Raw genomic sequence first — 60,948 nt, forward strand, 5'->3', positions numbered from 1 at the left:
TCTGTCCTAATAGTGGCCTCTTGTCTAGAGTATAGATTGCACATCAAAACAATCAAACTTAGAAGAGTACAACTTTGCTTAGGATGCCATCGTTAGGGTCTTTCTAACAGGAAAGTAAACCTCCACTCATATTTCCTACTTTGGAATCAGTTTCCCCAAATGGCACTAGATAAAGGGACAGGAAACCTTCCATGTCCAACACAGAAAGTCAAAGCACTGATCCTCTTATGTCAAATCTTTCCCCAAGGATGTGGGCAGGGGAGAAGAAGAGTCACCGACCAAGAAAGACAAACAAAACATGAAGGGAGTTTTGTGTGTGCTGGCTCCAGGCAATCAAGAATGTAACTGCATCTGGCAAGCCTTTGTAAATAGCAATAAATATTCATAGCACTGATGAGCCATGATTGCCACCCAAATCACTATTTCTTTGCCCAGCTTGAGTATCCTGTGCAACTGGCACAGAGTCGGGGGGGGGGGGGATCTTTTTACAGTGTATTTTCAGGATGTGTTTGGCCACTTTTCTGCAAAAGTAACTGTTCTAATGTATGTTTCACAGGACATTTTACTGACATGTTCTGCTCCAGTGCCTATCAAAACAGATTATTCTATTTTTATGTGTAAATGTGTTATAAAAACATAAAAAGGTAAAGGTAGTCCCCTGTGCAAGCACCAGTTGTTTCCAACTCTGGGGTGATGTTGCTGTCACAATGTTTTCATGGCAGATTTTTTACAGGGCGGTTTGCCATTTCTTCCCCAGTCATTTACACTTCCCCCACAGCAAGCTGGGTACTCATTTTACCGACCTTGGAAGGATGGAAGGCTGAGTCAACCTCGAGCTGGCTACCTGAACCCAGCTTCTGCTGGGATCGAACTCAAGTCATGAGCAGGGCTTAGGACTGCAGTACTGTAGCTTTACCACTCTGCGGCACAGGGCTCTTTTTATTTATTTATTTAGAATTTATATCCCGCCCTTCCCACGAGTGGCTCAGTGGCTCTTAAATGTGTTATATGATTGGTCAAATGACAATAATAAAGAATGAATGAATGATTATTCTGTTAGAAAAGAGCAAGAATCCAGTAGCACCTTAAAGACTAACAAAAATTGTGGCAGGGTATGAGCTTTAATGAGGCACTGCTCCCTTCTTCAGTTGTGAGTCCATCTGTCCTTATAATTGGAGTAGAGTGATTTCAAATGCTAAATGACAATAGCATGTTGAATGACAATAGGTAGTATGACTGGATTACGTGTAATGTGCAGAGGGGTAGTAGGCCTGGAGAAATCAGCATTGGTAATAAGACAGGAAAAACCTAGATTCCATGACATTCACAGCATTCCCACACTTGCAAATGATTGCTTGTGTACTAAAAGGGGAATCAAGTCAATGGAGTTTCTTAAAGTGAAGGTGTTTTTGTGTGCAGGGTGTAAAAGTACTAATTCAGTACTAATACTAACTGGTAGTACTAATTCAGTTGTGCAGAGTGTAAAAGAACATGCTGACTCTCTGTTCTTCACGACTCATGTTGTGCATAGGCAGAGATAGGTAGTGGACTAGGAAAGGAGGGAATCACCATGATTTGCAGACAGTAACAACATTAAAAATATAATAACTTATTTATTACATGGTGTATCAATTAGTAATTAAGAACTTTATACATACATATGAAATAAAAGAGTCCTATACAGGAGCCTCGTGAACTTGCACATCTAATAATCGTAACATCACATGAGTGAATATTTTGTAAAAAGCCACTGGACCAGACATGTTTCAGCCCCAAGAGCCTTCTTCAGCAGCCCAAAACTAAACTTGAAAGAACATTTAAGGGCCAGGCAGGTTTGAAATGATTCACTATAGGGGGAGGCTCCAAAAATTTTTTTAAAGGTCTGTATATAATCATGAGCCAGCCAACGAAAAAGATATCTCTCACCAATTAATCTGTCTCCAGCTGAATTTCTGTCATCTAAGTCCATGCACAACACACTCACAATAATTCCTAGCATTTTTATATGGTACTTGTACAGTGTTCAAGACACTATACCCTACATGTTTTAGGGTGGGAATCCTTGTGACAATCATGCCAGGTAGGTCAGCTATGCTGCCGATGGAAGCCTTGCATAAACCAGTCAAACATCTGACTGGAAAAAACACAGGTTTCTTCTGAGTGTTGTCACCATGGCTCCTTGTGCTCTTATTACAATGCTCATTTTCCAGGTCTCTGGATGCACACAGGCAAATCTCAGCAGTGAGATCACAGGTTGGAGTTTTCTTTTTGGAATCCATTCTTCCTGCTTTACATTCACAGTGACTCCCAGAGATGCTTCAGCACCCATCTCATCAGTGTTCAGCCTCCTTTTTTGCCTGCTTCTGAAACTTTGGCACCTGCTTGTAGCACTTAAGAGAAGGTTCAGTGTCGATATGCAAAGAGGTGGTTGCCTTGCCTTGCCTTGCCTTCCACTTTTATGGGACAGGGCCCATTTATCATCATCAAAAGGAGTCGGGTGGATTGGAAATGGCACTGCAAGATTAGACTGCAGCACATCCCTGTCACAGTCACTTAGTGCAGAGCCACATTGGTACTCATTAGATGCAGGCCAGCAGGAGCACAAGGAGCCATGGTGACAACACTCAGAAGAAACCTGTGTTTTTTCCAGTCAGATGTTTGAGCACTGTGGCCTTGGTTTTGCACTCTCACCATAAGGATTTGCTGAGTGGAACTGAAGCCAGGGAAGGCCGGTCCCTCATGGGCGGAGAGACTGAAGAGGGTGCCTGTGGAACGGTGTGTGGGAAAGCAAAGGGCTGGTGGGCTTGGGACATCACCAGCCCCATTGTACCACAGCAGAGTTATTTCCTCTAATGACAGCTCTCTCTGAGTGGAATGTACACAACTATGTTTGTCATGCACATAATTAGCATTGTCTTCACAGAGACTGTATGAGGCACACTCAGTTTATATTGAGGGCTTTGGATGTCTTCACAGTTCTGGCCAGCAATTGATTTTAATAGGGGTTATATTTTTAACAGAGTGAAAGTATCACTGCCTGTTTCCCTTTACTCAGTATTTCACAAGCCAAGCCTCAGGAAAAGGGCTCTTTAACTCTCTTCTAGACAGGATGAGCTGCAAAGCCTTTCCCTTATTCATCTAAGCTGTGATTTCCCATTTGCCTGTGTCTCAATTCCCCCAAAATGAAGAGAACCCAAAGCCTGGAATGTCACTCACACATAAAGAAGTGGTGAAAGAGGACTCCATCTGGGTCTTGTCTGAGGAGAAACTGGCTGAAGTGTATAATGCAAGATGTTGTTGGGATCAGGAACCGTTTTAGGGGACAAAGAAGTCCCCTGAGCCATTTGTTATTTGACACCCTTCAGGAACAAATCGCTTGAAAAACAGTGACCTTCAGCAGCCAGTGTGCTATAATGGTAAGAGTGCTGGACTAGGCTTTGGGAGACCCATTCAAGTTCCCCTCTGCCATGAAATGTGCTGGGTGACTAGAGTTGCCAGCCTCTACATGGTGGCTGGAGAGCTCCTGGGATTACAACTGATCTCCAGGGGACAGAGATCAGTTCACCTGGAGATAATGGCCACTTTGAAAGGTGGACTCTGTGGCATTGTACCCCACTGCAGTCCCTTCCCTCTCCAACCCCACTTCCTTAAGCTCCACCCCCCCAAACCCGCAGGTATTTCCCAACCCAGACCTGGCAACCCTACTGAGTGCCTTGGGCCAGTCATTCTCTCTCAGCATAACTGACATCACAGAGATGTTGTGAGGATCAGCAGGATGAGTGGAGAATCACATATGCTACCCTGAGCTCCTTGGGGAAAGATGGAACAAAAATGCACTAAATAAATAAAGAGTTGTGGCCACCAGCCATGATTAAAATCTCTCTGAAGAGCCACCTCTCTCTCCCCACCCTGGAATCTCATCTGCTTATCATAACACACATGCCCAACAGTAACATTTGCTCTTCAATCCCTGGGCTACAGCTTTCTGAGTCAAAATAACCTTCTGGGATGGTACGACCAAATAGTTTTGAAAAGCACTGTTGATGATTCTCAGAAGGAAATGTAAAGCAGCTTTATTTCAGAGAGCATTGATCCCTGCTCACAAGTTAGAGTGAACGCACATACAATTTGTGTATGGCAAACACAATATTTTTAGTTCACACAGTACATAAATTGAGAGCCAGTTTGGTGTGGTGGTTAAGTGTGCAGACTCTTATCTGGGAGAACCGGGTTTGATTCCCCACTCCTCCACTTGCACCTGCTGGAATGGCCTTGGGTCAGCCATAGCTCTGGCAGAGGTTGTCCTTGAAAGGGCAGCTGCTGTGAGAGTCCTCTCAGCCCCACCCACCTCACAGGGTGTCTGTTGTGGGGGAGGAAGGTAAAGGAGATTGTGAGCCGCTCTGAGACTCTGAGTGGAGGGTGAAATATAAATCCAATATCATCATCATCTTCTACTTCTTCTTCTGTATGTGCATTCACTGTAACTTGAGAACAGTGACCAACACTCTCTGAAATAAAGCTGCTTTACATTCCCTTCTAAGAACCAACAGCATCAATACTTTTCTAATCTGTTTGGACATACCATCCCAGAATCCTCATATTATTCTCAATGCCTGTACTGCTGACCAACAAATTCCCCAGGTAATGGTCTCTGGCTTCCACTGCAAAGTAAACATCCATTGGCTCTTTCTTACATACAGATGTACTCAGATACCTGTGAGATATACCTGCATTCACTGTAACATGTCAACATGGCTAAAGTCTGCTCTTTGTCAACAGAGGTGGGCTTGTTTTGTGGCAAGACTATTAGGAGTAATTCCCAATGGTGTAATTGATCATTTGAAGGTGATATTTAAAAATGTAATTTTGATGCCATTGGCATTTGTATTGTAAGACTCCTTGGGCTTTCCATGGGATAGGCAGGTTAGGAAAATATTTTAACTCATGCAGTCTTTCTGCTCCTTGCACTATTTGCTGCTTTCCTCCCCTTCTCTCCATCAGGCCTGCATGCCTTTCTCCATCATCTCTTGATCCTTAGCTGTTGCATTAAGCTCCATCAACATTTAGGCTGTGCTTGCGTGTGAGATGCCAAGCAATTCAGAATCTCTCCTTTATTTCTCCTTGGAAAGGGAGTGACATTGGCATGTGTCTTTCCCCTCTAAGGACATAAATGCATCTGGTATCTATTGGATCCACAGCATAGCAAGGCAATACAGCAACAAATGTCTTTATGTGTATTTGTCGCCGTGTTGCACAATTGCTCACTGCTGCCTGGCCTCAGACAGGACAGAAGTCAGGTTTTCAGGCTCATCAGCATTTGCCTTTGGAACTAAAGCAAACCTGTCAGCAACTCTTGGAGGTGCTTTCATTTCTTCCTGTTTTAAAGCACACACACCCCTTGCTGTGCTGTACTAATTTTCACCCACATGGAATTTTCCTCAAAAATCCCTATGCAGACATTCATGACTAATAGACAAAAGGTGAGGATTAGTATCTCCTGCCCTTTACACAGCAGTGCACGTGCCTTCATTCAAAGCTACAGATGATGCATAGGGCATCTGTGGAGGTTTGCATGAATGAGAAGCACTTGTGTCCGGGGCTGCCAGAAAGAGTGGGCCACTTGGGAGTACAAAATCCTTGGCCACAGGTCATCCCAGAGCTCAAGAAGCCAGGCAGCCCAGCTGTCTCATTTTGCTCTTAAGCAAGTAGTTGGAATGATGCCTGCTGGTCTGGGCCAATAGCTTAAATGGCGGAGCCCCAGCAACAGCTAGTATCCTTAGGGGGACTTTAGAATCACTTGCTGTAACCCTTTGCTTGACTTAAAAGTGATTTCCTGCATCAAGAAAGCAATTGCTGTTTCTAGTTAAGCAAAGAGTTTACATGACAGAATCTGGATTCCTGGAGAGGCTTTCCTCCTTAAGTATAGGTGATTTCCTTCTTTCCCTTCTCCAAATATATGTGTAATTTTTTGCTGTCCTTCCCCCTCCTTTGCTTCTTTATTTGGTGTTTCTTTAACTGTGTCAAGGGAGGGAAGAGGAAATCCTTGTCTAGGGGCCCTTGGTAGCTCTTGGAAACTGGGCCTATGCAAACGTGACTTTGAGCAGGTGGAGAAAAGCTGTCAATCACAACTCTGATCCCCCCCCCCTTCACACATTCATTTGTACTCTCCATGAATGTTCCTATAGAGTCATCTGTGGTTGTGTCTCACTTGCCAAAAACTGCTTGCTAGATCTAATCAAAAAGCTATGCAAGGCAGCTTAACCTCCTGCAAGTTTGGCAAGTGCTCCTTTGCAAATGTAATTTGAATCAGGCCCTGACTCAGGATAGACAATGATGTCCAGGGCCCAGAGCTGCCCACTTGTCATACCGCCCCCCCCAACTCCCATCACCTCCGTTTCCTGGTAGCATGCTTCCCACGTCCTGCCCTACACGTCTCTCTCTATATTCAGCTAACGCAATCTTTGGCTGGCCTCCCAGCTTCAATCTCCTTTGCTGGCAAATGATTTCTAGAAGCCTTTTAAAATGTATTATCTTTCAAAAGAAGACCTGATAAACAGAGGTGGGAGGAGGGGAAGGTGCAGGAGGGACTGAGCCGAAACCTGCCATATTCTTCTGCTTTATGCCCATTGCCTCCTGGCCTTTTATGAAGATATATAGACATTTATTATGAAAATAAATTACCAGCTGCACTCAGAAGTCCTTGATAGGAAAAAAACCCCCAAGTGTCAGCCTTCATTTTCTGTCTCCGAGCACGCTTGCGCTCCTGAGCACAGACAGAAACATGTTAGCCCAGCCAGCAATCTATCAAATTTACTCTCCGACAGTGCATTGCGTGTTCGTATATGTGAGGCGGGGGAAGGCGTGCGTGGCTAGTGAAGCAGTGGGGTTGCCAACTGGCCAGAAAAAAACATGGCCTTGCCTGCTCTGGAGCCTTTACTCAAAGTCTGGTATCCAGGAATGAGCTGAGGAAGCAGTATGTGGCTGAGAGCATCAGGCACAGTCACCTGCTAATTCTAGCACAAAGGAATCTGGCAATTCTACAGGCAATTTGTATGATCATATTGACCAGAATCCACTCAAGAAGACCATAGTGATGGATGCTGGGGGAGGGTGGGATGTTAGTTTACGGGGTTTAAGGTGGATTAAGAAAACAAGATGGTAGGTTATGGTGGACAAGGGGAACAACAGCCTTTAGAGGGCAGTTGAAGATGGTTTTATTTATGACAGCATTTAATTTAGTTACAAGAGCCCCATGGCGCAGAGTGTTAATGCTGCAGTACTGCAGTCCTAAGCCCTGCTCACGACCTGAGTACGATCCCCGGCGGAAGCTGGGTTTTCAGGTAGCCGGCTCAAGGTTGACTCAGCCTTCCATTCTTCCGAGGTTGGTAAAATGAGTACCTAGATTGCTGAGGGGAAAGTGTTGATGACTGGGGAAGGCAATGGCAACCACCCCATAAAAAGTCTGCCGTGAAAACATGAAAGCAACGTCACCCCAGAGTCGGAAATAACTGGTGCTTGCGCAGGGGACCTTTCCTTTTCCTTTTCCTTAATTTAGTTTGTTTATCATCTGTCTTCAATTGTGATTTTTAAATAAGGGATTTTATGCATTTTCATGGTTATTGCTTTGTTACATTTTAAACCACCTTGATTACCATAAGGTAGAAAGGCAGCTAATAAATGTTTTAAGTATATAATGGATAGACTGCGACATGAAATCAAAAAGCTGTAGCTGGCCTTGGTCCAACATCCCCAGGGGCCTCAGTTCAAGTGGAGCACAAACAGAGGTTAGTGAATACCCTACTCACCTTCTTTTTTGGTTTTCTGTCCTGTGCAGTTTGCAGCAGGTAGCCAAGGGCACATTCAACACCCCTCCCAGGTCCTCCCAGGCCCCACATGTGCTCCCACTGCTTCTGGTCTCTGGTGAGGGTGCCTCCCCTCACAAGAGGTTGTCAGGAGTTGCTCCATTGCTGTAGCAGTCTCTCCACTTATTTATTTATTTAATTCCATTTTTATCCCACCCTCCCCACCTAGGCGGGCTCAGGGAGGCTTACATGGTCATGCAAGCGCATGAATTTAGACATATAGTATGACATAAAACAATAAAACAGTTTAAAAACATAAAAAAATGACATTTCGGTGCCATGATCTTAAGTTTCAGATTGATGTTGATGTTCTTTGTAGGGCAGATCTTAGATAGTCTTCTCTGCAATTGCTGTAAAATAGATTGCAAGAGGTGGTACATAGGTCACCTAAGAGCTGTAGTAGCCAACGGTCTAGTTTACAAATGCTTGTTGGAAGAGTGCCGTCTTACAGGCCCCGCAGAACTGTATGAGCTCTCGCACTTCTGCTTTCCCCTGAACTCTCTCAAAATGTTTCTGACTGGTGGCATCCTCTTGTTTGATGAGCCAGTTTGGTGAAGTGGTTAAGTGTGCAGAACCGGGAGAACCGGGTTTGATTCCCCACTTCTCCATATGCACCTGCTGAAATGGCCTTGGGTCAGCCATAGTTCTCATAGGAGTTGTCCTTGAAAGGGCAGCTGCTGTGAGAGCCCTCTCAGCCCCACCCACCTCACAGGGTGTCTGTTGTGCGAGGGGAGAAGATATAGGAGATTGTAAGCCACTCTGAGTCTCTGATTAAGAGAGAAGGGCGAGGTATAAATCTGCAGTCTTCTTCTTCTCCTTACTGCAGCAGCTACCAATCAAGGATGGAAATTCCAGCAGCTCTCTTCAGCTGTAGAGTCCCACTGGAATTTTCCCAAGTTTACTCTGCACCTGCTTAATATGAACCCAAGGTCAACCAATGCTTAGCCCCAGAGCTTGTTTTCAGTCTAGTCAGGGAGGACTATGGTGTTATGACCATTCCGTTGTTAGGCAGGTTGGTTGTTTTAACAGTCCACATTGGTGGTTGGATGTCCCCTCAATGGAAACTAATTGTAAGGAGACCTGTAAGGAAATCTGTGTGTTTGAAGGTTGTTTGCACTTGAGCTTGGAGAAGGTCACCCTTCTCCCCATCCCTAGCCAAAAGAAGGGGATGTGCGAGTTTGTTTTTGTATGAAGAAACACAAGCTGGCAGTTTTGACGGCAGAGGGGAGGAGAGACACAGAGAGCAAGAGCTGTGAGTTAGCTGGAGGTGAAGCACCTTGGAGTGCTGGGTCTCTCCCTCCCTCAGGATCTGATGTGGAGTAGCAGATCTGCTGCCTGGCAGGAATGCCTCTTTGCCTCCATTTATGATCTGCTTGTATATTGTTAAGTCAAGCAAATATTATAAAAGCTTTGTGAGTCTCCAGTGCGCTCTCAATCCAAAGGAAAATAAACCTGGCAGCGTTGCCCCTGGAACTTCTTACCACTTGGAGATGCAGGGAAAGTAGATGAAGTAATAATAAAAGAACATCCTAAATTACTACAGCCTAAGCGATCCCCTCCCCCTCCAATTGGCCACTCACACTGTGGGATTAGACAGAATAGCGTCTAGGTCAGAGGATACTTTTACACACAACCCAAAGCCTTGCTACTTCAGAAATTTGGCAGCAGCCTCTTGGCAAAGTTGCTAGGACTCAGTTCAGGCATCAGAAACAAACCAGAGTTAATTGTCAGGCCTGCAGGCCTCTCCAGCCTCTGTTTTCTCAGTGTGCCAATATTGAAGGCAGAAGAGTGCATACCAGTGAGGATAGGATGCTTCTTTTCTTCCCTGTAACTGGGGTTCTCAATCCAGATTAAGGTGTGTTTGTTTAAAGATCCCAGCTATCGAGCAGCAAATTTAACCTAAACATTTTAACATACTTGCAATCATTCAGCCATTATGGCTGACTGGACATAGTTAAAGCTTCCCTCTTCAAGTCTAGCATGTCTTGTGAGAAGAAGGTAACATGCTTCCTGGCTAAAGGTAACATGCTTCCTGGCTTTTGCTCCCAGTTAATTAACATCATTGGTCGCCCTCTCCTTCAGCTCTCTCCTCACAATCTTGATTTGGATGCATGTATACACTGAGTTAGGACACTGATGAGATGCTTTCATATACACACAAAAATGCACTTTCAATCCACTTTCAGTGCACTTTAGCAATTGTTTGCAAGTGAATTTTCCTGTTCACATGGTAAAATCCAGTTGCAAAGTGCATTAGTCAACATGTGTGAAAGCACCAATAACATATTTTCAGTCCCAAATCTGTTGCATTGTTTGTTGCACATATTATGCTGTTACATTGTATGCATGTTATAATGCTTAGTCTCTAAATCTGTAATCAAGTTGTATTCTACTGTTCTTATTTTATTGTTTTAAATGTTGTGATCTGCCTTAAGTAAATAAAGCAACTAGGAATGTTCTCTTGAACTTACTATGACATAACTTGATTAGGAGCACCCTGTTAATATCAGCACACACACTGATTTGCCACAGATTATGGAGCGATGGGAGATGTCAGTTGGTATCATATTGGGCTGCCAGTGGGATGAGAGGACCTATAACCCTTCTGGGGGATTGGTGAATACAGATGTGAGAGCTGAATGAGGTTAGCATATGTAGCATAAGAAACTCATATCCCTGTTAAGTCATGGAGGTCCCACTGGCCTGAGTGTTGTAATAACTTGCAGTTCAGCAATTCCCCTTTCTAGTCTGTTCTTGAAATTCCTTTTCAATAAAACAGCTACTTTGAGGTCTCCCATTGAGTGTCCTGGAAGGATGAAGCATTCTCCTGCTGGTTTCTCAGTCTTGTAATTCTTGATGTCAGATTTGTGTCCATTTATCTTTTGGTGTACGGTTTGCCCTGTTTGCCCTATGTAGAGAACAGAAGGGCATTATTGGCATATACAGTGTTAGAAGATGAACATGAAAATAAGCCTAAGATGCCAAGATAGACAAGGAGATTGACAACAGGCTGGCAAAGGCAAACCGTGCATTTGGCCGACTGCACAAAAGAGTGTGGAGCAACAAGCATCTGAAAAAAGGCACAAAGATCAATGTTTACAAAGCGGTTGTGATGACAACCCTCATCTACGGCTCCGAATCGTGGGTTTTATACCGTCATCACCTGCGACTCCTTGAGCGCTTTCATCAGCGCTGCCTTCGCACCATCCTCAACATCCACTGGAGTAACTTTGTGACCAACACTGAAGTCCTCAAGAGGGCAGAGGTTACAAGCATCAAGGCACTGCTGTTGAAGACGCAGCTGCGCTGGGCAGGACATATTTCTAGGATGGAAAACCACCGCCTTCCCAAGATTGCTCTGTATGGCGAACTTTCCACCGGCCATCGAAATAGAGGGGCACCAAAGAAGAGGTACAAGGACTCCTTGAAGAAATCCCTTGGCACCTGTCGCATCAACCATCACCTAGCCTCAGATCGCAAAGCATGGAGGCACACCATCCACCAGGCTGTCTCTTCCTTTGAGAACGCACGCATAGCTGGTCTTGAGGACAAAAGGAGATTAAGGAAGAATCGCACTGCTACAGCACCAACCCTAAATCAGACTTTTCCCTGCAGCCACTGTGGCCGGATCTGCCTGTCCCGCATTGGTCTTGTCAGCCAGCAGCGAGCCTGCAGCAGACGTGGACTACTGCACCCTTCTTAAATCTTTGTTCGCGAAGTCAAACAGAGAGAGAGAGAGAGAGAGAGAGGTGTAGTTGATGTTGTTGGTTTCAGTGATTGTGTTGTCTGGCTGTATGTGGCAGCAAAGTTGCAAGCTCTGGTAGCAGTATCCGTGTTCAAATTAGATGTTGTATTATTGTGGGTGAGGAGTTGTTTGAGATTGGAGGGCTGTCTGTGCATAACAGACTTGTGAAAGAGAAATGTCATTATCCAGTATAGATTGTAAATTGCTGGATAGTGACAGTTCCACTGTGTGCATTGAAGTTCCACTGTGTGCCTGTATCAGGGAAGTGCTGTATTTTGTACATATGTGAGATGAAAAATGAGTTTTCTTGTCAAACAAGCCTTTAGAATTAAGAAATTGCCCTTTCATCTCCTTTCCTCAACTTTAATTTCAATTTAATTTCAACTAAGAATAGCTTGCCAAATGGATATTCAAAGCAGAGTAAGGTCCATATGGTGGTGTCTCAATTCCTGGTATTTTTAGATCAGAGTTATTATCTAGATCAGAGGTGTATATCTCTGGTACCTCATGTTACATTTCATGGCAAGCATAGCATGGCCTGGCCCGGCCCAGCAAAGTATGACCAGTTCCACCCCTGGGATTCTGCTTTCCCCGGCTCAAGCAATCAGTTCCCCACCAGTTGCGGCATGGGTGCTGTTGTTTAGTGAGTTCAGCCATGGGTAGATGCAACTCTTATTTATTTTGAATCGGGGACTGAGAAGACACACAGACAGGCAGGGAATATATACGGTGGGAAAACACCAAAACACGCCCATTAGTAGGCAGGAAACTGCCTTATTGGTCTCTCCAGGATCTCTCCTGCTGGAATGGCCTTGGGTAAGCCATAGCTCTGGCAGAGGTTGTCCTTGAAAGGGCAGCTGCTATGAGAATCCTTTCAGCCCCACCCACCTCACAGGATGTCTGTTGTGGGGGAGGAAGATAAAGGAGATTGTGAGCCACTCTGAGACTGAGATTCGGAGTGGAGGGCAGGATATAAATCCAATATCTTCTTCTATCATTTGCATATAGTAATTACATGCCTGGAGCCAAGATTGGCTGATTCGTGGAGAACGGCCAGTTGCAGCATAGGCTTTAAGATCCTGGAGGGCAGAAGCAAGCTTTGTTACAAGAATGTATGCCAATACAAAACAGGTGCATTTTGATTTTCCTTGCAGCTTCGTGCTCTAGTTTTTCAGAGTTCCAGAAGCCGTGAGGGAAATTGGAAGGAGCCACGTATCAAAATGAACTCACACAGCAACTGGTTTAATTTAATTTAATTTTTAGATTTGTATCCCACCATATCCCACAAGCGGGCTCAGGGCAGTTTACAACAATAAAACCACAGTGTTAAAATAATATCATAAAAACAGACATTACAGAACAGGAACAGCACAGTATAAAAATCTTACAGACATAAGCAGTATGTGGCTGATGGCTAACAGCATAGCATAACACCATAATGGTGAAATGCTGGGGGAAGTGATGACTTTCAAGGACACCCACTGGATGAATTAAAAGTCTGGTGGAATTTCATTTCATTTTCATTTTACTTGATTTATATCCCGCCCTACCCCACCGAGGCGAGCTCAGGGCGGCTCACAGCACAGAAATTCTAACAATAGGGTCTAAAAATTAAAATACATAATAATTTACATAATTAAAACAACTAAAATCAATCGATCAGTGTCAGTGTGCTATCTTCCAATCTTCCTTCAGAATATTTCAATGCCGGTCAGTTATAAGCCAAACGGAAGAGGACAGTCTTACAGGCCCTGCGGAACTGCCCAAAGTCCCGCAGGGCCCTGACCTCCTCCGGTAACTGGTTCCACCAGCAAGGGGCTGAGATTGAGAAGGCCCTATCCCTAGTTGACTTCAGCCGGGCCTCCTTTGGCCCAGGGATTACAAGCAGATTTCGAGAGCCAGATCGCAGCACCCTCTGGGGAGCATATGGGAAGAGCTCAGTCAGTATCATACAGTGTCACCCTGTATAAATCGATGGTGCGGTCTCATTTGGAATACTGTGTGCAATTCTGGTCACTGCACCTCAAAAAAGACGTTATAGCATTGGAAAAAGTCCAGAAAAGGGCAACTAGAATGATTAAAGGGTTGGAACACTTTCCCTATGAAGAAAGGTTAAAACACTTGGGACTCTTTAGCTTGGAGAAACGTCGACTGCGGGGTGACATGATAGAGGTTTACAAGATAATGCATGGGATGGAGAAAGTAGAGAAATAAATGCTTTTCTCCCTTTCTCACAATACAAGAAATTGATGAGCAGTTGGGTTAAAACAGATAAAAGGAAGTACTTCTTCACCCAAAGGGTGATTAACACGTGGAATTCACTGCCACAGGAGGTGGTGGCGGCTACAGGCATAGCCAGCTTCAAGAGGGGGTTGGATGAAAATATGGAGCAGAGGTCCATCAGTGGCTATTAGCCACAGTATGTATATATATGTGTGTGTTTATATATGTGTGTGTGTGTATATAAATAATTTTTTTGGCCACTGTGTGACACAGAGTGTTGAACTGGATGGGCCATTGGCCTGATCCAACATGGCTTCTCTTATGTTCTTATGTTCTCTGTCTTACAGACCCTTCAAAACCTTGATAAGTTCCACAGGGCCTAGATCTCCAGTGGGAGCTCATTCTACCAGGTAGGGGCCTGGACTGAAAATGCCTTGCCCCTCATTGAAGCCAGCTGGGTGTCCTTAGGACCAGGGACTTTGAGATGTTGAGCAGCAGACTTCAGAGCCTGGGGGGCAGGGTGTGTGTTCATATGGGGAGAGGCAGTCCCAAAGTTTTCAAAGGGAGATAAGAGTCTGCTGAATTGCATTTGACAATGAAGCTCAAGATAATGCATCCTCCTGGACTGAACTGAGACCTAGTTTTCCTGTCTCATTACCACTGTGTGCTTTTGTTATTTGGCTTCTGAAATCACTTCACTCTCCAAGATATATGGACCAATCCAAGTGTTCAATTCCTAAACTGGGCCTTTAAAAAAAAAAATCCAGATAGGAACACAGAAATTTAATCTTTTTTTTTTAAATTAGCAACAACTTTTCATAATAAGGCAAAATAATTTCCTCACTGTACATTGTGCTTGTCAGAAGAATCCACCCACCCAATCTCCCTCCCTCCCTAGAAGCGTGCTTGCACACGAAAGCTTATACCTTTAATATAACGTAGTGGTGGCTCTAGAGTGCCAATACATGGCCAATGCCCTAGGCAAGGCACCCTGCCCCTGTCCCTGGTGAGGGTGAGTGCAGGGGCTGCACAGCACAATGGCTGTGTCTTAGATCACGTGCTGCCAGGCTGCCATTGGTCCACCTCTCACATCTGACTCACAAGGTGGAGTGACAGCAGCCTGGCAGTGTGCTCTGAGGTGCAGGTGCCCTGCCATGCCGCAGCTGAGCCCAGGTATTTCCTTCACCACGGAGGTGAGGGTGGATGGGCGGGCTCTAACTGGCACCCCCGTAGGGCTGCCTAGTGGATGGACTGCCCCTGATCAAATGTTGGTCTTGAAGCTGCCATCATGGATTTCAACTTTGTTTTCTCTGTCTCTTTCCTCCCCCTCCCTGCCTCCCCAAAAGAGGAAGAGCAGCCTCATAGAAGGAGGGGGAGGGGGGCTTGTCTTTGTATTTCTCCTGTATAAAGCACCCACAGAGCTCTTTGTGTGTGCGGGGGACAAGAGGCAGGAAGCAGGGAGCAAAGAGACAGGAGAGACCTGGGGGTGGGGAGCAAGTTACTGTGCAGCTGCAGCAGCAGTCCTGGAAAAGAAAACAGAAGGAAGCTGCTCAGGGGATAGATTTGAACCCTGAGTGGGCCGCATCCATCCCACAGGTTGCATGTTTGACACCCCTGTTCTAGATCCTTTGCAATGTAGCTTTTGACCTGGTCATGGTGCAGAAACTACTTGATCACCCCAAGGTATGATCTACCTCAGTCTATTGCCACAGGGAATATGTTGGATCTCTTGGAGCTCTTAACAGCTTTCAATACCATCATATTTGATATACTTTGGGAATCACCCATCAAGGATGATTCCTGATGGGTTGAAATGTGCTGATCCTTCCTGAGCAGGTTTCAAATAGCAGTGCTGAAGCATTCCCATTCTGCCTCTTGCCCTTTGGCTTGTGGATTTCTTCATGGTTCCATCTTGTGAGCTGCCTTGAGCATATTTTTAGTGGAAAGCTGATATAAAATTTTATAAATACAATAATAATAATTTTTTATTTCTATCCCGCCCTCCCCGCCGGAGCAGGCTCAGGGCGGCTCACAACATAAAATGCACAGTACATCAATTATACTTATAAAAACATGGTTAAAACAAATTATAAATTATTAAAATTAACATTAACAATATGGCGTTATAAACATTAAATCTTCAATGGGATTCAGTAAATAAAAAGCATTTTCAGCAGTATTCCTAGCTTTATCACTAGTTGAAGGCCATCTTGAAGAGGTGAGTCTTACAGGCCCTACGGAATTGATCTAAGCATCGTAGGGCCCTCACCTCCTCAGGGAGTTGATTCCACAGTAATGGAGCTGCGACAGAGAAGGCCCGATCCCGGGTGGCCTTCAATCTGGCCTCCCTTGGCCCAGGGACATTCAGCTGGTTTTTCCCAGATGACCTCAGTGCTCTCTGGGGCTCATATGGGGAGAGACGGTCCCTCAGGTAGGTAGGTCCTCGGCCATATAGGGCTTTAAAGGTAATAACCAGCACTTTGTAGCGAACTCGGTATGCCACTGGCAGCCAGTGCAGTCCGTGCAGCCCCGGCTGTATGTGCTCCCACCTTGGGAGCCCCAGCAACAGCCTAGCCGCCGCATTCTGCACCAGCTGCAGCCGCCGAGTTCGGCACAAGGGCAGCCCCATGTAGAGGGCGTTGCAGTAGTCCAGTCTCGAGGTGACCGTAGCATGGATCACCATTGCTAGGTCACGGTGCTCCAGGAAGGGGGCCAACTGCTTCGCCCGTCGAAGATGAAAGAACACGGGCTTGGCAGCGGCCGCTATCTGTGTCTCCATTGATAATGAAGGCTCCAGAAGAACTCCCAGGCTCCTGACCTTATGTGCCGCTTTCAGCTGCACACCGTCAAGGACCAGCAAGGGGATTTCCCTTCCCAGGGCACCGCGACCCAAGCAAAGGACCTCTGTCTTTGTTGGATTCAACCACAGCCCTCTCAGTCTGAGCCAACCTGCCACGGCTTGCAATGCTAGGTCCAGGCTTTCTGGGATGGAGTCAGGCCGGCCATCCATTAGTAGATAGAGCTGGGTGTCATCAGCGTATTGATGGCACCCAAGCCCAAACCTCCGGGCAATCTGGGCAAGGGGGCGCATGTAGATGTTAAACAACATCGGGGAGAGAACTGCCCCTTGTGGCACCCCCACATACTAGTGGGTGCCTCCGGGACCGCTCTCCCCCAATGGCCACCCTTTGTCCCCGTCCATCGAGGAAGGAGGAAAGCCACTGTAAGGCCAATCCCCCAATCCCCGCGTCGGCGAGCCGGCGGGCCAGTAGCTGATGATCGACCGTATCAAATTCAGCCGACAGATCCAACAGTATCAGCACCGCCACGCCGCCTCGGTCCAGATGCCGCTGGAGGTCATCCACCAAGGCGACCAGCACTGTCTCCGTCCCATAACCCGAACGAAAGCCGGACTGGTGAGGGTCTAAGGCGGAAGTGTCATCCCAAAAACTCTGCAACTGTGACGCCACTGCCCTCTCTATAACCTTACCTAAAAATGGTAGGTTCGAGACCGGTCGATAATTTGCCAATTCAGCAATGCCCTTCCCACAAGCACAGCAATAGAAATCCCTGTGGGCTCCAGGCATGGTGGTAACAATGCCTTTTAACAGCTGGGCAACATGTAGAAATTCAGCAGGTAAAGTTTTTCTAGCCATGGAGATGCAATGCTTTGGAAAGCATCAGTTGAATTTCTGACTGGCATGCACCTGCTTATTGACTTGTTGCCCTTCAGGTGAGTGTGAGTCCTGGCAAAACTCCTTATAGAAAGTCAGCATGGCTTGGGGTGGAAGGCAAGAACTGGAAGTTGATTTCACACTAGCTGAAATGAACCTTAATGACAGCCTCTTGGGAGCAGCAAAAGAACCACAAGTGTATTGCTGTGCCCTTAGGAATAGACTCTCATTGTGCAGCTTCCACGGAATCCAAAAACCAAGCAGAGCACAAGCATTTCAAAGCACTTCTGGTTGGGAGCCAGGCTGGCAAGCAAATTGCTGGCACAGCCCACCTTCCCCATAGATTCAGAGGATTCATTCCCAGATGAGCAAAATGCTCTGACCCTCCCTCCTGTTACCACCATGCCTGGAGCCCACAGGGATTTCTATTGCTGTGCTTGTGGGAGGGGGATGGGCTTTGCTCCCTTGCCAGGGGAAGGTCCATGACATGCACTAAATAAATAAGGAACAAAACAAATTCCTGGATGCATCATTATCGCTACAAGAAAGAAAGAGCCACGCACTGCCATCCTTAAAAGAAAATCTCCATGTTCCTTCTCGCAGGTCTTCACGTGCCTTGACTCGAAGATACATTCTATCTCTCTTTCTCTGCCTGCAGGAATTAATTCAACTGCCCTGTTGCATTGGCAGAAGGCAGGGAAAGGTAGATGAACTTGCTGCGCAGTGCTGGCTGCCGATTTCCTTGTGGACAGAGCCCCCTTCAGGAGGAAAGGTAAGAAATTACAGCTGGGAGGGACTGCAGATCAGATAAGGAGGACAGCTAAGGAATGCCAGGGCATTGGAAAGGGCAGGATACCAAAGCAGAAAGAACAAGCAATGAGAGGATCAGGACAAGAGGAAGCCACCAAAATGGAGAGACGATGAACTGCCAAGGTAACTCGTGTATGTGTCTCTTGCCCCGTTCAGTTCTCACATTTACTTACTTTGTGGCCTTCACCTAACAGACGTTATGAGCAGGAATGGGTAAGGCTGGGACAGCACACAGGGCTTCTGTAGGGAGGCAGGTGAGGAAGCAAGGAATGTCACACAGATCGCTTGCGTAAATCGGGATTTGTTTTATGCATCTTGCTGACCCACCCAAGTTTGTTACATGACAACATCATGACCTCTGAATTTATCCTAGATACTCCACATTTTAAAAATCACTAGTAATCCAAACTCTCTGGTTTTCAATCTGTATTAATCATGCCAATGGAGTATGGTTGTGATGTTTCTTACTGTCGGATAACATATTCAGGTTTTGAGTCCAGCAGCAACTTAAAGGCCACAACAGGGTGTGAGCTTTGAAGGGTCAAAAATCCCATCATCAGATATGTTGACTCTCACCCCCCCCCCCCCCCCACACACACACATATCTAAGGTGCTGCTGGACTCCAATCTAGTTGTTCCACTGCAGACCAACCCGGCTACCCTCTGAAACTATATTCCAGTTTGCTAAGCGTCAGTTAGAGAAAGGGCTCTGCAAGGCTTTTGCAGACCTGCACTGAATACCAAAAATCTTACACAGCAGCCTCCACAGTGCTACTGCTCTGGCTTCTGAGATTCTTTGCACTGGCAAGACATCCCCACCCCTCACATCTTGTTTCAGCCATGAGGACTAGAAATTTATTTTGGGTTTTTTTAAAGCCAGCAATTTGTAGGAAAAGCACAGTACAATCCTAAACACAGTTTCCCCCTTCTAAGTCCATTTTCAACTATCTTTGCACTCTGCTTAGGATGGCACTGTCAGTTATATGTTCCTTCTAGAGTTGCCAGGTCCCTCCTATCCGAGTTTTCACAGAATTGGGGCATATACAGAGCCTTAATTATGACCAATACTATAACATCTATATAGCTTTCAGTGAGCTTGCCAATGCTTCCCTTGTCCATCTTCACAATAGCCCTCCATGGCTGGACTGTAAAACTCCAGGTTCACAGAAGAGGTGCTAAGGCTCCAAAACTTACACAGGGTCTTCCAGAGAGTTAGTGGAAGAGGTAGGATTTGAAATGGAGGCCTTGGTCTAATGTTCTACTCCTCAGGCTTCCTTTTCTGCATCTTTAGGTGCCGACAAGTTAATTTAAAACCAGATAGGTGGTAAACATGACCAACAAATTTATGTGGCTGGGACTCATTATTAAAAGGAATGAAAACCACAGCACTGCAGCATGCCTACTGCTTCTGTTTGGTGTTGATAAAACAAAACCAGTCTGAAAGTGTCAAAGGCTGCAAGATGTTTTTCTCCACATTTTTATTGTTTTTTAAACATTGGCAGTTGTCCATCCTTTTGGCTTTGAGCGTGTGTGTTGATGCATTAGACATTTTTGCATCCATTTGCGTTTGATTTTTTCAAAACATTTTTCTACCATTCTCCGCCAACTATTTCTCCCCCCCCTCAAAAAAAATTTATCATTTACATAGCATTTCTTCACAAAGAGCTTTACAGAACAGTTATGTTTGCTCCCAGTGACGCAGGATATTTTTTAATGCACATTTCACAGATGAGAAACTGAAGCCGGCCAGTAGGGAATGAGTTGTCTGAGGACTCGGCGTGAGCTGGAGCAGAAATGAAGCTTGAATGCAAGCCTCCCAGACCAAAGCTCGGTTCTTGATCCTCTGTATGGGACTGTCCTCTAAGTGTATCACTAATCCCTATACTAACTACTTTTTCTCGTCTGTTCCAGCACTGATGCGGCAGCCAGCTCAGAGAACGTAAGAACTGCCTGCTCCCTAAAGTATCATTTTAGAGCCAGGATGGCTGGAAGCTGCTGCCCTGAGAACCCACACTTCAGCATTAAAATGGCCTTGGTTGGCAGCAGTTCACACGTTCAGAATAATTATGGTCCAAGCTCTACAAGCCAATTGTACAGAAGTGCTTCCTCTTGTCAAACCCTACCACAGGGCACTGGGTCCCTTCATCCCTTCAGGTGACCACTGTCCTTTGAATTCCTTCATTCCCACCTGCTAGGCAACACTCAGATCTGAATCATTATTTAGGAGACCCCAGAGCAACCAGCTGGAGAAGATTCCATGTAAGCAGGTTTGTCCTGCCTCGTTAGGGCATTTAATGGCCAACCATTGGTAGACACGCTGGTCTTCTTGTCTCAGTTCTTTAAATATAAAGTCACAGCAGTGGCATTTCTTTCCTGGGCTTCAACTGAACTGCTAATATAGACCCAGAACCGTGATCAAGGAATCGCAAGCATCTGTCCCTGTTTAGTACGATGCATAAAAATGTCAGGGGAAGTTCGGAAGTTGGCTAACGTTTGTTCTGTGCAGACATGAGAGAGCCATAATTCCTGAAAATGGTGTGCAGATTCTGACCTTGAGAATGGAAAGATGAGGTCCAGTTCACCAGCCCTATCAGTCTTATTCCTGTTTCAGACAGGAAATTGTGGTATAAATGGGAGAGCTCCAAGGAAGTCGTTTTCTTGAAGTGAAATATTAGGAAAGCAAGATGGCAGGGAAAGGATCATTTTTTGCTGGCAATCTTTTTCTTGCGAGCTGCGACTAGGTCATAGAAGGGGTCTCGAGTAATGCTGGTTCTGGAATTTTTTAAAAAAAGAAGAATTCAGTGCTGTCCTGGCAGGGCCACAGGTGTATCTCTGAACCTAGCTTAGATACACAGACTAACAAGAATATCATGCCCATCAGAGGGAGAAGTTAGGCAGAATGAAGGGTCATGCTGTTGCTGAAGAGATCATTAAGACTAAGCCCTTTCCAAAACCACAAAGGTACTCATGTGAAAAGTGGACTACATGTTTATTTGTATTGATCAAGTTTCTGACACTGTAATCTCATGAATGCAAGTGGGTGAAATATATTACCAGAACTTCATGATGTACTGCCAATGCATTCTACCTTTTTCTGCCAATTTCCATCACTGAAAGATTCCAGCACCCATGATCCCATGATTGTCTCTACAATTCAAAAAGTGTATGCACTCAGAGGAAAATGCCATCACACCCACTAGCCTTGTCCCACAGTTTCTGTGCATCCAGCCAAATGCCTGTATGCATATGTCTGATATCCAAGGTTGCCATTTAGTGTGAATAGGGAAGCAGGCGTATTTTGCAGCTTTCATACTCATGAACACTAATCTGTGTTTCTGATCACCCATTCCAAACCTGAAAAATACAAGTTGCCCCATGCCCTATTCACAGAGAGTGATGACAATGCATATTGGGTGGCTTACAAGTTACACAGTTTCCCTTTGCACTTGTGGCTTTGGCACCAGATTTTAATAATGGAATGAGTCTTTTGGTGCATACAGGTGTATTCACGTAGGATATGTACCTGTGATCAGGACCGTGCTTTCTGCAGCTTCTCCAATCATGTGGAATATGCACAGACATTACTATGGGTGTAGGCTCATTGTAGACCTTTGGGTAAGTGCACTGATGTTGTGCAGATGACTAGAGGACACAACCCTTCTCCCTGATGCACAGCTATACTATGTATTTCCAAACATCTGCACAACCATTATGTGTTGAATTATTTACTTTAGAATCCCACCTCTGCACAATGGGCTTGATGTGGCTTAGAGAAAACCCCATAATCAATAAAACAACAGTTGTTGGCATAAGATCAGTCATTACATTACAAATCTAAAAAAGAATCAGAATGCTCAGCTAAAAGCTTGTCCAAATAGGTGCATCTTTAGTTGCAGCTAAAAGGAGGCCAGGCAGGAAATACACAGACCTCCAATGGGAAGGCATTTCAGAGAAAGGGGAGCTACAGCAGGAAAGGGTCTCTGGCCCTCTTAGCAGAACAAAAAGGGAGGAATAAATACCCTGTTCCTACACCACATAGGGCTTTAAAATATAGAGCTTTTAAAATTTAGGTAATACATTGATGAAAACTGACCCCAGACAATAAGCAGATAGCTGTGGTTGGAACCATTTAAAGCTTTTGACTCAACAATCTAACCTGGAAGTGATCTGCACATGGATCACTATTGCTAGATCCTATTTTGATGAAGGGATGCAGCTGGAAAGCCAGCCTTAGTTGCAGAAAATTGCTGTACATGACAGTGGAGATTTGCCTCTCAGTCCATAAATGTGGATTAACTGTGCACCACAAAATGTTTCTCTTTCAAGGGGAAAGATAGGTAGGTGATCCTGATCAGCCCCCAAACCAACCAACAGAATCTCAGTCTTGTTCAGAATAAGCTTTACTTTACTGGCTCTCATTCAGCCCATTACCACATCCTGGGAGTGAGTCATATTGATTAACATGAGACTTAGTTCTGAGTAGGTCTGCTTAGGACCTCTCCCTTAAATGAGGAAACAGTCAAAAGACAACAATCTAAAGACCACAGCTGGTGCATGAGAAGTTGTGTTTCACCATACAGTTGACCCCTTGCCCCATGATTGGCCAGTGATAAGATAATCAATCAATGTGTGCATGTTATGTGGACTCCATCTATTAGATTCACATTAGACTCTCGATTCTTGATGGAAAACTCCCCTGTTCTTTATTTCTGAGCATTTATCCTTGGAAGAATGCATCATACCCTGCTGTTACTCTCTGGTCCCAAAACATCATTACACTCCTATCTCCATGGAGGAAGCACTTTCACTTTCTCCACTCACCTTATTGCTTCAATCCATAGGTCACGCTCCTCTGGCAAGGCTGCTGAGATCTTGTAAGACTGGTGCTTGCCTTCAACTACCTTTCCATCCCCATCAGTTTTGCAGGCTTTGATCTTCTGCCCCTTGCAGTTTGCATGAAAAAGCTCAAAACAGTTCTACAGGGAGAGAATGGAAGAGGAGCAGAATGTGAATTTCACTACCCAATGTGTGCACAAATATATATGTATGTCTGTTGTGCTATAATTAAAGATGCAGAGACAATGACCCATCCTGTTTTCCCATATCCATATGTACTGCATCTTATATGATCCAATGCTAAGGATGTTGAACCAGAAGACCTGGAAATTATTTATTTTCCCACACTGGCTGACTGCTTGACCCTGGCAAAATCAACACTCATAAAACACTACAACTGTGCATTTAGACTGCAGCTTAGAGGGTGAGATATTTTTGCAGTAGAAGCTGCAGTTTTATTGATTTGTCATATTTATGTCTTGCTCTTCCTTCCAGGTGCTCTGCCTGGCCTTCAACAACAACCCTGTTAGGTAGGTTGAGACCATCCAACATGTTTCATATTTGAGTGGCAGATCTAAGCACTTTTTCACCCAAAGAGTAATTAACATGTGAAATTCATTGTTGCAGGAAGTGATGGCAGCTACAAGCATAGATAGCTTAAAGAGGGGATTGGATAAACATATGGAGCAGAGGTCCATTGGTGGCTGTTAGCTGCAGTATACAGATGGGACAATATGTCTGGAGCAGTAATGCTTTGTATTCTTGGTGCTTGGGGGGGGCAACAGCAGGAGGGCTTCTGAAGTTTGGTCCTGCTAGTGGTCCTCCTGATGGGACCTGGGTTTGGGCTACTGTGTGACACAGGGGCCGATTTCGCACTTACCTTACGCCTCTCTCACGTCCATCTTCTCAGTGCAGCATCCTCCCAATTTCCCACTATTTGCATCAGGGCTACAGCAAACATCACGGTTTTTGCGCAGCTAATGGAAACTGGCTTTTAGCAGTTTCCGTTTGCTGCATAAAAACCATGATATTTGCTGCAGCCCCAGTGCAAATAGTGGGAAATTGGGAGGACGCTGCGCTGAGAAGACAGACGTGAGAGTGGTGTAAGACTGAGTGCAAAATCGATCAGAGTGTTGGACTGGATGGGCCATTGGCCTGATCCAACATGGCTTCTCTTATGTTCTTATGTTCACTCCAGCAACCAGAGTACAGTGGCTTTGTTTGTATAATCCCTTCTTTCAAGAGGATTTTAGAATCTGAGGAATCTCAGAATGCCACTTAAAATAGATGAAGCTGAGCACATTACACTGTAGTGGTGGTGGAAAGTGCTGTCAAGTCTCAGGCAACTTATGGAGATCCCAGAGGGTTTCCAAGGCAAGAGAGGTTCAAAGGTGGTTTGCCATTGCCTGTCTCTGTAGTGAGCTTGAACTTTCTTTGTAATCTCCCATTCATGCAGTAACCATGTAGTAAGCCAACTTAGCTTCCAAGATCTGACAAGATCAGGCTAGCCTGGACTATACTGCTCAGGGTTGCACTGTAGTATTTACTTGGAAGCAAGCTACCTGATAATGGGAGTTTTGAAATTCAAAAGTTTATATCCCAATAAATCTTGTTGGTGTCTAAGGTGCTACTGGGCTCAAATCTAGGTGCTCTTAGAAACATCCCATTTAATGTGGGACAAGAGCTTTCCTCCCATTTAATGTGGGACAAGAGCTATCACTCAGTTAAGCTTTTACCTTAACTGAGGGATAGCATTGAAGAGGTCTGCAGATTTTTGTGCAATGTAGAGAAAGAGGGTAGAAACTTTTTCTCCCTTTCCTGTAATACTAGAATTTGGGGTCATCCTAAGAAGCTACTTTGTAATAGATTAACTGGAAAACAGAAGCACAACTTCAAACAGTAGAAAGTTGACTAGTGGAACTCACTGCCCCTAACTGTGGTGATAGCCACTGCCTTCAATTGATTTAAAAGGAGCTGGAGGGGCTCCTCTATCATTCTGTTTTAGCTATAACCACTCAGGGGGGCCTCAAGGTTCAGAGGCAAAATGATGTCAACTGCCCTGACCCCTTCGAAGGACAGGATAAAAATGACCGGAATAAAAATAAAATAAATCACTTTTCTAATGTACAGTGGCATGCTAGCCTAGAATCCTTCTGTGATCAGTGCTGGCTCGCCAGGTAAAGAAGGGCCTTTCTATTCCTTATCCTCAGTAAGGATCACCCAGCCTGCTGCCTTGTCAACAGATACACCTCAAATGCCAGAAAGTTGGGTGGCTTGATTTGATGTCAGCTTTGGAAGATAATCTTCACTGCTTCCATTTTCTCTTTTCTTCCAATAATGTCCAAAAAGATCTGGCACCAAATATGATTTGAAATCCTCTCACAGGAACAGTGCCTGTTTCTGTCAAGACTACTTTTAGTTAAGCTATCAAGCAATCTATGGAATCGATTGCACTCCACTCTCTGAGAAAGCTGCTGGTAGGACTCTTTTGTTCTTATCTTGAACCAGCATAAGTTAGTAGCTTTCAGGTGAGACAATCCTAATTGATATAACCACTAAAGGGGGTGGGCTCCCTCAGGATCAGAGCAGACAGCAACACAGCAACAGCCAAGGGCTGTTGCTCAAACTGCTTTTTAAAAAGTCAAGATATATTATAATGGCAATACTCCATGTCAGACAATCCATGCACACAAACATAATTTGAAAATGGCAGGTGCCTTTATAAGTATGCTGAACATTTCCAGAATGTGCTTCAGAAATCCCTGCAGTTTCTCTCAGAGAGAATGAGAGACATTCTAACATTTTATGTTGCTGTGTTTTCATAACATGGTTAATATTGGAAACAGGCAATGTCTAGTGTACAAAGAAGAAGAAGAAAAGAAGACTCTGAAGGGGGCAGCAAAAAGACATAGATAACAGGAGAGAAGGTGCTGACCTCCTTCTAAGTGTCATTCCTTGTCTGTCTCCAGATAGCCACTCATAGGGCAATTTCCTCCTCCTTCCACCCTCAGTCTTGCTCTCAGCTAGTGATGTAGGTTAGGACCCTGCCACTGTCTCTCCTTTTCGCTATCAAGTATGTTATAAACTTTTATCTACACTTTAATCAGGTAATGCACTGTTGCTGTGTTAATTACTCTGCCAACAGCTAAAACTTGCAAAATGTACTTGTGTTGACTCAGATTTGTTATGGGAGTCTCTTAAGGACAGAGCAATACAGGACTGAAATTGATGCAACTACACTGGGATGCTGCCACTGTTTTAAAGACTAAAATTGTGCTTTAAAAATGGACCTGACTGGACCCACAACACAGTGGGAGAAGGTGCTCTTGCCCTCCCCCCACCCCAACTTGGCCTTGTCAAATGCTGAAAAAGTGGTGGTGGTGGGGAGGAACATGAGGATGCTGTCACATCTAGTGTGGCCCATAGTGCACTGGGTGAACAGAAGCAGGAAGAACAGGGTGGGGGGAACCTAGCAGGCCCCTTCCCTGGGTGCTGAGCCTTGCAGAAAAAAAGTAACATTCCAGTCTAGACCTTTGCATTATGGCGATATAAGGAAAAACAAAGCAGCCTTGTAGCTAAGGGCTCAGCAAGAAGTCAACCTGCTTCTGCCTCTCTGTGTTCTGTCCAATGACTGCCACTGCACAGAGATGACTGACAAGCTTTAAATTAAAATTACATGTAGCGTTGTTAACATAAATTAATGACTGAAGCCATATACTAGAGAGCCACTTGGATTTTGTGTTCTGGGCTTTCACACCAACTTGCAATTCATTTCTAGCTCTTCTCTTTTAATGTTTCTGATTAAGGGCCTAAAGACAGGTGGAGAGGGAGGGAAAACCAGACCAGTTAAGTATCACTTGATTGACTACTCCTTCTTGGAGTCCTTGTAGTTCTGAAATCAATAGGGCTGCCAGTTTTTGAACTTCAGAAATATTGATGCTGTGGCTGCGTCGGATTGGAGCCAGCATGGAGATGGGGGAGCAGGGGAGGGCTTTGCAGCTCAGGGGTGGAGCCTGAAAGAACCTGGTGGGTCATGGGTGGAATCAGGGAGACAAGAAAGTGGGGGATTTGTGGAATGAGGGAAAGGACAGAGAGTGATCTTGAAATAAATTAATTAAATCTGGAATTTTTGTTTTGTTTGGCTGGTTTCTCATATCACAATATTGGTTACCCCACAAAATACAGCGTTACTGGTTGGAACAGGAAAATACTTCTGGATGAAAAATGTAATCATGAATTCCCAGTACTAAAGCCTTGTTCCATACTGCAGCCTATCTGCTGATATATGGCAACCCCCATGGGCACACATAGTTTGAAGTCCCACAGTACAAGTCCTCATGGATACCAGACATGGGCACTGTGCTCAGAACTTAATTTCCAGGTGAGCAGGGGCCCAATTTGGATTGGGATTATGGCATGATGTGAGGAGAGGGGGCTTTGACACAGCCCTTCATGTAATTTCCCTGAACCGAATGGCCCAAGGCGCTGTCATTTGCTCCACTGGGGAAAAAAACCCTATGTACTGATGAGCAACTTGTAAGTTTCCTGAACAGGGCAAATAGTGGGGCATTTCAAGTTGGACAACTGATGCACAGGGGTGGAGGCTTAAGCCCCTTGTCCTCACATGCTGCACTCCCAATCCAAATTCCCACATGTGCCTGGGAATTAAGTTTCCAGGACAGAGCAGCAAGAACATGTGGAGGACATGGAAGGCCCTGAACCAGAAGGTGGGTTGTGTCCCCATGAATGAGGCAAGGAAGTTCTAGTCACAAAATTAGCAACAGTGGCTTACTGGTTTCTTCAGGTCATCTACTTTCCGAACAGAAAGGTTTTCCAAGGGAATAATCCCTAGAGGTTCCTTATCCTAGAAAACAATATAAATCATGGATGAGTTCCTCCTTTAATGTGAACATAATACCAGTTTTTGTGTCCCCTTAAGAGACCTTCAGGGCTCCTCATCATCCTGCCCTCTCAATGAAAACAACGAGGACTGCCACAAAGCAGCATCTACAGGGAGGAGAAATGCCACAGTCTCAATGTGGACAGGACCATCTGCCAGAATATTATGAAGACTGATGCATGTGTCAGTCCTCTGTCCAGGTAATAAAGACAACACTGATTTCCCACAATCCATTTTCTGCATGCACAGACACAAACCCCGCTGAGCACAGAACATCACTGGGAAGTGTAGATGCCCAAACAGAAGTGATAAACAGAAGTAGAAGGCAGGAGCTTATTCCCAGCACACAACAAGGGGTAGAGCTCTGAACTCCAAGAAACAAACAAAACAAGAAACTCCAACTTCTGTGCTGAACCATTTAGGAACATTTTTCCTTTCACTGCTCCTGAGTCGTCCTGTGATTTGTGGGCTCCCAGTGGCTGAACACATCTGGGTCTACCTGGATGGATCGTTAAAACATCCACAGGCCTCAGGCAGCTCCCTGAGCTGCTCAGCTTTCAGTGCCAGCTGTGAGGGGAGGGGAGCATTGTTTTCTCACCTTCTGGAAACATCTCTCTTTGAGCAGGATTGTTTCAGTGGAGCCCTTACCGTGGTGAATTCAAAATAGTACAAGCAGTTATCAGTTAAAATGAACCAGCGCCGTTTCCAAGTCTTCACTCTGCCCCCTACGGGAAAAGAATTAAAGTGTTAGCTAATGAATATACATATAATGCTTTCCCTCTCCCCACATACACACACACTACAATTCATGGGTCTTGTCAAAGTGGACTCTTGTGCATTTCCAAAGGCGTCTGTAACTGTCTGGGGTATGTGCATGTATATTTATATTATCTCCCTATCCACCCAATTCCCTGAATACAGTGAGGAAAGAATTCTGAATCATGAAGCACGAATCTCCATGTAATTTGATCTGTTGGTTCTACATGCCCATATTCTGGTAATCAGGTTTCCTCCCCACCCCCCAGAAAAAGAGGTGCCAGAAAGAGCGGAATATAGGAGAAACAGACAGGTTCCCCTCATGAACTTTTAAACACTGAGAATTTTGTTTTCACGGAAAGGTTACAGAAGTGTTCTGCTGTGTTCCCCCAGAAAAAAAGCCTTGCTGATAATATTCACAGATTTTCCCTAGAAACACATGCTGTGAGTGTGTCTCTCTTTCCCCACCCCAGAATAGAGACAGAGAATAGGGCAGCTGAGAGCAGGGTAAGGCATCTCTCTCCTTCATCCAAGCCAGAGCATCTTGTGCATTCAGAAAAGGGACTCTCCAGGGAATACGCAGCTGAAATGAACGCTAGGGGTCACTGTCACCCCACCGCAGCAGAAGGCAGGCTGTTGCAGCAGCCTTAAACTAATTAGGGGGCTTGCCTCAGAAGAGGCTTTACTTAGCACTTAGGGCAGCAGGAAGATTTTCAGCAAAAACCAACCATTACCTAGTTTAAGGAGCCAGCCTTCCCGGCTGGGGTTGAAGAAAGTGTGGGTGAGATCATTCCCATCATCCTCAGGGATGGAAAATGGTTCGTTCTTGATGCTGTCAAACAAAATCTGCCGCAGAGGAAAAAGAAGGGGAGAAAGAGAATCTTATGAAGGCCATCACATCAATATTCCCATCACTCCTGCCTACCTGCAATCCCCTAACAATAATCATGCAGGCACAAAATGGGAATTCTCTGCCAGGTCATGCAGGCTCGCAAACCAGTCACATTAGTTTAGCTATACACTTAAGCAGTTTCTACACAGGGACAGTCTTGTACACAGCAGCAATGGATCTCCACATAGCAGGTTTCTCAACATTTTCCCTGCCCCTGTCTCCTAGCAGTGGCCACCCCCAAGTCACTATATATTTTTATTTTTTAAAAAAAAAATCAGCAATCAAATATTGCTATAATTTTATATCAATCTGTGCACCAAATCTGCCAGACTTCCATTTTAAAAAGCAATTCTAGCCCCTTTCATTGTGGAGATATAAAGGCATAGTCTCTGAGACTAAAGAGGCTAGAGACTTACTTAAAAAAACCCTGGGAATTCAGAAAACCTGATACACAGCTTGTTAGAACATTATAACAATATTCAATCACTGATTTAAAAAACAAAATACACCCCCTCCCCACCCGCAGATGCCTGCTGCAGAGTTAGGGCAGACCATGGCAGCCTTTGTGATAATATTTCCCAAAACTTCACAGAAAAGCTCATTTGAGAAAGATCACAGAAAAGCAGAGGAAAGAGGAAAACCCAGGAGGTTCAGAAAAGTACCACAGTGCTATGGAAAAGCAAGGAGGGGAAAATCCCATTTCACAATAGTATTGAACCTGGGGCAAATGACCCATGTGAAAAAGGTGATAGAAGGAAACAAGTCACTTAAAACTTCCCCACTTGGTAGCTGTAGTCTAAAGGGACATGCACAGTAATGCATAGAAATGGATACACCTAAATCAAAGCAAATGCACAAAGACTGTAATGCTTCTCTGTGTAAAAAGTCTATGGCAAATAGGGAGGGTTTTTAGTACCAGGGAGCATTAAGAAATTGTACACTTAAAACTCAGTTTGTCACCCACTGTACTTATTAGTGCTCTTTCACCATTTTACTGTCTGCATAGATTCAGTTTTAGCCCTTTCTTCCTCTCAGTTTACAGCAAAGAGACTGAAATGGGGAAACATCACCCACCAGAGCAGGGGTAGGGTGGCTTCCTGTGATCAATGCCTTCTGTGGCCCCTTGTCCTTCCTTCCTACCTGCCCTTCTTACCATGAATCCATCTTGTCTTTCTGTATGCCTTCCCTTATCCTCAACCACACTAAACTCACACTTTAGAATCCATGTAAATTATGGATTGGATCCAGACTAGATTTTCTGCTAATGCAAAGGAAGGGGTAATTTCCACCAATACCATTTTCCTACTGTAGAGTCCTGATTTTCCCCTTGTTGTGTTCCAGAAGGAGCTCTGTCCCCCAGGAAAGAGTCTTGGGGAGTCTTGAGGAGATCTAAGGATCACAGAGGGAGGAGAGAAGGCAGTACTTTTCCAACACCAGGTTGGGAAACTCAGAGATTGTGAGCAGAGGCTGGGGACAGCAGAATTTGGAGAGGGGAGGAAGCTCAGCAGGGAGCCTGACCTCCTAAACTGCCATTTTCTCCAAGGAAACTGATCCCTATAGTCTTAGATAAACTGTAATTCCAGGATATCTCCAGACCTCACCTAGGTGTTGGCAACCCTAGGAAGCAGGAACATTCCATTACACTGGCAGAACCAAAATTGCTTTGTGTGAACATAAAAATTTAGACTGGATCCAACCCTATGATTTATGTTTCATTTTTGGAACTTATTCTTGTTTTTTAGAAAATGAGAACTTTAGGGAAAACTGCAAGAAAATACAGCTGGCATTTGTGCACCTCTGACTCACTTGCAAGGGGGAAATTTTGATTTGCTTGTCCAGAAAAGTAGCAGAAATGGGGCTACTGGAATTTTGATGTCACATATTTGTAAGTCTCCTGCAACTTCCTCTAAACTACCAACAGGAAGTAGCTTCTGCAGAAAATCCAGCCTTTATACAGAAAGAGCCATTCTGTGCTTCTTACACTAATGGTCTCAGTTCAGAGTTGTCAATTTCCAGGTGGTGGCTGGAGATCTCTCCCTATTACAACTAATCTCCAGCAACAGCGATCAGTTCACCTGGAGAAAATGGCAGACTCTATAGCATTACACCCTCTTAAAGTCCTTCCCCTCCCCAAACCCTGTCCTCCTCAGGCTCTACCTCCAAAATCTCCAGATATTTCCCAACCCTGAACTGGCAAGCCTAGGTGCCACCCTAAGCAAAGTTGCATCTTTCTAAGTCTATTGAGGGTGCAGCTCTGCTTTGGATGGCAACATAAAGCAGAGTTTCAACCAGACTGACAGGCCAGTGAAGAATAAATCATGGCTTTAAATAGCTGATGCTGAATTTGAATAGCATTACAGAATTTCTATGGCCAATGCCTTTGGCTGTGTGGTTATCAATAAGGGGTGTTGACCCTGTGAAATCCTCTGGTTTGCTGAGCAGCCCTACTTTACCAAAACTGAAACCTCATTCAGGAAGTGGCTCTCTAGCGTGCACTTACATTGACTGTGAGCATGCAAATTCAGGGCAGATATTATACTGGGATACACTGGACATGTGAGTGGGGGATAGGACTCTGCATCCTAACCCTGTTCGTACAAATTTCAGCACAATTTATAAAAGAGTCTTCATATATGCAAAATGTATGTGTATAAACTGTAAGGGGGACCCTGCTTTCTGCTCTTTTCACTCATTATATTTTGTGTGCTACATGCAATCCCTTCAATCCACGCAATCACTATTTTGTGTGAATAAGAGAATATATTTTCCAGCTTCATTGTGCATGATCAGAAACCCAGGTTTCTTGCAAGTACATGTTCACATGTATTAAAGCTTGAGAATGTACATGTTGCTCAGGGGTTTTTTTGTAGAAAAAGCCCAGCAGGAATTCATTTGCATATTAGGTCACACCCTGACACCTATCCAGCTGGAACTGCGTTCCTGTGCATATATCCAGCCAGAACTGCATTCCTGTGCATTTCTGCTCAAAAACAAAAACCATGGTGCTGCCCTATGTATGTAAAATGGTAATTACATGTATTGGAAGGATCACTTGAGATATGTGTGGTAGGAGCATCCAAAATATAACAACTGAAAAAGCCTACTGATTGAGTGGAACAGCCAACACAAGTAAATTTGTATAAAAACAGACATTGTTCAGATACTATGTTGAACATGCGTAATCAATGTGGACCGACAGACATAACCACTTCTCCCAGACATAACCAGTGTACCCACATATATTGAAGCCAGCATGGTGTAGCAGTTAAGAGCTGTGGACAATAATCCGGAGAACTGGGTTGATTTCTCCACTCCTCCACTTGAAGCCTGCTGGGTGGCCTTGGGCCAGTCACAGTTCTCTCAGACTCTCTCAGTCCCACCTACCTCACAAGGCCCCTTCCAAATGGAAGGTGATTGTAAGCTGCTTTGAGACTCTTTAAAGTAGGGGCATAAAAGTCTACTCTTTTTCTTTCTTCATACTCTTTTTAATTCTTCACACTCACTGTCTACAACTACAAGGCTCACAGAAGTTTCTAGAGAATTCCTTTTCAGGAGTTACCACTTATAGTGCTGTAATTCCACATATTGGGAGAGCTTGCTATGCACAATCATCTCAGCACACATGATCACCATTTTGTCTGTCAAGAATAATGCGGATATCTTTACAGACCTAGTATATGCAAAAACATATCCCTGAAAATCTGGTTGTCAGGTAGGGTTGCCAGGTCTACGTTGGAAAACATCTGTAGACTTTGGGGGGTGGATCTGGGAGAGGGCAAGGTTTGGGGAGAGACTTCAGCATGGTACAACGCCATAGAGTCCACCCTTCCAAGCAGCCATTTTCTCTAGGGTAGCGGATTTCTGCCATCTGGAGATCAGTTGTCAAAGCAGGAGACCCTATTTTCAGGGAGGGCATACTGAAGCTGCAAAATACAACATGGCAGTTCACACAAAGTGGCAGTTGTGATTATGTGTAACATGCTGTCCTGGTACATAGGACCAGAACACAAAAAGCACAATGCCTGAAAAGGCATTATATATGAAAGACAGCCACAATCTTTTTTGCCTGGGCTCCCATATCTAACAGTTGAACAGAGATCCCGAAGTGGTTCTCCAATTTATTGGTAGAAAAAACCTTAGAAAGCATACCCTGTAGAAGAAAAAAAAATTACAGAGGCAATAAATAACAGCACACATCTGTAAAAGATACCACTATACCAGGTATACATGAAAGCAAACACATGTAATCAGATGAACAATTCTATCAACATTCTTCCTAGAGGTACCACGAATGCCTCTTATAGACAGCTTGGGCTCATTCAAGGCTACAGAGAAGAAAGGGGGCTAATACACAACTTCTCTCCAGGACAGACAGTAGCAACAGCATCCATCTCCACAACCCCTGCTCCCCCAGCAGCAAGAAAAGACAAACCCTTCAGGTTGCCTGGCAACAGACAACCAGCAATGGTGGCCAAGCTCTTGCAAGACTCAAAATATCACTGAGTGTTTGGGAAAGGAGAAGGGAATACATGGCTGAACATTCAGCTTTTTAAAGGGCTTGGAGGAACAAGGAAGATGATCTCTTCAGACTCTTGGGACTGGTTTAAGACTCAGGTTGGCATTTGGTGGTAGGCAGAACTGAATACTGCTGCCCCAGGCTCTGCTGCCCCTGATCACCACCTTAGATTGGCCTCATTTAAAAGCTGACCCCAACTTCCTTACTGTTCACCTATGTCCATGCAGTCTCTGTCCAGCCATGATGCAGCTTTTAAGACCAGAGAGATATTTCTAGACCTTCATGTACCATAGAGAGAGGGAAAATCTGGCTTTGCTGCTAAGAATGCACAGAAGCAAATCATCACAGTCAGTCTTCACTTTCTCCCTCAGCGAGACAACCCAATACTCGCTTTCATTTCCTTCTCAGTAACTCCCTGAGCTAAATGACAAATTATCCTGAGGAACTATGACTGATCTCCAAAACTGTAACTTTAGCTGCAAAATGCAGTCATGAAGGCCTTCCCTCGGCATTGATCAGACCATAGAGCTGGGGAAGGGAAGAGGTTAGCTCTCTCCGCTACCCTGCATGTGCCATTTCCCTAATCAAAAACTGGCCCACTGTTCTTCTTTAATCACCAACAGGGTAGAGAAACAGCTACTTGTATCATGGCTGTGTGTCGATTGTTCCTTCTGAGGCTCAAAGTAACATGGGGAGGGACATACCAAATCAACGGAAATGGTTGCAATGAGGGAAAAGAGTCTTTAAAACCTTAATCCATAACACCACTCCCAGCTAAATGATATGTTTGAGAATCTGACTATGGATCCCCGGCATAACATGCCATTTGACACTGAGAAGCAATTGTTTCCCAGGCTTCTTTATATCCAGAACATGTAAAAGGATCCAACCCTTCTTGTTTTGACTTCAAGGAATCAGGAACAGGGAATGACCTGACATTTTCTTACCCTCAGGAGTGGTTCCTGTAGGTCTGCTCCATCATTGATGCCTCTGTTCATAGACACGAACCTCTCAAAGGGGGGCTTGTCTTTGACATTTGGGTTATGCAGGCTGGTGTTCAACATTATGATGGAGAAGGAGAGGATGTAGCAGGTGTCTGCCAAAATAACACAAGAGAAAGGAGTGGGTGGGCAAGTCCTTGGTTTTTAGGAGGTGAATTTGCCTTCTAAACCCAACAGACCTGCAGCTGTTCCTATCAGAGTTGTACCAATTTTTATATGAAACAGGATGAAACAAAACATGCTAATAGAAATTCCCCTCTCCCCAGAGGAAGTTGGGAGGAAGAAAGAGCTTGTCCTGCCAGCCCCATGCAACTTGTACTTCCTTCCCTGGAATTATGGAATCATAGAATTGGAAGGGACCTCCAGGGAACTGGCAGGGCTGTACACCTCACCCTAGGTCAGGTGGAGAAGGAAGGCTGCTGGCCTGTGACAGATACAACCCACCATCATGGAGCATGAGGACCACCCCTCATTTGGGGCCTCATGGCCCTGGCGGTGGGTGGCCCAGAACATTGGTCCACTTGACTTACTGGCCAATCCACTTCTCCCTGCAGTGGTCTCAGTGTGTATGCTATTTGGCCCATTGTGGAAAACCACATCTACAATCATGTGATTCTCTAAGAGGCAAAATAGCATAGGATTATTTCAGGTCAGGAAAGTGGTGTGTGGGAAAGGTAGAAGCTCCTTCTGTGTGCATGCCACAATTGTGATCCCAACTGGGCATCACAGGTACAGGAATTGAGGAGAACTTGCAAGTCAAGACTGACTGCTGCAGACAGTAGGGACCTAAAACTCAGCCTGTGCCCAGTGCAGGGTGCAGAGACTGTTCACATGATCCATCCACATGTCATTAGATATCCCAATTAAGCAGTTGTTCAGTTTCCCAGACTGCAAAAAGCCAGTACAGAATGGTTGATGTAGCACAGCTATCAATTTGATTCAAGCACATTTAGAATAGTTCCACTTTTCAAACCAGATATTTATGCATTTGCTTCAAACACATGCACTCAAAAGTGACACCAGAACACACATGAAGAAGCTGCCTTCTACTGAATCAGACTCTTGGTCCATCACGGTCAGTATTGTCTACTCAGATTGGCAGAAAGTGTTTTAGGAAGCACATATGAATTCATACTTTGAAGAAGGAAAACAGAGCTTCAGGGGAGAGCAAAGCTGGTGGTGGTGGTGGAAAGTGCTGTCAAGTCGCAGCCGAATTATGGGTTTTCAAGGCAAGAGACATTCAGAGGTGGTTTGCCATTGCTTGCCTTTGTGTAGTGACCATGGACTTCATTGGTGGACTCTCATCCAAGTATTAGCTAGGGCATAACCTGCTTAGTTTCCAAGAACTGAAGAGCTCAGGTTAGCCTGGTCAGGGTGCATAACTATAGGAGATAGATACGAGAGCTGATTGTCAATAGGGCAATCTGACGAGATTGGTTTTATACCCTTCACTCAGCATCTCAGAGCAGTTTACAATCTCCTTTCCCTGACTCTCCCTACAACAGACAACATGTGAGGAAAGTGGGGCTATGAGCAGTCTGAGAGAACTGCTCTTGAGAGAACAGCTCTGTGACTGACCCAAGATCACACCAGCAGCTGTATGTGGAGGAGTGGGCACTCAAACCCATTCTCCCAGATTAGAGTCCATGCTCTTAACCACTACACCAAACTGAATCTCTAGGGGATAGGGGTGCCAACTCTAACTTTGGAGACTCCTAGAGATGGGGGGGGGGAGGTTTGCCCTGGGAAGGAAGAATTTGGACAAAGGAGGGAGTTCAGCTGGAATGTGATGCCACAGAACGCACCCTTCAAAGCCCATGTCCTCCAGAAGAACTAATATCTGTAGTGAGGAGATCAGCTGTAATTCTGGTAGAACTCCAGGTCTTACCTTGAAGTTGATAATCCTATTAGTGGCTCAAGTTGGCACTCCCTTCATTTTGGCAAAGACTTCAATGCATTTATGACAGATTGCACTTTAAAATCTTGTAAGTACTGTGTAAACAGGTAATGAGCTATGAAGGGTTAATTCTTCCTCACAAAGCCAAAGAGCCTTGAGTGACAGGCTACTCCAAGAGATCTGACTGGTTAGCATTAGTTGAGCAGAGAAAAACTTGAGAGCTGAATCCTGTGGAGAGGGCAGTTTGAATTCAGCCCTGACTGAGAAGAGTCTAGTACTGAAAGGGTTTAACCCTTACAGTGAGTAGTTTAACACAGAGTACTGGGAAGGCTGGCAGGAGGAATGAGTAGTTGGGTGAAGACTCCCATTCAGGCCAGAAAAGGGGATAGATTTTTCTAGTGAGAGAAGAAATTTCCTACCCCGTTGGAAAAGGGAGATAGCTCTGAGGAGTGGAGATAGCTCTGAGGATTTATGACAGATTGCACTTTAAAATCTTTTAAGTACTGTGTAAACAGGTAATGAGCTATGAAGGGTTAATTCTTCCTCACAGAGAGCCTTGAGTGGCAGGCTACTCCAAGAGATCTGACTGGTAAACCCTGGCCAGATGTGTTTAAAAACTGCCTTTTGAAACCTGAAAAGTCAGTAACCCTCAATAACAGTACAGGTGTGTTAGTGAAGGAGTCTGAGTACAGAATAGAGCCTTCTGGAAACCAAGTGTCAAATATGCTCACAAAAGTATATTGCAATGTTCAGGAAACACTGAAATAAAAGCCACTCATCTTTAAGATTCTGTGTCACTGAAAAGCTTAAGAAACTCTCAGTTGCTTAAAACATATGAACTGCCTGTACTGATTTACCTCAATCTCCTTTATTAATTTACCTCAGACCTTTTAACCCTGACTTCAACTGACCTTTCACCTCTACATTGGATACAATATTTTGTTATTTTTGAATTTTTAAGTCTTTTCAATGCCATTTCTGTAGTTTAAGTTAAAGAGGGAGACCTTGCCCCTTCCCTCAAGTTCTTGGGATAAGCCAGCAGCAAAATATCATCAGGTGACAGAGTGGGGAAACCATAGTTCTTTACAAAAGAAGAAAATAGATAAATAAGGCTGCTCAGTCAGAAAGGGAGAGAAAAACAGGGAAAATCTTGCCTTTGAGGGAGGGAAGTGAGCAAGTGTTCCCCCAAAGCTTCCCTCACAGTTACCTGTTGACTGGAAAACCCCTGGATTGCACTGACAATACCAGTTGGCAAAAGCTTCCATCATGCGGTCAATTTTCTGTGCCTCTCCAGGCAACCGGAAGCTCCACAGGAACTGTCTGTGAATGATACAATGTTGTCAGATTGCAAAAATCACTATCAGATTAGTCCTTTCTACTTAAAAGAAAAGCCCTCCTCCTCTGCAGAAAGTAGGGCAGGAGATATCCGTCTTGGAAAGAGATGATTATTTTCTACTGTCATTCAAGAAACTGGACCTACAAAGGCATTTTTACACACAGCTAGAATTCTACTTGAGAATTATGTTGTGAAATTTCACAATTCCCCACATATACATTGTTTGAAACAGTGACATTGCATACATATACCTCACAGAGTTTATTCATCTTTGGCTACAGCTTCCAGTGTGACCGAGTTACATGTATGTCATATCTTGTTTTGCAATGAAGAAAGATTTATGATACATATCCGTGTACAAAGGAATTTATGCAACAGTCCTAAACATGTGTAAATATTGAGTTCAGTGCAACTTATTCCTTAGTAAGTGTGTTTAGGATTAATGCCTGACTAAAGTGCCATGCAAGATATTTCTTGCATTGTATTTATATTCTAAATGGGCAGGGTATTTTTTTAAAAAAATTAGTTATTTGGAACTCCGTGCCCCAATTTGGTCTATATGTGGTGTAAAAAGTAATGCAATAATACTAATTGATGGATTTCTGGGTATCAATTTTACCATTTGCGAAGTAGCTCTACTCCAAGAATCCATCAGGCTGCCAGCGCTACTTCCTCCATCATTCTGCCATTTCATTACAAACCCACAGAAACATTTTAAGGCCCCTCTGTGGTGTCAGATGTCAAAAAGAAAAAGGAAGGAGAGCTTCAAGAAGAAGCTACAGGTTCTGATTGGCCTGTATTGTAATGGCTGTACAATATAATCCTAAACAGACTTATACCCTTCTAAGTCCAATGAGGTCAATGGGTTTTGAAAGGCATAACTCTGCTTAGGATGGTACTGTTAGAGCATTACTGTACTTTACTACAGTTTTTAAAGTTCCAAATGTATTAGTTGCTCCTGGGTAATGTATTGAACAGAGAGAGATGACTGAAAAATATTGTAAGTCACAAATAAACAATTGAATATCAGCATTCCAAGGGTTTGTGAAAGTGTTCTGTATGTCTCTACTGAGGGACAGTGTTGTATAGTGGTTAGGCAAACTGCATCAGGAAAACTCAAGTTCGAATCCCTACTTGGCCATAGAAGCTCCCTGGATGGATGGGAGAGCCAGTGTGATGTAATGGTTATGAATAATAATAATAATAATAAAAATAATTTTTAATTTATATCCCGCCCTCCCCGCCGGCTCAGGGCGGCTCACATAGTATAAAATGCAATATACAATAGTACAATAATGAAACAAAATGAAATAGCCAAATTTACAATTATTCATCAATTGAACATTAAAACATCAATAAAACCAAAATTTAAGACCACAGATTAGTTTGGTGCTACAGATAATATAGCTTTACATAGCGACGGTATAATAATTCCACATTAAAAAGCCAGCTGGAAGAGGACGGTCTTGCAGGCCCGGCAGAACTGGTTAAGGTCCCGCAAGGCCCGTACCTCTTCTGTTAACTGGTTCCACCAGTGGGGAGCTGTAACCGAGAAGGCCCTCTCTCGTGTCATTTTCAATTTGGCCTCCTTTGGCCCAGGGATTGTTAGCAGATTTTGCGAGCTGGAGCGCAGTACTCTCTGGGGAACATATGGGGAGAGACAGTCCCTAAGGTAGACAAGTCCTCGGCCATATAGGACTTTAAAGGTAGTAACCAGCACCTTGTAACAAATCCGGTACACAATTGGCAGCCAGTGCAGTTCCTGCAGCCTAGGCTGTATGTGCCCCCACTTAGGGAGTTCCAGTCTGGCCACTGTGTTCTGCACTAGCTGCAGTTTCCGGGTTTGGCACAAGGACAGCCCCATGTAGAGGGCATTACAGTAGTCTAGCCTCGAGGTGACTGTTGCATGGATCACTGTTGCCAGGTCATCGCACTCCAGGAAGGGAGCCAACTGCCTCGCCCGTTTCAAATGAAAAAAGGTGGATTTAGCAGTGGCTGCTATCTGGGCCTCCATTGACAAGAAAGGCTCCAGTAGCACCCCCAGGCTCTTGATCCTGCGCACTGTTCTCAGTGGTGCACCATCAAAGACCAGTAGGGGAATTTCCCCTCCTAGGCTGCCACGGCTCAGGCACAGGACCTCTGTCTTCACTGGATTCAACTTCAACCTACTCTGCCTGAGCCAGCCTGCCACGGCTTGCAGTGCCTGGTCCAGATTTTCTGGGACGTTGCCAGGCTGGCCATCCATCAGTAGATAGAGCTGGGTGTCATCAGCATATTGGTGGCAACCCAGCCCATACCTCCGGGCAATCTCGGCAAGGGGGCGCATGTAGATGTTAAACAACATCGGGGACAGCACTGCCCCCTGAGGCACCCCGCAATTGGGTATCTCTGGGACAGCTCTCCCCCAATCGCCACCCTTTGTCCCCGACCATCCAGGAAAGAAGAAAGCCATTGCAAGGCCAGCCCCTGAATCCCTGCGTCGGCAAGGCGGCGGGTCAGTAACCGATGGTCGACCGTATCAAATGCAGCTGATAGGTCTAACAACAGCAGCACTGCCAAACTGCCTCGATCCAGGTGCCGCTGGAGATCATCCACTAGGGCAATGAGCACTGTCTCCGTCCCATGGCCTGGGCGGAAGCTGGACTGGTGTGGGTCTAGGATGGAAGCGTCATCCAGAAAACTCTGCAATTGTAACGCCACTGCCCTCTCAATAATTTTGCCCAAAAAGGGCAAATTTGAGACCAGCCAGTAATGTGCCAATTCGCTCGGGTCTGATGTAATCTTTTTTAGGAGGGGGCGGACCACCGCCTCTTTAAGAGGTGTTGGAAAAAGACCCTCCGAGAAGGATCTATTTACGATGTCCCATATAGGACATCTAAGCTCCCTCTGGCAAGCTTTAATTAGCCAGGAGGGGCATGGGTCCAAATCGCAAGTTGTTGGGCATACAGTAGAGAGGATTCTGTCAACTTCCTCCAAGCTGAGTGTGTCAAAGTGATGCAGCGTTGAACCAGAAGACAGGCACAGAGCCTCGAGTTCACTTACTGTATGCAATATGGCAGGGAAGTCGTGGCAGACCGATGTGACCTTGTCTGCAAAAAATTTTGCAAAAGCCTCACAGCCTATCTCTAATTCCTTAGCATTTGGTCTGCCTTGCAGCAGTGTGGTCAGGTTCCGAATCGTCCTAAACAATTGCGCCAGGCGCGAATTTGCAGGCGCAATCTTGGCCGCAAAGTAAATCTTCTTTGTGGCTTTGACTGCCATCTCATAGGACCTCATAAACTCTCTATAAGATGTTCTAGTCGCTTCATCCCGAGTACGCCACCATTGCATCTCTAACCATCTGAGTCCTCGTTTCAGCTGTCGCAGCTTTGGGGTATACCAAGGGGCCAGCATAACGCGGGGGCGCAGAGGGCACCAAGGTGCGATCTCATCAATGACTCTGGAGAGCTGGCCATGCCAGAATCAACCAGATCATCGAGAGAATCACCAGGGGGTCAGGGATCCCGTAGCGCCGTTTGGAACTGCTCTGGGTCCATCAGGCTCTGTGGGCAAGCCAAAATAAGCTCACCACCCACATGGGTTTGGGGTGGAGCATCAACATGAGCCTTAAGGGCAAAGTGGTCTGACCATGGCACTGCCTCAGCAGTTACATCGTCCACCATAACCCCGGCCGCAAAGATCAAATCTAACATGTGCTCCGCCTGGTGAGTGGGCGATGTCACAAATTGGGAGAGCCCCAGTGTCGCCATGGATGACACCAGGTCCAGTGCCTGACCAGAGGCCGTATCATCGGCATGGACATTGAAGTCACCCAGGATCACAAGCCTTGGGTACTCCAATGCCCAGCCTGTTGCGGCCTTGATTAAGGCTGGAAAAGCGCTGGCTGATGCATTGGGCGGACGGTACACCAGCCAAATTGCCAACCCCTCCCCAACATCCCACGCCAGACTGGCACATTCAATACCATTGATCTCCGGGGGCGGGAGAGCCCTAAAGGAGTAAGCCTCTCATATGAATAGAGCCACCCCTCCCCCCCTCCCGCTAGTCCCTGATTGGTGAAAGACTGAGTAACCCGGGGGAGCCATTTGGGAGAGGGCAACTGTGTCTCCCTCTTGGACCCAGGTCTCAGTCACGCAGGCCAGGTCCACGTCCTGTTTGAGTAAAAACTCTCAAAGGACGGTGGTCTTATTATTTATGCAATTACCTGGCATTGCATAACACCAATGATGGAGGCGAGTCATTTAACCTGGCCCCACTACCTGTCACCATCGGGATGGGACACAGACTGGAAGGTGGTCGAGCACTACCTCTTCTCGGTCTCCTTCCCTTATATCACTGTCTGTTCCCACCGTCATACCTCTCCAAGAGTACTGGAATCCCCAGGCCAGTCATCTCCCACTGGGAGATGAGTGCTGAATGAGGATCTGAGAGATCCAGGTTTGAATCCCCACTCTGCCATAGAAGTTTGTTGAATGACTTTGGAGGGTCAGTCACATACACTCACCCTAACCTGCCTCACAAGGTTGTTGTGAAGCTGAAATGGAGTAGAGGATGTATATCCTTTTTGGTTCCCATTGCTAATGAGCCAGTTGGACTTTCATGGGAGGCTCAGAATTCACCCACAGATACACCAAGAAAACAGACTGAGAATCCACACCAAAGTACCCTACTCAGCAAGACAGAGATTTCTTCTCTCTTAGCAGTTGGCACTTGCAGGACCTGAATTTAATTTAGCACAGGCTACTGCTATTGTTGCCCTTGCAGGATTTTGCTCACCTGAGTGCTTGCACTAGGTTGAGGTTGGCAAATTGGTGACACTCAACAAAGGCTTGAAGAACCTGGAGGTTCAGTGGATCCCTGGCAGAAGGAAAAGGACAGAGTGAGGCAGGAGAAGACAAAGAGGAACTATATGTGTTCAAGAGGATATTTCTACACAGGAAATAGGATTCTACTGTAACTAAATGGTTCAGAAAAATACTTGATTAAAGGGTTAGAGACTGTGGTCCATACTGCTGTGTTGAGTTCTTACAGCTTGTTGTTGTAAATTTGCATCATATAGCATGGCATGTTAATAGTTATGCTTGCTTCTGTTTTGTTTTCAGATTACTGGCTGGTGCTATAATCCAAATCCCATTGCACAGTTTATTGGCTGTCCCATCCTGTTGATTGTATTGGTTTGCTCTGTGTAATCTGCCTTGAACCCCAGTGAGAAACATGGACTTGAAATAAAATAATAAATAATAACCCTCCCCTCCCCCACACACTTTCCCTGGGTTTGCAAACCATCAGTGTGTTAATGGAGAAGTGAAAAGACAGCGTGCTCACCTCTGTCCCAGATAATCTCCAATGGCTGTCTTGTTGAGGCCTTCCCCTTTGTAAAGGAATTGGGCAATTTCTTGCACATCTGAGGACAACACTTTGTGCTCTGTCAGATACTGGAGCCCCTGGGTGGAAGAAACCAAACCATCTATTACAAAGAGCCTACAGGGGGCTCTTGATGCTCTAGCAGCTTTTCTGCAAAATTTAAGGGAGCAAGCCTCAGCAGAAGTCTACTCAGAAGAAAGCCCCACTTTATGCAATTAGGGCTTACTCCCAGGCAAGCATATCTCAGTGACCCAACTATATGGGCCAGACCAGAGCAGCTGGAGCCTGATGATGGAATTGGCTCCCTGCCTGAAGAGGGGTACTGATTCCTGCACACAGCCCATGCTGTCCAGGCCTTTCAGTAAACAGCCCATGCTGTCCAGGCCCATCAGCTCAGAAGGGGCTCACAATAAAGCAGCTCCTGTGCAATCAGGTTGGTGTTTAAGAGGTCCCAGAAAGAAGAAAGTGGAATTTTACATTATGAACAGCATTTGAGGGAGCAAACTGGGTCTTCCGACATCCAAAATTCTTGACAGCTCCTCCATGGATACATTTCAGGGTTAATCACAACGAAAAATGCAGTCAAAGCCTATGCTGGCCCTCATTGGGTTGCCAACTGCCAGGAGGGGAAAAAAATCAATCCTTATGATGAAGATTTAATGGGATGTTATTTACGAGGTGATGTTTCTCCCTGTCATGATGAAAAGCTTCAGCTGCCCATTTCTACACATAAAGCCTCTCTTAAAGACACAGCACAGTTTTCTGCAAGCCTGTTGGCAACCCTATGCAGAGCTGATACACTGCACAAATGTGGCACCTCCCCTCTTCCCATGTCACTGCAGGAATGGATGTTTTATGCAGCTCTTACAAGGCCCAAATTCTCTTTCACTAGATGAGATCTGTCAATTGAATGCCCAAGTGACTGGCTGCCAAACACTTGTAGTGGGGATCTCCTGGAGGAAGCAGCGATCTGGCCTTAACCCTGGCCCCGACACTGCATAGGCTACTGACTATTAACTATGGCTTATTCAGTCCCAGGGAGACAACTGTCATGGGCAATGACACAAAGACATATGGAGCGCATGCACAGCGTTGTGCATGGGACGAATCCATGCTACCTTATACAATGTGATGGAGGATGGCTTGCAACTTTCAAAAGTAGGGGCCATGGAGATGGCACTGAGGTGACCAGATGTACATTAATCTACAACTGGCTTTAGATGCATAACAGTGATTTATTCCATTTCAGGGGAACAGCTGAGGCCTACCATCAATTCATTCATTTCCAAGGGGCTGGCAGGAGTCCATTTGGATCTGTGGGCACAACATTGCAAATCTGTGGGGCATGGCATTGTGCACTGGTCAAGCATCTATGTGGACTTAGGTGGGAGTCAATTGATATAGGGAGGAATTAAATGGAATGCCGCTGGTTTCGCCAATTTATCATAGAGGCTTACAAGACTTATTTTAGGCTGCATTGGGTTCCTGTTGTGTATTGTTGCTCTTTACAGTTGGCTGCTTCAGTTTCAGGGGGTCATTGCCAGTTGGCCTGGATTGGCAGACACAACATTGTGTGACTTCTAGTAGACCGCATCTGTTTCCTGCCATGTTATTTTGACTCTTTACCATTGACTCCTTTACTATTAACTCCTTTAGTTTCAGGGGAAACAGCACCAGTCATCCTGGATTTGCAGACACAGCATTGTCTGGCTAGGGATGGGATGCTGACTTTCAGGACTAGCTGGGAGTCACTTGGTGAGGTGAGTGAGAGGTGGAGTAGAAGGACCTCTCCCTCAGGGTGTGGTCTCATTTGGTCACCCATCGTCCCCGCTCCCCAGCATATTGTTGATACAACTTGGTGAGAACTACTTGGGGCCACTCTGGCAGAGTGCTGGTACACAGGGCCATTGAAGACATTGTGGGAGATACTCTGGTGGTGATGATCTTCTGGTTGGAACTGGCTGCAGCGCCAAAGTTGGCATGGAGCATGCCCTGCGGATAAGGTGGAATTGGCAAAGCAAAAGCCAACTAAGAGGTTGCAGAGGATCATGGACAATATGGAGGGTCACTGGATTTAGCACCCTGAGATTTCAACATGGCTGGAAGTCCTGCTTTGTCCTGAGGAGACTCATTTGTTGCATAGATATCTGGTTACACAGAATTGGAGATTCCCTATGCCCTTGGCTACAGATGTAGCGGCTTTGGCGGGAGCTGGCAGAGGCTTGGCTCTTGTGGTGGTATCAGCATGGGGCTGGATCCATTCTCTGGAAAATCAGCCTGCGTGCCCACTTCCAGAGTGTGGGGATCCTCTTAAGGGATCTTGGCGTGAGGGGCGATTGAGGTGCCCAGCCCAGGGGCATATAAACCGGGGGATTACCCTCACAACCAGGTGGCAGGGGAGACCACCCTAGTGAAATCTCTAACCTGCCATCCCAAAGTGACCAGCAGAGCATTGATTGGCAGGCGGGTCAGTCAATGAGTGGGATCCCCATGCTGTGCCAAGGCTTACTATAGCTGTAACCAATAAAGTTGTGGCCAATTTTATTCCACTTATTCTGAAAATGGTGTTCTTGTGTGCTATTTCAGTTGAAACTGTAAATTAAACTAGAATGTGTTAGTAGGAAGGAATTTTGCCCAGGGTGCCTGCCTTGGCCCCTCCCCTTGACGCTGGAGCCACAAACAGTATGTACAAGTAGACATGGCCCATCACTGGAGAAATTTCCTCCAGTTTGATACTTCTGGCACCCACCGTTGTATCAGTAAGACAATGCATGCCTTTGACACTGCCTCAAAGCAAGGGGTGGAAAACCTGCCTGATATTAGGGAATTCTAGTTTTTTGTCAAGAAATTTCCTCCCTGTCCACAAAACAGGAATAAGCCAATAATTCTGTCTGAACTGGCTAAGAGCCTCCCCCCATCTTTTCCCTGGAATTCCTAAACTAATAGTTGGGATAGAATGGGATTTTGTCAACCTTCATCCATTGAATTTAGGACTGCAAGAGAGGCATGAACTAGAAATATTGTCCATTTGGGTTTAGCTAGAAACTAATTTTTTTTTTTACTCCATATTCCTTTTTCTTCAAATTATTATATCTGTGTGTACAAAGAAAACTCTTAAAATTAGAAGCACAGCCTTGCTTAGCTTTCACCATGCTTGGCTACTCAGCTGATCATCAGTTGGAGAGCCATTACCTAGAGCCCTTATGCCCTGAGGTCTCCCAACAGGAAGCAGCTGAAACAATGGACTGTCTTGAAGAGGCCCATCAGCACAGAAAGAGTTCCAGGTTCTCTTGAGGATGGTGAATTCCTGTTTCAGGGATTCAAGGGTGGTGTGTAGAGACCATTTGCATATCAGACTCTTAGGGGCAGTAACAACTGCTGGGAAAGTTTCAGAGGGTAACCTTGTTGTGTTGTAGTAGAATAGCTAGATTTGAGCCCAGTATGTAGCACATTAAAGACCAACAAGATATAAGCTTGCAAGAGTCGAAGCTCCCTTTGCCAGATGGAGGAGGTATGGAATACCAGCAAGAGCAGAAGCTAGCAACCAACAAAAGCTTCTGAAAACAGCTGTGGTTAAAATGACTCACAGCGTAGCTTGTGGTTTTTGTTCTAAAACAGGTGTTGTTAATTCTGTGGAGGAGGGAGGAGCAAATCTAGCAAATCATATTTTGCCTTTCCAAAAAAACAAAAAACAGGCATATATATTTCTACTGTTAAGTTCAGAATCTCTGGCCAACCAGAGTTGGATTTGGCCTTAAGGTTGGGAAAGGGGAGCCATTGCACCTCATGAGGAAGAATTCTCAAGAAAAGGTCTGCACTAGCTCCCTTTGTTCTGTTCCTTACCTAGGAAGGCGAACAGTCAGACTTTAATGAATACCTTCTCCCATATGACACTACTTATCAGCTAAGATCTGTAACAGAGGCCATGCTCTGTGTGCTCCCACTTTCAGAGGTGATGTGAGTAGTAACAAGGCCTTTTCTATGGTGGTGCCTTGAAATGCCATTTGGGGGGCCTGGCTGAAGCCAATTTAAGTTTCTGTGCCTGGTGACAAGACAATAGTTAAGCCAGGCATTTCTGTGGAATGTGCTGGTTGAGTATAATTAAACTCTCTTGTGTTTTCCCTTTCTGCCTTGGAACATCTTTTTAAATTGATTTTACTCTGTTTTATTCTAAAAAGGAATTTTTGTTTCACTGACTATTCAGTGATTAATTTCTGTTTTACAATCTTGATACCAGTTTTGCTGTTGCTTACAGTGACTCTGATGTGTTGAGGTTATCATTTGTTGTTGTGATGGCTAGTGCTTTGGATAGCCTTTTATCCTTGCATTTTTTGTGAGCTGCCCCCAATAATCAATTTGGTTATAGGGGTTGAGTTAAAAATAAACAAAATATTAAAGTAAGTAGCCACCATATGGCTACAATAGTTAATTTCTCATTGTCTTCATTGGCAGTTTCCATACAGCCATTCCTGTTTACCCAACCCACACTGTGTTTCTTTGAAGCAAGAAATTTTATCTGATAAACTATCTGATAATATGAGATGCTATGAGTTTCAGTGAAATGGCCTATGCAGGGCAATGCATACTTTCCTCTTAAAAGCAAACAGTGCCTTCTCACACAAACATACACCCCTATACAGGCTAGAAACTTGATGCTGGGAGTCTTAAGAACCCAAACATTATAACTAATGACCAACTTCTGCACTTGTACAGTGCAAAATAGACTGAGGCCTGATCTTACCTTAGTTGGGTCCATGTTAAATTTCTTCCTCCCTGCGGACAGAATTTTATCCCTCTGGATTAGTTTGCTGCAAATATAAATATGGAGATTTGAATACAGAACAGATTGGAGAAGGGCACTTTCCCATTTTGGCATCTTAAGTGTTTTCTGGTTTTTAGTTTTAACTCCTCCCCCCACACACACACACTTTTCCCATTCTACTTCTTTAGAACCATTTCACATACCCATTACATCACTATTTCATTATGCATATTTGGAAGAACTGATTGTGTATTATAGATAAGCATATTCATTGCTCACTGAGCTGGAATGTACAGCCAAAGTGAATGCCATATTACATATCCCCTTCTTATTGCAGCTTCTCCACACCCAACTGACCCTTCCTACAGATACTTTTCATCCCCCAAAATGACAGCCTAGGTTAGGCAGATCTCATTAGATCTTGAAAGCTAAGTGAGGTTGACCCTGGCTACTATTTGTAACCTCCACAGAATACTAGGGTGATGTGGAGGAAGGCGAAAGCAAACTATCTCTGAACATCTCTTGGCTTGAAAACCATAAGGAGTTGTCATACCATAAGTCAACTGTGACTTGATGGCAAAAAAAAGGTCAACTGGATCACCATTACAAGTTGAAGAACTAAACAAGGAGTTCCCTAATCCAGGAGTGGCCAACGGTAGCTCTCCAGATATTTTTTGCCTACAACTCCCATCAGTCCCAGCCAGCATGACCAATTGCTGGTGCTGATGGGAGTTGTAGGCAAAAAACATCTGGAGAGCTACCATTGGCCACCCTGCCCTAATCCATTGCTCTTAACCCCTGTACTACATCACTCTGAGGAAAAGAAGCTGTTACAAAAATCTGAACCTAAGAGGTGACAACTCAGACCCTTCCAGGGAGGAGTCAGAATCAGGTCAACTACCCAAGTCTATCCATACGGCCAGCTTCTGAGGAGGTAAAAAACACAATCTGAGTAAGTTAATAGTGCTAGAATGCAGAGCTCTAACCCAAAGCACTGCCTCTTAAAATTCTTTGCACTTTTACTCAAGAAATGGGGCTCTGATACTGAGCTGGCCTTGCTTGGGGACATAAGATCCCAGCTGGATTTGGGCCTTTATTAGATCAACGTCTGCTGTCCCCAGGAGCTCTCCCAGGTCCTGAAGCTCCTTGGTCTGACCATCTGCTGGCAACTGGCTCTCTCTAATCTCAGAGTAGCTGCTTCTTGTTGCTGCTGCTCCTCCTGATTGCTGCAGTGGCTTCTCTCTAATGGACAGTTCCCTTTAGACCTTGCCCATCACCATGTAGACTCTCAGTCCAGCTGGAACAGGAAAGACTCTCTTCAGGGAAGTGTTCTAAAAAGGACTCTGAAAAAGGCCATCAATCCTATTGGTAGAGTTGGAAACCACTGGTGCTTGCACAGGGGATTCAGAGAAAAGGACAACCTTGCCATGGGTCTTCCCTGGTCTGATAGTTGTCTGCACCTGGTTTCTCACCTGGACTGTGACTGCTGGAAACGATCTATCTCAGCAAATACTTCAGCAATCTCATCTTTTAGCTTCTAGAAGAGAGAAAGAATTAGGGGGAAAATCTGGGAAGAAGTTGATGAATCCTTCTCTATCATAAGAACATAAGAAGAGCCCTGCTAGATCTGAGCAGTGGTCCATTTTATTCTATCATCCTTGTCTCACACAGTGGCCAACCATTCATTGCAGAAGCCCTTTGTGTTCTTTTCAGCATTGATTAGCAATCCTTTGTTAAGAAAATGGGCTCATTTCAGTCATCCCTGATTAGAAGGAGAATAATAACTTTTTTTTTAATTGTCAGGAGATGATAGAATGATCAAATTACTTTACAAACTACAATGAAACATATGAAGCTGCCCTGTCCTGTGTCAGACTACTGGTCTATCAAGGTCAGCATTGTCTGCTCTGAATGACAGAGCTCTCCTGGGTCTCAGGAAGAGGTCTTTCACGTCACGCACAAACCTGTCCTTTTAAGTGGAGATGCCAGAGATTGAACCTGGGACCTTCGGTATGCAAAGCAAAGGCTCTTCCTCTGAGCAATGACTGGTTTGCAACAAGAAATTTGTGGGGCAGATTCAGCCCTAGTAAGTGCTTTTCAACCTTTTGCGGTAGGTTGCTGCTATTCCTGTTTCTTAGATGAAGAACATTAGCTGAGTGGCAGTGATTTCCACAAGTGAGTCCAAAATTGAACAAAGATTGTTGAATACAAGGCTAACAGTACAGATCTATCCACATTGTCTCAGATATATGACCCACTTTATTCAGTGGATCTCACTCCAAAGTAGGCCTGCAGAGAGTAGCAGGCTAAAGGTCTTTCCATGAAGCATGTCAATTTTCACTAGGGCTGATTTCACATACATATTTTTCTCCATCTTTGTGCCCAAACTGGAATGCTGTTTTTTGGAGCATCTGCATGACATCTTCTAATTGTTAACTTTCCTTGATTTCCCTGTGGTCAACAAGCTTCTTCTCAAACTTGTTTTGCAATGATCTTTTCAGAACAAATGTTGTCCAAGCCCATGAGCATGCCATCTAGATTGAGACATTCACATTTTCAACAGTCCCACCCACATCACTGCCATTTTCTTTCTGCCAGCCTCTTACCACCATGCCACTGGAGGCTATTCCAGGGTATGTTTGTTTGTTTGTTTTTAAAAAATCAGTAATTGCTATAGCAATAGACGATTTAAAAAGCCCAGAACCCTGAAAAAGGCCTCTGGTAGTACAGTTTGGGAAAGAATACAGGGGGGAAAGCAGCTGATGGAGGAAAGTGAACTGAAAACTCCAGTCTGGAAGCTCTATTGCCAATGTGAATACCTCTATGAGCAACAGTGATGAATGCAAAACAGAGAATCCTTGCCCTGTGGATGCAACCTCTGAATGGCATTTTGTGTGTGTGTGGAGCAGAGACTTTGTCTCTGCACTCATGAAAAACCTAGTAATTATTCAGACACTACATTGACCCATCTGCAGAAGGGGGCAGGGCTTACCTGAATATCCTCCAGCAGTTCTGTCTTGTGTTGTTTGATTACCTCGATCTCAGCCTTTTCAGTCTCACTCAAATCAGATGACCCTGGAAGGAAGCCACACAAGGAACCTTTTTACCCCCATCCTTACACTTGCTGCATTCTAAGGCTACACTCTGAAGTCATGATGAACCAAGGTTTTAAGTCATGGTTTGTGCAATAAACTCTGGTTGGTCTACTAGATGAATCTAACATATTCTGACTTGTGCACAAATCCTGGTGTGTCTGCTTCTCATCTTCTACTTGCTTCCCAGTAGGGAGGATGTTCTTTTCTGCTGCTTGTAGCTGTCTCTGTGGCCTGGCAGCTACAAGAAGCAGTGCTGCTCAGCAAAATCAGATCTCAAATCCAATTACAATTAGTTAAAATTGCAGTAAACAAATCAGAAATGAGCCCTAATTTAAAACCCCTACCCACACATTTGGGCTGCATTTAGACAAATGTCACAACTAACTGGGGTTTGAGCATATGATCCAAAGGGTTCACTCCTGGAAGGGTAGATTATATTTTTTCATCATAAACCACCCCTTGAATGGCAAGTTGTCCACATTTGGTAAATGTTTTGTGGAAAATGTTCTGCACAAATGGTTATAAGTTCACACTCAGTGGGAATATAGCCCAATTCTTAGATTATAAAATGTGTCTTCTATTTATAAAAAAAATACATTTTGTTGTTCCTTTCTCCATCTTACATGAGGCTGAAACATTTGTGGATTTGCAGAAACAAGGGGGGCCTTGCTACCAAATCGTGGCTACACACAAAAGTAGCCTGAAAAGTTGTGCTTGGTTCCGCTTTTAGGTGTAGGAAGTTGGGCGGATGATGTCAGAGATGAAGAAGACCACAGTATGACTCACTTAAGACCAAACCAAAGCAGAAGTAGTGGTCTTGGGGCACCAGTTCCTACAGTTAAATAAAGGCTGCTTAGAGTGCTCAGCAAGGGTCTGACAGCAAATGGAAGTTCTTGCTGTAAACCAAAAATAAGGGCCAGAGCCCATATTCAGCTCTCTCTTAAAAACTAAACTGGATATTCAGAATGGTCTTTGAATTGAACAGGTTTTTACAAACCAAACTTTGTAAGCAAAGACAACCCTACCATTAGGCAGTGGCAGATTTGGGGGTCACCCTTGAACAATGACAAACTGTAGATAATCAACAGTGCAATCCTAAGTAGAGTTACATTCACTGAAGTCCATCCACCTCTGTCAAGGAAGTCCTGCTTGGTGGTGGTGGTGGAAAATGCTGTAAAGTCTCAGCTGACTTAGGCAACCCTGTAGGGTTTTCAAGGCAAGAGACATTCAGAGGTGGTTTACACTGCCTGCTTCCATGTCATGCCACTGGAATTCCTTGGAGGTCCAGATACTAGCCTTGGCTGATCCTGCTTAGCTTCCAAGATCTGATGAGATCAGGCTAGCTTAGGCTATCCAAATCAGGACAACCCTGCACAGGGTTGCACAATATATTACATACAATATCAACCAGCCTTCTCCCAGAGATGATGAATTCATGAGCCATGAGATCAGACAAGCAGCAGGCGCTGCCCCCTGCTCCATCACTGGCAGCCAAAGAGCAAGGCTTTTATGGTGATTGGCCCAAACCTCTGGATTCTTCTTGCTAAAGGTTAGGGAAGGTTCGTTTGGGTCCTGAAAAGGATATAAAACATTTATTTTCTAGCTACTATGATTCTAACAGTTGGATTTGTTACTTGCTATACCTTATTTTAAGAGATTTTTTTATTATTTCCCATTACAGTGAATTTATCAAACAGAGGTCTGAATAGATGTTCAAATAAAGAAAGTAAGCAGGAACACTTGGGGCAGTTTTAGGCATGATTTTTTCTTGCAAGCATGTATATCTCTATGCTTTAAATAATCTTGTATACTCTATCATTTTATCTTCTCACATCTGGATAGAAAGGAGAAGTTCACTACAATTGCCCTGGAAACTTTTTCTCTATTTTGGATCTCATGTGCAGAACCATCGCTAAATATACAGCAGAAAAGTGGAAGCTATGACATAGTTCTTTAGGGGATAAGGGGATGGAACAAATAGCCCCCCACCCCATACCGTAAGTTTTTACTTATCTATTTATTTATTTATTTATTTATGATTTATATCCCGCCCTTCCCACAAAAGTGGCTCAGGGCGGCTCACAACAGATAGTCAAACATAAAATTAAACTAGCATTTAAATATATAAGCATTTAAAACATTCAAAACATTTAAAACCTTAAAAACATTAAACATTACAACAGTATGTATAACAGGAATCTGGTAAAGCTACATTTAATTTCCCATATCAGTTAGGTGTAAGCTAGCCGGAAGAGGGTTGTCTTACATGCCCTGTGGAACTGAATAAGGTCCCACAGGGCCCTCACCTCCTCCGGCAGCTGGTTCCACCATGTAGGGGCCATAACAGAGAAGGCCCTGTCCCTAGTAGATTTTAGGCGGGCTTCTTTTGGCCCAGGGATAGCGAGAAGATTTTGGGTTCCCGATCTCAGTACTCTCTGGGGAACATGTGGGGAGAGACGGTCCTTCAGGTAGGCAGGTCCCAGGCCATATAGGGCTTTAAAGGTGATGACAGGACCTTGTACCGAACACGGTATATTATTGGGAGCCAGTGCAGAGCCTGAAGACCCGGCTGAAGGAAGGAAGAAAATGCTTCTCTTCTGAAATTATCAGCATCTCTGAACTATACTTAGGGGCAATTCATATAACCACAACCACAGCTGGCACATCAAACCATGCATACTTTCCCATGCCAACAGTTAAGTTTCTTCACTTTTTTGATTGTCAGGATTGGCTACCAAAGTATCTTTGTGAGCTACAACAATGAGGAAGGAGCTGCCATTCCACAGAAGCTCTGCTCACTCCCAGCTGCCAGTTCACAAGGATGTGATGGCCCTTACCAATACCTGTTATTGTTTCTACTTTGGCCAAGCACTTTTGGTATTGCCAGAATTGTGGCCGGAGGTAGGGAGAGATGACTAATGTGCCTTGCTTTGGGAAGATGAGGTGCCTTGAACCAGCAGAAAATAAAGGCCATTTGCAAATGGGGTTCTTGGAAGAAGCCATGAAAGCAGTTGGGGAATCCATTCTTCACCACCAATGTGCAGGGCCGGATCTAGGGGGGGGAAGAGGGGGGTGCTTGCCCTGGGTGCCAATGGGGAGGGGGCACCAAATTAGGTATGGAGTCAACTGTATTCTATGGGACTATAAAATAGAATGGCCCATAAGGGAGCATCATTATTTAATTTTGCCCCCCCCCTCAAAAACATGTAGATTTGGTCCTGCCAATGTGTTCAGGGAGGAGGCAAGATGCTCACCAGAGTTCTTTATAAAGACAAGGGCAGGTGTTGCTCACAACTGGCTTATCATCTGGAAGTTAGTAGAGCTACATGCTGTGATTAAGGGGTTTTTTTAAAAAAAAAATCTCAGGAAAAAGTAGGATACAAAAGGAAAAAAGGGGATAGTGAAAAATATGCTGATACCCAGATGAAGAGTGTCTACCAGGGAAGATTTGCATCTATCAAGGAAGTTTCTGAGGAAGATGTAAAAGGTCAGCAATACTTTTTGCATGGTGTCAGTAATATGTTCATGCAAATTAATATGGCAGTCTAAGGAACTGATTTTGTTTTTCTAATGAGAAGGCAACTATCCATATAGTCCAGCCCTCTCCTGTAATTTGTCCTCTGCATCTGGCACATAGAGAAGTTAATTTTGGCCATTGTAGCTAATTGCTGTTAACAGACCCACCTGCATGAATTACTATGAACTCCTCATTGGGCAACCAGAAGTTCTGTTGTCATGAGAAAGGCTGGCTACATTTGTGTATTTAGATGTTTATACTCTGCTTTTCTCCCCAGTGGGGAATCAAAGCAGTTTACAATGTCATTCTCCCCTGTTTCATTTTATCCTCAACAACCCTGTGAGGTAGGTTAGGCAGAGAGCGTGTAATGGGCCCAAGGCTACCCAGCAAGCTCACATGGCAGAACAGGAGTTTGAACCTGGGTCGTTGAGATCCAGGAGCATTCTAAACACCACACCAAGTTGGAAAAAAGTATTCACAACACTATAATTTTTGTCAGCCTCCCCCTGCCTAGTTGTCTTTTTATAAACTGGAAAGCCAAACGCTTAAGCCTTTTCCCTTGGGAAAGGTGTTCTAACCTCTCCATTGTTTTTGGTTGTCTTTTTCTGGACTTTTCCCAGCTCTGTTTTGAATGGGATAATTTGAACTGTGTGCAGCATCCCAAATGTGGTCCTGCTACAGAGCAGCATTATGCATGACATTTTATTTCTGGTCCCTTAATAATTCCTGATATAATTTTTTTAGTTCTTTTTCAATGCCAGTTATCAAAGAATGAAAGAAGAAATAGGATGATTTGTCCATCCGACTGATCAGAAGGAAAACAAGAGAGGAATAAAAGGATAATCAGCATAGTTTACACATGGTAAAGGGGAAATGGATGAAGAAAAATATAAGTCATATTTAAAGCACATAAAGAAGGTCGGTGAGTTTAATTTATGCTCTTTCATTTCTTTGTTGTTTCTTGGCAGGCATTTTGTGGAATTGCTTTTTGGGCAGATGGTGGATAATCTGATCATTTTTCCTCAAAATTGCTAGCTGCTAGATATCTTTAGAAAGAAACCATTGGCAAGAGGATCTGCCTTTCACAGCTTGATCCATCAATGGAGAGAAATCTAGCATCTGCTCTGAAAAATCCTCTGAAGATCAATCTCTGTCCAGGTTTGTGAACTTAAGAACTGAAAACCACAGAAGCAACACAAAACTCTGACTTGGGCAGTGTCTATTTTCCCACACAAGGGAACTCTCTGCCAGCTGGTCCCAGGCAGGAACTCAGAAGGATGGTTCAGACTCAGGCAGTACTAGCATTAGGGGTGCCAACTCCAGACTGAGAAATTCTGGAGATTTCAGACTAAAGCCTGGGAGGGCAGGGAACAGGGATGGCAAGCTATAGAGCAGGGGTGGCCAAACTTGGTTAACATAAGAGCCACACAGAATAAACCTCAGATGTCTGAGAGCCACAAGAAATGAATGTCAGAAGATGTTTGAGAGCTGGAAGGAAGGAAATCAAATAGATGCAGGAGGGAGATGTGACAAGAAAGCAACTTTAAATACATTCTCCAAGCCACTGACTGATTTAAAATGTGAAGTAATTTTAAATCACTTGGAGAAATGATTTAAAAAGACAAATGCCTTCTCCAAACTTGCCAACAGGTGGTGAGGGCTTCAAGAGCCACACAATGTGTGCAAAAGAGCCATGGGTGGCCACCTCTGCTATACACTCCACTCTCCAAAGCCCTCATTTTCTTCAGGGGAACTGATCTCTGTAGTCTGGAGGTCAGTTGTAGAGCTCTCCAGGCCCCACCTAGAGGTTGGAAAATCTATCTAGCCACTATTTCCCTTCTCAGTGTCTTCAGTCAGAGGGCAGTTGCTGTGAGCTAATGTCACAAGTACCACAGCGGCCAATTCAGATTATATTGAGGGGAGAATATCCTTCAGTTTCTGCTCCCCTTTCTGCACTATTTTTCTGAACTTACATAACCGGGGAGGGACATTATTTGCTTGGGGGGGGGCTGCATGTGTGCTGCTGGACTGCACATACAATCCCCAGTGGGGCAAATAGCACCCTGAGACCATTTCATGGTGGCAGGTATGGGGGTGGGGGTGGAGAGGAGCTGAAGCCCGTTCTCTTCTCATGCCACAGTCAGGGCTTTTTTTGAGCAGGAATGCACAGAAATGCAGTTCCAACTGGCTCGGTGTCAGGGGTGTGTGGCCTGATAAGCAAATGAGTTCCTGCTGGACTTTTTCTACAAAAAAAGCCCTGGCCACAGTCCCAATATGTAGGTGGTGGCTGGAGATCTCCTGGGATGATGATTGATCTCCAGATGGCACAGATTAGTTCACTCGGAGAAAACAGCCCTTTTGGAAGGTGGACTCTACGGCATTATGCCCCACTGAAGTCTCTCCCCTCCCCAAACTCTGCCCCCCTCAGGCTCCATTCCCAAAATCTCCAAGTATTTCCCAACCTTGAGCTGTCAGCCTTAGCAATATGAATCAGGCTTCTGAGGTGCTTTGGAAATCAGTTCCCAGCTGCTGCCCTGTGACTGAAGGCAATGAAACTTGGGCTGGGGACATAGTTCGGAGCTGTCTAGTTTGGAGCCTGTACTGAGTCAGTCCAGAAAGAGAAGAAAGGGGCTTCTTGGGTTTGTGGGGTGGGGGATCAGGTGACAAGTTGCCACTTTCCGGCTGCGATCACACATACTAAATAAGGCAGTTTCAATCCACTGTAAATGCACTTTTCAACTGGATTTTGCTAGTACAGTAAAATCCAGCTGGAAAGTACAGTGAAAGTGGATTGAAACTGCATTATTTAGCATGCGTGATCACAGCCTCCATGTCTTTAGAAGCGGGTCTTGACTTGATGAGTGTTGTTTGTGAGGGAGTCAGAGCTGCTGCCTTCAGAGCAGCTAAAGGAAATTCATCCGCTTTGGACTGTCCTTCTACCTAGCTAGTTTCCCCTCTGTATGATTGCCAACTGGCCAGGAAAAAAATTCCCTTTAATAGTATTTGGAAAAGTGCAGTTGATAATACTTGATAATGGCATGCACAGCAAACTGATATTAAATGGACAGCTAGGGGGGACCCATTTAAAAGTTGTGAACCCTATACCACATTCAGCATGCAAAGCTATTGACATATTATTTGGGGAGGGATTCACAAATAAGCATGAGTAAATTGGCAAGATTTTATTCCATGCCTAGGCTTCTCCAGGAGGTAGCAACCAAAGTTGTTGAAAACTACAATGGACCCACAAAAATGTTCTCTGGCCCTCACATTCAGGAGAACTAGAGTAAGTTGCTTGATTAGAACAGAGATGCTGCTGCTATTCCCAGAAACACCCTGTCCAAACCTCTAGGGCATCTAAGCTCCAAGGGCATCTTGATATACTGCAAGTCTGTGCCCCTGTTCCCTCCCTCTCAGCAGCTCTGGTTCAACTCATACGTAGGGAGTAGTTCTATAATAATAATTGCAAACATTTATGTTATGCTAATAATACGTAGGAACCAAGTATTGCATTGGCCTGTTATTAGTTCTGTATCCCAAGAACCTTCCAGAAAAGTCCTGTTCATGAGTTACAGTGAACACATGCAAATCTCTTTGTAAGAAAGAGCCCGTATATGTTTACTTTATAAATGAAATGGGGAGCCAGTACCTCAGAAAATGTGGGGTTTAAATCAAATGTCAAGCTGGAAAAAGTGATGTTTGATGGTTTTAGAAAAGGCAATCCCTGGTGCACAAAGAAGTCCTTCAAGGGGCAGCAAGAAGACCATTAGACAGGATAGTGAGGTCAGAACCATCTCTCCTCTGTTAAGTGTCTTTCTCCAGATCTCTACTCTTAGAGCAATTTCTGCCTTTTTCTCAGAAGTGCCACACTCAGTCTTACTCTCTTTCTCAGCTAGAGATTGTTAGGAACCTATTTCTGTCTCTCCTCTTTCTTAAGTAAACCTTTGTCTACTATTTAATCAGGGGACACAGTTTATCATTCAGGTTAAGTAGATCTAGCTGAAATTCCCTCTTCTCTACAGAGCTTTGAAAAGGTATAGGTGCCACTGTCCTCGTTTGCATGCCGAAAATATGGTTTATATAAACTACGTATAGGATAGGATTACATGGAATTACATAAATTACATGAAACTATACCTGAAGTTGCTAGCAGGTAGGATTATCATCCCTATCATACCAGAACCAACGGGTTGAAATTAAATCAAAAGAGTTTTTGGCTAAACATTAGGAAGAACTTCCTGTTGAAATGGCTCCTCCATGGAACAAGCTTCCTTGGGAGGTGGTGGGCTCTCCTTCCTTGGAGGTTTTAATCATGTTCATCTGACAGCAGTGCTGATTCTCTGAATTTAGGCAGATCATGAGAGGGAGGGCAGGAAGGCTTGCATCAGGGTTTAGTGATAAGATGTGTTCCCTGAAAAACTGCTACAGAGCTATTGTGTCCCTGGCTTTCCTTGCATTTGTTTGGGTGCCCTGTTTTGGGATCAAAATGATGCAAAGGTCAAACCTGTTGAGTACATAATAGATCCTGACTTTCTGTCTCCTGTATATGAAATTAGGCTTGTTGGTTTACCAGTCCGACCTAAGCGAGGGGCAGGGGGGAGGGGGGAAACATCTGTCTGAACTGGAAAAGAAACCCTGTCATGTGTTAATTTTATCATCTCATCTGATTTTTGATACTTTAAAAGACTTCCTCTTCCAAACAGAATCAAGAAATTGTGGCTTTGTGAAGCACTCCTACACAAGAACCATGGAAAAATTGCAGTTATCGTTTTCTGGATTGTCCTTATTCTAACATTTTCTTTTTTGTCTCATGTACCTCACTGAAACTCCAGAGTGCAGAATTTTGCTTTCCTCTCACAGGTGTAATGTGTGTTCATCATTATTTGAAAATGATACAAATGCAAATGCATTCAGAAACCTATGCACCTTTACTCAGTGGGACACACTCCCAAGGAAGAGATGTAGCCCCAAAGGTAGTAAATGGTCTTGTGTCAAAACGGCACAGGAGCTGGATTTTCTCCCTTTTAAGCCAGATTCTTTAGAGATGTTTTTTTTAAAGCCTTTAAAACTGACTGTCTTTAAAGTCACACCCAAAAATCAGAGCAACTCCCACTTTCTCATTTTCCCCTTCATACTTTTGGTTAAGTTGATTGTGTTTCTATCAGATTGCTCATTTTGGATCCCCGGCATATATACAAAGAAGACAGACTAAAGGCATGATCAAAATATTTTAAAGAGAAGACTTACTGGTGGGACAAACATCCATCATGAAGTCTCACGACGGCCGCAGATGTAGTGTAGCTGCCGGGTTCACTTCCTCTTTACTTCTTCAGAATTAAAGTGACTTCAGTGCAATCATAACTAACCAGGAGGCAGCAGCTCAAGAGATCTGCTCTGGTTTGTGACTCCTCCTTTTCCTCTAGGTTCCTCCTCATCTATTCTGATTGACAGAGGAAACCATTTGCTCATATTGCAACATGAGTATTAATGAACTTTGGGTGTTTCCTGGAAAACCCACAGTACCGGCACATCGTATTGACAGGAGGGGCCATTCTGTTCTTGTGAAGCAGGGTCTTGAACCTCAATATATGTATCATTATGAGCCTTAGCAGGGCCAGTGCAACATATTTTGTCATTCCATGGAAGATTTTGCATCCAATAATAAAGAGTACAAGAAAGAGGAATGGCTTAAAGCAACATTAATATGAAAAGCAGCTAAACCATCTAAAACAGCAGTCTCATAGAGGGCACTCCTAAGCAAA

At 44.6% G+C, this 60,948-nt stretch overlaps 1 protein-coding gene across 1 annotated transcript; it reads right to left on the minus strand.

The window, feature by feature from the left end:
- Window positions 1-19,775: 19,775 nt before the first annotated feature.
- Window positions 19,776-60,621, minus strand: CYTH4 (cytohesin 4). Its single transcript, XM_060245501.1, has 13 exons — window positions 60,434-60,621; window positions 51,567-51,649; window positions 50,047-50,111; window positions 48,554-48,620; window positions 43,774-43,892; window positions 43,225-43,305; window positions 38,320-38,432; window positions 35,162-35,310; window positions 29,541-29,652; window positions 28,699-28,775; window positions 27,943-28,014; window positions 23,136-23,290; window positions 19,776-21,086 (listed from the first exon to the last, which is right to left on the minus strand). The coding sequence occupies exons 1-13, from the start codon at window positions 60,453-60,455 to the stop codon at window positions 21,014-21,016; spliced, it is 1,188 nt and encodes a 395-aa protein (XP_060101484.1). The 5' UTR covers window positions 60,456-60,621; the 3' UTR covers window positions 19,776-21,013.
- Window positions 60,622-60,948: the final 327 nt, after the last annotated feature.

This window comes from Heteronotia binoei, chromosome 8 (genome assembly GCF_032191835.1).
Source record: "Heteronotia binoei isolate CCM8104 ecotype False Entrance Well chromosome 8, APGP_CSIRO_Hbin_v1, whole genome shotgun sequence".
In the NCBI taxonomy this organism is placed as follows: domain Eukaryota; kingdom Metazoa; phylum Chordata; class Lepidosauria; order Squamata; family Gekkonidae; genus Heteronotia; species Heteronotia binoei.

Coding starts and splice junctions, on each gene's coding strand:
- CYTH4 (XM_060245501.1), bottom strand. CDS start 60,455: ATGATGGATGTTTGTCCCACCA. Junction 43,893..48,553: donor TTAACATGGACCCAACTAAG/GTAAGATCAGGC, acceptor TCTTCCACCCAG/GGGCTCCAGTATCTGACAGA. Junction 28,015..28,698: donor ACTATTTTGAATTCACCACG/GTAAGGGCTCCA, acceptor ATTGTTTTCTAG/GATAAGGAACCTCTAGGGAT.